Source organism: Peromyscus leucopus, chromosome 16_21 (genome assembly GCF_004664715.2).
Source record: "Peromyscus leucopus breed LL Stock chromosome 16_21, UCI_PerLeu_2.1, whole genome shotgun sequence".
Taxonomy (NCBI): Eukaryota; Metazoa; Chordata; class Mammalia; order Rodentia; family Cricetidae; genus Peromyscus; species Peromyscus leucopus.
In genome coordinates this window covers 61126561-61198649 of record NC_051084.1, presented here as the reverse complement: position 1 = coordinate 61198649, position 72089 = coordinate 61126561, and the positions used below count along the sequence as shown (strand labels likewise).

The following is a 72089-nucleotide window of genomic DNA, read 5'->3' as shown; positions in this document are numbered from 1 at the left end:
TCCACCCACTAAGAGATCTATAGACAAATATACACAGAGCGTTTTTCACACAAAAATAAAACAGCTGCCTACGTCTGAGGTACGCAGGGATGAAAGCCATTTTTGAAGGCAGTCGGGTTGAACCTTACCGATCACCACACACCCCTCTTACGGCAAGGTAGAAGGTAAAATGTGTGCGATATTTAGGGCCCCAGGAAGGCAGAAATTCAGGAAATTCCCAGCATCAGGACAGGAAAGAGCTCTGGGAGGGCAGTCTCCATCCCTCCTTCCCCAGGTCCTCTGAATTTTTTTCATGATTTGGAGATTGAAGGAGAGGGCGCATGCTCAGCAAAGACCCGTTTATTTTCATGCCATTGCAAGGAAAGTTTCCTTGATGGGATGGGTGCACAGCTCACCTGCAGCCCTGAGCCCTTGCTGCAGCTGAAGAGGAAAAGTGGGGACGCGCAAGCGCAGTACCTCACCCCGGAAGCAATTTCTGCGCAGGCGCACTCTCGTACTGTGGCCTGCCTTGACTTGGGAACTGAGTCCTCTTCGGAGCCGCTTCGTGGGACGCGGCGTCCCTGATCCCACGTCCTTCTGCTTCCGAGGCCCGGAAGCGGGGTGCAGCTCTGGGGCTGCGGGAGCCGAGACCTTGGGAACTTGTTTGTCCACGCTTCCTCGGTCCCGGGAGCGCAGGGCTGGAGTCTGCTGCCCCCTGCCGGCCGGACCGATGCGTGCATCAACTCCTTCCTTGAGCTAAGATTCCCAAATGAAGGAAGATTTTTTCCTTAGGAAGGCAATGTACACGCAGTCTACAAGTAGGATGTCCAAAGAATCCAAGTTGATCTGGTTTAAAGCCCGAGTTCCCTTAGGGCTTGCTGTCTCTAGGATCAGGCAGATGTGGGAGTGACATCAAGATCTGGCTGCTTTTTTTTTTTTTTTTTTACCCCAGTGAGACAAGTACTACCAGTCTTAGATGTCCTGGAGAAATGGTACAAAACATCAGAACTGGAAAACATTTGGAGTCTTGCAAGTCCAGGGGAATCAGTTCCCAGAAAAGAACCTTAAAATGTCACGAAATCGTGCCTCTTGGTAAATTCTCAAGCCACTCCGGTTTTGCCCTCTAGGCTGAAATTTTTTAACTAGGACAAACACTCTGCCCCCAATTATATAATAGCCGTCCAGGTATTGAGGAAGACTCCAGAATGTTTTTGTGGTGGGGAATAACGGAATTCACCAGAATACATAAACAAACCTAATATATACGGTAAATCTTCTAACATTCATTTGCTGAACCAATTCTTTCCACAGTGCAAGTATTTGGGGGAAATACTGTGACTGTGTTTTGAGAATTGGGAAGTCTAAACCGGTCCTAGGGGATTCACCAATCCCTGGAAGAGTCACAGGAGCACCAGCAGCGCGTCACAGGGATTAGAGGCAGTGGCATCCTGATGTTTGCCTCTGAGTTCTCCTGGCTCTCCTTCCCACCCTGCCATGTCCACCCTCACCCCAGCCTTCTCTCTCCCCTCAGACTCACAGAACACTTTCCCTACCAAAAATAGAATGAGAACACTTTGGGAATGCTTTATTATTTCCATGACATGACTTGGGTAAACGATTGTTCCTTTTATCTCATACTGGATTTAAAGAGTTTGGTCTATACTGTTGAATTGGAACACAATCTTTGGCCTGGAATTCACTATGTAGCCCAGGCTGACCTGGAATTCACTATGTAGCTCAGGCTGGCCTCAAAGCCACTGCAATCATTTCTGCCTCAGCCTTCCAAGAACTGAAATGTAGATGTGAACAACCATGTCTAGTTTATACCTTATTTTAAAATCAACACATTCTGCTGTGCTAATACTGTAAGTATTATTAATATATGTGTATACAATAAAACAGGATATAAAGGGAGAATAGCAATATTATAGATTAATTAAAAACACTTTCCTACATTCAGTAAAACAAAGTGACATAATTCCATGATTCAGAACAATATTTTCATGCTTTCTTTTTCAATGACACTCTTCAGAACTGTCTATATCTTAGAGAACATTTTCTTTTATATATGAGGTCTTCAAAGTGAATAGATTCAAGCATAGAACTTACTCTGCCCTGCAGCTCTGTTCTTCTCAAGCCCAAGTAATACTTGGTGTAATACACACCAAGTCTTTGTGTCAATACAGTGTGCTACCATCAAGCTATTTATCTTCTCTACAAAAGCCTTTGAGCTAGGATACTCATGACTTTTTTTCCAGTAACAACAGGTTTTAGCTTCCATTTCCCCACATGCAGCCCCCTGTGCCATGTTTACAGACTTGTCTGAGACCAGCTGTGTGTCAGTCGGGGCCTTGGTGTCTATGAGCTCATTACAGAGGCTCTCCACTTCTCAAATGCCCTTCACTCTGAAGCACTTCCCAGGTTCACTGGATGTCACCTCTCACCATGGCCCGGGGCACTCCTCTAGGTCTGGTGACTGTTCTGAGGAATGGGCCTTAACTTTTGAGGTGGAATAAGAACATTTTGGAGTTTTTATTTGCTTGTTTATTACCTAGCTAAGCCCTCTTGGAGAGTTAGGCTTAAATATACAGAATGATTGTCCAAAGTGTGGCTCCCAAATCAGCAGCATTTGAGAGTTTGTTAGAAAAGCAGATTCTCGGACCCTGCTCCTAATCCAATAACTCTGGAAGCCTGGAGGTGAGGCTCGGTAATCATCTCTCCTGCAGCTCTGACATGGGAAGCTTGAGAGTCTGTACTGCACTTGATGACGGGACATAGGGACATGGGGACACATTGCAGATTCTTCTTCAAAAGTTGCTTCTAAGACTCGGTGTGCTCTTATGTGTGAAAAGCAAAAGTCCATGAGAAAAGTAAGTACAGACTTCCACTACGTCCTGGCACAGACTGAAGATGCTCTTTATACAAGAGAGGAATGGGCAGACAACAAGGAGTGACTGGACTAAACCAACACAAAAGCCAGCAGGGGAAACACCAGAACTGACGTCGCCGTCTTTGGCATATGGAGCTTGTGGTGGCATCACCTGAGCTCTAATAACCTTTGGCAGCCTCACCTTGCCAACCTTTGCCACCTACAGCACATGGAAGCTCTCTCTTGGGCCAGCTTCACTTTGTGACTGACATTTCCCGCATCTCAACGTCTCCACCATCACAAGTTAGGCCTCACCTTCACAGCTTCATGCAGTGACCTCTCAGGGACTTTTGGCAGAGAATTTGACCCAGTCACACATTTCCTGTCTTCAGCATCCATTCTGATGAAGGGAAAAGGGGCTGAAGAAAAAAAAAAACCACAAGACAACATCACAGTCTGGTCTCAAGTGTTCAGGATTATGTAAGAAGTCCTCAGAAAATTCTATTTCCCACAGATTGTGGGGTGGGGGTGGGGTGTTCAGAGAGTAAATGAAGATATGTGGAGGAGGGTGCTAAAAGGAGGGAGAGCCATATTTGTCTCCCACAGCATTCCTCCTTAAGCATAAACTCATCAGAATGCAGTTCTGAACACCCCTGAGATCTTCTGATGGTGTAGAGCGCTGCCTGGCCTTCCTCAGGTGGTCCTGGTGCCAAGTTTTGCACAGGACTTTCACATCTCTTTGATGTTGACCTAATAATAAAAGAGTGACTACCTGGTGCTCAAGTTAAAACCCCGCCCCCCACGCACTCCAATTCCAGGAAAACTCTAAATGAGGGGCCTTCTAAACTCAGTGAGGGTTGTGGGGCCTCCAAAGGGAAGCTGAGGTGAAGAGACAACTCGGCCTCCCTCATCAAAGTCCGTCTGGGAGTCAGGGCTATTGTGTTTGCTGCCCCTTAAGTCACGGGAAATCATTTACCTATGGGGACAGCAGAGAGACTCACAGCACAGTTCTTTAAAGTCTCTGAGACATCCACACAGCTCCCCTCTTCCCTTCCTGATCCTATCTGCTCCTTCCTGACCCAGATGGTATCTCGATCCTTGCTCTTCCACCAGGGGGCAGCACTGGGCACTGCCAGGGCATATGGGTTGGCCACCACCTCCAATCAGATGAGCTGAGATCCAGGACTTTGAGTGCCTGCCTGGTGATAGAGGGAAAATAGAAAAGACAGAAGCCAAAACAGTCATGTCTGCCTGGGCTGCCAGCCACAACCATGTGTGGTCATGAGAGCTTGTCAGAGTCAGAATGGCCCAGACAGCGCCTGCTGAAGGGCTGGGTCCCTCAGACCTCAGCTGTGATCTTAAAGCAGGCAGCCACTGCAGCCCTTGCAGGAGCGGCTCCCTGCTAGGACCTGCTGCTCCTGTGGGAAGTGCCAGCCTTCTCGCCTTCAGTTTGTTTTCTTCCTGAAAATCGACGGCCATCACAAGCCCGTGTGACCAGACACCGGGGGTCCCTTTGCGTTCTGGCACCTACGGCTTCTGTCTCTTCAGCGCCGTGGAATAATCCTGCTGGCCCCAGCCCTGGCCTTGGCTACCAAGTGCTCACCTGGCATCTGCCTCTCCTGAGCCTGGTGTCTTAAGCTCATTGGAAACCGACTTGCAAATCTTTGCATGGGAGGATGTGGGTCACCTGCGGGGGTCTAGAGCCTGGTGCAGAGGGAGAAGTGAAGGATGATAGTGAGAGAGCAAGATAAACCCCATAGTACAGAAAAACTCCATTTTAAGCGGCACTTGGTCAGAAGCCGAACTTAGTTCCAGTAAAAACCTCAAACCAGCTCCAAGAGAAATTATAAACAGCCAAGGTCGCGGTTGAGGCGACCCCACCAGGGTGGGCTGGCCAGTGAGTAGTTTTGATAAACAACATCTGCTGGTCCCAAATGTCCTTGGACATCTGCGGGTTCCAAGTATCCTTCTGATAACTGTTGTTGTTGAAAATTCCTCTGGACCCCAACCAGTAAATTCAAAGGTTACATATTCTCACCCAATTCTATGACCCAGAGGCTTGTACCACCCTGCTTAGTTTTTCCCTTTAAAAATCCCTCATTTTGAGAGCCAGGGCAGTCCTCCTCCACCCGCTGTGTCAGAGTGTTGGACATGGACCGGCTTGCTTGTAGTCAATAAACCCCTGTGTGTTTTGCATATCGGCTCTGTGGTGGTCTTGCTTGCGGGTCTTGATATGTGGCACAATAATAGCAAGGACTCCCGTCTTTGAGGAGCTCACAAATGTCACCCAGTTTGTCCTGACTGCTCCGGGCTGTTTATAAAACAAGCTGGGCTGTTGCTTTGGAGAGGTCACTGAACATACATAGTTGGCACCCCAGGTTCTGGATGCCCATCCCTGACACAGCAGTCAGTATTTGCCTTCTGGATTTTGTTTGTTTGTTTTGTTTTGTTTTTTTGAGACAGAGTTTCTCTGTGTAGCTTTGTGTCTTTCCTGGATCTTGTTCTGTAGCCCAGGCTGGCCTCGAACTCACAAAGATCCGCTTGTCTCTGCCTCCCGAGTGCTGGGGTTAAAGGCATGCACCGCTGCCGCCGCCGCCGCCGCCGCCGCCGCCGCCGCCGCCGCCGCCGCCGCCACCACCACCACCACCACCCGGCGCCTTCTGGATTTCTTGGCCTCGAGTTTTCCCGCTCTAAAATGGAGTTAACAACACCTACTTCATGGGAAAACGCAGTTTTTTTTTCTGTTAACTTGAAAACAAAGAACTATTTTAAGGCAGTTGCCTGGTTGGTTATGAGGAATAAATGACGGACTGTGTGTGTGTGAAGGCTGAGCACAGTGGGCATTTGGTGAGTATACGTAAACAACACTGTTATTCTCCTTATCACTACAGCGAGTCATCCCAGAAAACCTGGACTTCACTTCTAGATCTGACATAAATGACTCTTACCAGCCTCAGTTTCTTCGTCGATGAAATGCAGACAACACCGTCCGGCCTTTGGTTACTCTACTGAAGAACCCTTATCAAAGGTTAACTCTGTGGAAGGCACCCTTGTAAGCTCCTTTAACTCATTTAACCCTTATTTCACACCAGCTTTGGGCATGGGGGACCTGAGGCACAGAGGTCAAGGGTTAAAAGGTCTCAGATAAGGAGTCTGAGAAGGTCACTGAGATGGATTGTTGAGGAGGAAGGAGTTTGTTTTAGACATTAACATTATGGACAGATAGATAACAGCGTGACAGGACTCTGAGGAGAGCTCGGGCCTCAGCACCAGAGAGAGACAGCATGGAGGACTCTGGAAAGAGAAATGGGAGGTCTCTCCTGACACCTTTCTGATGGTGTGGGAAATTTCACTGCACATAGGAAGGAGGAGGTAGGGATCAGGATGTGTGGCCACCAGTACCCCTTTTCAGCTAAGGTCTCAGAGATAATGCCTCAGCGGGGGAGGGACATTGCCTGTGCTGCGACAGGGGAATGGCTGTTGCCTGTACTGCAGTCCGACCAGCAACTGGATTCTAACATCCCATCCGACAAGGGTGAAGCAGCTACTAACAGATGGAGTCGGGATTCCGAACCAGGCTGATCCTGGTATGGTGGCGCACGCCTTTAATCACAGGACTTGGGAGGCAGAGGCAGGCAAATCTCTGTGAATCCAAGGTCAGCTTGGTTACGTAGCAAGTTCCAGGCCAACCAGAGCTGCATATTGAGACCCTGTTTCAAAAACAAAACAAATATCCAGCCACCACCACTGGAACCCTGAAACCAACCCAGCAGTCATTCCGACAGCTTGCATTCTCGCTCTTGTTACTGTGAAACCTCAGGAAACGCAGTGATTCTGACTGTGCCCAGAGACGGGGAGCACTGTGTCTACACCACGACAGATTGTGACTCTCTTCTCAGCAGCTGGGGGACTGACCTGGACCAGCAGGTCCTTCTTCAGTGACAGGAGGTGGAGGTGCTGGGGATGAGAAATATAGAGAAGATAGAGGATAAAGAAGATAAAAGCTGGGGTCAGGAGCTCTTGCACAAGCTTTGTCTGTGCCAAGCAAACAGCACTTTACATACTGTTTCCGGGGCGACGTGGGACTGAGTCAGCAGAAACTGTCACACAATGGGACAAAGTCAGCCAGTGCGAGGCTAATCAAACCATGCTGCACAAAGAGAACACAGGCTATCTCAAGAACTCCCAGAGCACATGGCAGCCTTGGGACTGATAACTCCAGTCTCTTCAGAGGGGAAAAGCCCAGTTCCCAGGAACTGGAACCTTTATTCCTACAAGGCCCATGCCTCAGCCCCAGACTGGCCTTGCCAAGTTGGCTCCTGAGCAAGGACACAGAGCTGGGCTCCTTTGTCCTTTCATGGGGCCTCTGAAAAAAGCCTTGCATCCGTCTGGCTAAGTGGATTTTATTCCTGAGCCCATCTTATTTCCTTCCCCTCTTTCTGAGCTCTCCTGAATCTTTCTTCTCCATAGTTTCTTTGGGTTTCAGAAGCCACAGACCTAACTGATGGTCATCTCTTTTTTTTTGGGGGGGGGTTGATTTTTCAAGACAGGGTTTCTCTGTGTAGCTTTGCTCCTTTCCTGGAACACACTTGGTAGCCCAGGCTGGCCTTGAACTCACAGAGATCCGCCTGGCTCTGCCTCCCAAGTGCTGGAATTAAAGGCATGTGCCACTACCACCCGGCTGATGGTCATCTTAAGACAAAGGCCTGAAACGAATGCCTAAACACTGGAGACTTCGTTGGCATCAAAACCCCCCTCGGTGGCAGATCCTGAGGTGATGGCTAGATCAGCTATAGCAGTGGTTCTCAGGCTGCCTAACGCTGCGACCCTTCAATACAGTTCCTCTTGTTGTGGTGACCCCCAACCATAGCATTATTTTCTTTGCTACTCCATAACTGTAACTTTGCTACTGTTATGAATCATAATGTAAATATCTGATCTGCAGATGATCTTAGGCAACTCCTGTGAAAGGTTCATTCAAATCACAAAGAGGTCATGACCCACACATTGAGAACTGCTGAGCTAGACCAACACTACCAGAAACCTGTCATGTAGATCTGCAGTCCTTGCCCTGTAACACTGAGATAGTTTGTAGACAGATTTTAGATCACCAGACCTCTGTGCTTTCTGATCGCATCATCAGTAAAGCTCCTTTCCCTGTTTCTTAGTATTTGTCTTAGCTTCTCAGGACAGGTGGCAGAGCTTAGAGCACTGGACTCCCTGGTTTGGGGGATTTTATCCTAATGTTGATCTCAGAGGGAGAGCCCAGCTAGGAAGTAGAAAAATAGTCTTCCTGAGGATGCTGAGGACAGGGCTGGGGGAATGGGTGGGGGCACGGACCCATTAGAGACAGCTCTGAGCTCTAAGGCACATGGCAGGAATACTTGTAATTGTATTTCAGTTCTGTAACTGAATGCAGGGGGGTTTGCATCATGGTGACTAGAAACCCCCAACACAAGCAAATAGGAGTGAGAAAGATATCTTATCAGATGCAGGTGAGTGGAGCATAGTGTCTTCTTCAGACAAAGGAAGTGTGGGGATTTTATGTAGGCAAGCCTGTGCATATTCACATAGGAAAGCAATTGAATATGGGCATATTCTTCAGCACACACAGTAACACATTCTGAGCATGCTCAGTTTAGGGTCAGAGCTTAAGAAGGAAAAATGGAGGACACAATCTTCGTTATGCTTTAGCTCAAGCTCACGGAGCACATGTTGACAAGGACAAGATGGTAGACAGAAACATTTGTGTGTGCTCAGCTTTTCTTGTGAAGATGGCAGACTACAAGGCCACTGGGCTTGCTCTGGGGGTGAGTTGAAGTTGTATTAGTACAAGAACTTCCCCCTAAAAGTATCTTTGTAGCAGCAAGCAAATTGTGTACAGAAGGCCAAGAAAGAGGATGCAATGTGGACATTTACGGCTATGAAAGAAGGAGACTCAGAACTTATGAAAAGAACCATTTTCTGTAGGGTTCATGAAGAGCCTCTCACAGGGGATTTCCTACCCAGGGCTCCAGACTGTGGCTGCCTTCCTAGGGAAAGGTGGTGTTTGCTATGGGGACTTGTACACTGCGTGGCCATGGTTCAGAGGTAAACAGTGCCTCCTCCCTGCTCTGGACTGCAGGCTGCCTGAGCCTTCTTCAGCTGGGAACAAATACACTCTGTCCTTGAACCATACATTTCAGAAGCCTTTGCAAGAAAGGGATGCTGAGTTCAGGGCAGATGTAGAAGAGAAGGCAGGAAAACTGAGTACAGCTGGAGTGAGGGGAGGTGAGAGCAGTGAGGGGCTGTTCAGAGGAAAGTGCCCATAGTGCAGAGTGTGGTGTAGGGATGACTGCTGACCAGCTCCAGGCTGAGGTTACAGGGACAGGGCTCTTCATAGTTCAGTGTGATCTAAAGCAGGACTGGAAGAGAACAATGTCAAAGTTCAAGGGTAACCAGAGGAAAGCACATCTCCCCTCTTCTTCTATTGTATATGTTACATTATTGAAAAGTCTCATCTCAGAAACAGCACATATTTGCTGTCAGACTCTGTCAGGATTTCTGAGGAGACTGATAGAAATCTGTTTCATTTTCATGGGAGATAAGGGATAGAAGCAAGTCCTCGCACATCTATCTGTTCAGGCAAGATAACGATAACATCACTAGAGGGATTGTGCTGTAGATGCCGTCTCTATTTTGTCTTTCCTAACCCCTCCTCTCGTTCAGACCCACGCCCTTTCCCTCTCTTCTCTTTTACTTCAATATGCCTTTTTTATTTCCTTGTGTTTTCTCACCCTCACTTTCCCTAATCTCTTTGTTTTATGTTCTGCACCCTGTGCCCTCCTTGGTTTACAGGAACCCACTGGACAGAGTGAGGGGTTGCTACAGAATCCGGAGCAGTGTGTGTGTTGTGAAGCCACTGGGACCAGGGACTGGCTACCCCAAATCATGAGGGGGAAACCTTTTATCCTTTTGTCCAATCCTGACGAATCCTGCGTAAAGACTTTTCGCCAGCCTGTTGATAAGAATCCATCATAAGAAGATAGTTCTGAATACCTAACTGATTTAAAAAATAATGACATGTAATTTGTGTTATGAGCACAAGGAATCTGAATGTGAGGTTGTACTTCAAGGTCATATGGGGATGCCCTTGGGTTCCTCAAATTCCTGTCATTAATTTTTATTTAGTGTATTTGCTTTGCCTGTGGTGTATGGTAGGGGATAAGCTGATGGCTAAGGCATATAGATAGAAACTCCCAGACTCTCTTTTAAGACTCCTCTCCCTCCTACCCAGAATTTCAGCATATATTCCAGGACAGTGCAGGTGTGTATATAATGATAACGAGTCTGTACACACCTGAGTGACATTAGATTTTCAAAACGAGTTATATGATTAACTATCTAGCTTTCCCATTCAGACTTTTGAATTTTTAATTGGTTAAAGTTATTGATTTATTCTTCTACAGTTTAATACAGACACACTTTAAAAATCAAGGTCCTCTTCTCCTTTAGCCCCTTCCTAATCCCACCAAACCCCTTCTACCCAAGCCTTCCTCTTCTTTTCATGTCTTATTTTGAACTCGAGCAGGCATTCTAAAACAGGCCCAATTTACTCAATACACCAGATATCTATCCATGTCTGGAGACATTTGTGGTATCAGAACCTGAGGGGGAGGAGACGGGAATCACAACAGAGTAAGATATGAGGGGGCAAGGGATGCCTCTAGGCGTCTATGACTGAGAATCCAACCTTAGCCATTCTCTGGACATTCCACAGATGCTGACTTACCATGTAGCTAACTTGTAGAGTACACTAAATTAGAATCCTGTTTTCCTGACATTCAGGGTAATTTATTTCTAATCTAGAACATAAACAAAACTTTTTAATAAAAAAAAGTTCTACAGGAAGCAGTTATATTCAAAATGCCCAGAATATATCCAAGTAATGAAGTCAAATAGGTAGAAAAAACAAAAGTGTGATGTGAATATACAACACTCCTGCAAAGACACTAAAGCAACGAGATTTTCTACTGGTCATTGAGCTACTTGGCTTCTTGAGTGGAGTTGGTTTCTGCGTTTCATGTGAGAGTTATATGGCTATTTGGGAATGTGTCAAGCTGCGATAGCACCACGGCACCTTGATTTTTCATGTTAAGTAATTGAAATGCAGCTTGTCACCCACGTCCTGTGTGAGTTGTGAGTAGCATAATAACTTGTACTTAACTGGTCAGACACTGCCAATGACCTTCTAATCAGTGACCTTCCACCTTAACCAAGAATATATAGTTTTGATTCCATAAACACAATATAAAGTTTCTTCTCCATTATCCCTGCATGGATTCCACATCACTTTGTTGTTTGTTGATGCCATATTTATGAAAGGCTTTTGGTCAAATGAACTCATTAACTATTTTAATGGGCTTAACTTTGATAGTCTGTATGAAAGAGAGACTCCTATTGCTGTAACGAAACACCATGACCAACACATGGAAGGAATTTACAGTTTCGGAGAGTTAGAATTCATGAGCATCATGGTGGGGAGCAGGACAGAAGCAGTCAGGCATGGCGCTAGGGTAGTAACCAAGAGCTTCCATCCACAAGCACGAGGCAGAGGGCGGCGGGCAGGGCAACACAGTAACAGAGAGACTGGAAATGGCATGGGCTTTTGAAAGCTCCAAGTTCCATCTCCGATGACACACCTTCTTCAACAAGGACACCTCCTAATCCTTCCAAACAGTTCCACCCACCGGGGACCAAGGATTCAAATATATGAGCCTATGGGGATCGTTCTCATTGGACCCACCACATCTAACTTGTCATGGTTCAGATACGAAGTGTTACCCTGAGACTCATGCATTGAAATCTTGGTTCCCAAGTACGCAATCCAATCCTAAAATGTTACTGAATAACGAGGGGTCTAACCTAGGCAACAGATTAATGCACTGATTTATTGACAACGTGAATGTTCTATAGGAAGATGGTGAACTGTGGGAAGTAGGGTGAACTGTAGGAAGTAGGTTGCCAGGGGGCCATGCCTTTGAAAGCACATCTTGTCCCTGGCTGGAATGTTCCTGTTTTCTGCTTCTCGGTTGTCCAGACCTGAGCAGCTCTCTTCACACCCTCTTGATATTCAGCCTCATTTCAGCCCCTAAACAACGGAGCCAGCTGACCAGAGAGTGAAGCCCCTGACGCTGTGAACAAAAACCTGTATTTCCTGCTGTGGACTCATCTCTCTGGCGTGTTTTTCACAGCAACAATAAACTAACACATAGTGGGGGAAATTCTTGGTTTCTGAGGTAGAGGCTTGAGTGTTTCAAAAAACATTTAAAAGTGTGAATTTCAAATCTTATGTTATACTGGAAAAGTAATACCTATATTTACTCTTCAGCTTTCTGTAATTTCTCAAAGCAAAACCCAGGCTTTTTCCTGTGGCTTCAAAGTCCACATAACAAGCTGTTCCTTGAAGGCCCTCATTGTCAGCCCCTCTTCCTAGTGCTATAATGTTCCACCTACAGTAATGCTTACTATCTTTGCAAACATGACCTCTGGCCCTTCTCATGAACTGAGGATCCTAATTTCTGCTTTTCTATGAGAGACCACTGTTTTTGGATGATCTTTTAATTTTAAAGACAGCTTCAAGTTCAATGCCTTTATTTTTATATTCAAACTGTTTCAGGACAGAAAATTAAATAATGATGATTGTGGTGGCTTGGGTGAGAAATGTTCCCCACAGTCCTGTCTATTTGAATACTTGATTGACAGTAGGTGGTGGTGTTTAGGGAGACTTAGGAGGTGTGGTCTTGATGGAGGACGTGTGTCACTGGAGTTGGAAACTGGAGTTGGGCTGTGAGGGTTTAAAGACTAGAGAAATTTCTAGTCTTTGCTTTCTCAGCTTCCTGCCTACAGTCAAGATATGAGGGCTCAGCTGCTGTTCCCTCTGCCATGCCTGCCACTTCCCGATATCATGGACTCATAACCTCTGAAACTGTGATCCCAAGTAAAACCTTCCTTCTGTAGATCACCTTGGTCATTGTGTTTTATCACTGCAATAGCAATAGGAAAGTCACTAATATAATGATTACGGATTAATCTTATCAACTTGATGAGACTTAGAATAAACTAAGAGATAAAGCACTGTGTAAGTGTGTGAGGATATTTCTGTAGAGGGTTAACTGAGGGAAGACATACCTTGAATGTCAGAGACATCCTCCCATGGACTGTGATCCCCAAATGAATAAAAGGGAGAATGTGAGCCAAGTGCCAGCATTCATCTCTCTCTTTCTCTGCTTCCTGACTGGGGATGAAATGTGAGTAGCTGCTTCATATCCCTGATACCACACCTAAAGCTATTCTCATCATCATGCCTTCCCGGCATAGTATCTGTACCCCAAAGTGTAAGCCAAAATAAACCCTTTGTCCCATGAGTTACTTTTCTCAGGTGTTCTTGTCATAGTAGAATGAAAAATAACTATATCACCTCTCATTCAGAGCCCAGCGTTCAGCAGAGGTATTTGTATTAGGTATGTGCCCAGAATTAACTGCTCCCTAGCATGAGACTTTAGTATAAATTCCGTCGTAGAGTATGTTTCAGTCCTAACTATAATTCCTGTAAGTGTGATCTCATCTGGAAAGATTGTCTCTACCAATGTAAAAAGTTGATGCTCTACTAGATTGGGGCTGTCCATAAAACAGTGATTGATAAGAGGAATATCTCTGTGTGTGTGTGTGTGTGTGTGTGTGTGTGTGTGTGTGCGTGCACACACACACACACACACACACAAATGCCATACTACCATGGCAGTAGAGATTTGGGTACTATATCAACAAACCAAGGAATTTCACCATGGTTTCAGCAAGTGCTTGGAAGAGGCTAAGAAGAACAACTCATCAAAGCAGAACCTGGTACACTGCAGACTTTAGACATACCCCTCTCCCAGGACTGTTGGAGAATAGGTTTATATTACTTTGAGGCACAATGTTTGTAGTACATTATCATAGAAGCCTTAGGAATGGGACATACAGTGTCCAATTTTGTATTAGGAATTTCCTAAGTTTTTATTATGGTAATTTTAGCTTCTGGAGCTGGGTAAATGATTATATTTGCTCTATTCACCATTCATGCAGCCACAGGAGGAATGAATGCTCTATATTTAACATAAATATACTGGTTGAGTACTTGAATAAGAAAACGGTTAATTAGTTGAAGGAAACAGTTCTTCACAGTGTGCATGTGCTCATGCATGTGTGTACTTGGTGAGAAAGGGCACGATCCATCAGGAAAGATGATGTCTGCAAGAGCCAGAGCTTGACATGAAGGTTTCTGCTTATCTCTGTTTGACAAGCCTATGACAGCTATTTCATGACAATATTTGAACACTCCAGAGTCTAAGAAGCTTGTTCTGTTTTATTGAAATTCAAGGGAATATCCCAGGAAGTGATGATGATTTCAATATTGACTACAACCAAATAGCATCCCACAAATCCACATAGGTCATGACTACTTAAGTTAATGCACAAACCTTAGAAAACTTGTAAGCCTCACACTAAGCAGGATCAACATTTAATCAAAACACTTCACTGTTGCAAAGCTTTAGAAGGTTGGTCCTGTGGCTGCTGTTCATCCATATGTGCCTGACTTAACTGAAAATCTTCATTACTGATTCTACACACTTCTCATCCTCGAAAGGCTTCCTCTGGCTGCCAGGCTGGAGAAACTTCTTCACAGTGGGAAGGTTGCTGACTCTGGTTCTCAGTGCCTGCAACAAACAAATCAGAGCCTCAAAGATCAGCTGAAGAAACAGCTAATGCTTGTGCAGTCCTGCAGCCCTGCCAGGCAGAAAACCAACCGATCCCCTCCATCAGCAGCAGGGTGGAGGCTGGAGACAGAAACCCAGAGAGAATGAAGTTGAGAGGGAAAAAATGGAGCTTTCCCCCGGTTTATCTTAAAGATTCATTCTGTTCAAGTTGTTCCCATCTTCTTCTCTGGACTTTAGTCCTGCAGACTCTTCATTTCTCTAGAATTTAAGGATGAACAGTTTGTTTCTCAGATGTTGATATGTAGACACACCCAAACAGATAAAATGAAGATCTGGGACAACAGAGTCAGAAATAGTGGTAGAAAAATAGAACAGGAAACCCGGGTCCGGTCATAACCAACCTTCACACTGGGAACGACAAGTGGGAAGTGCGGGGGGCTGGCAGTATAGCCCAGTGGTACAGCACTGCCTGGTGTATGTGAGGGTTAATCACTAGCACCACACAAAACCAAGACAAGTCATACGATCAGGAGGGTTGAGGAATGGCTCAGTGGACAAAGTACCGGCTATGCAAGCATGAGGGTGTGAGTTAGGATCCCCAAAACCCACATAATGGCAAGTACAACAGTATGTACCTTTGCCCCAGCGCTGTGGTGCAGAGGGTGAAGAAGACAGCCCTGAAATTCACTGGTCAGCCAGCCTAGCTGAATAGATGAGCTCCAGGCTCAGTGACGACTCCATTCAAAGATAAGCTGGAGAGTGATCCAGCAAGGCATCTTATGTATACCTCTGGCTTCCATATGCATAAGTACATTTGTACACACCCACATGAAACATGCATACCTCTCTCTCTCTCTCTCTCTCTCTCTCTCTCTCACACACACACACACACACACACACACATGAACACATGCATACATCACACACACAGAGATGAACACAAGCTCACATCACACACACACACACACACACACACACACACACACACACACACACACCACGGGAGTTATTGCATTGGGGAAATATGTCTGTGAAGGAGCCACCATAGAGGGAAGTACAATGTTTGATAATAGAGAAGCTTGAAAAGGCCTCTCCAGATAGGATCACTGTCAAGAACAGGCTACAGCAGTGATAAAGAGAATCTCATCGAAATCAGGATCAAATCCAAGGTGGAACAGGGTGTGTGTATGGGGGGAGAACGTGAGGCCTTGGACTCTTTCCATTGTACAAGACAACATAGCCTTCTAGAGATAGCATATTTCTCAGACCTAGGGTCTAAAATCTCATTTTGTAGGTACCGTGGGGGGCAAGGGGTAGCTATGAAGGCAGGAAGAAACTAGAAGTTGGGTTAAAATATTAGATCCCACGAGGTAAGATATGGGCTGCCCCTCAGAGAGCTTGAAATAGAGCACCTTCAGCAGAGGGAAGTTGGCCATAATGGTGGGGTCCAGCTCTTCCACATGGTAGAGGAGTTCAACCAGGTAAACATCAGCCCTGCTCAGCCTGTTGCCAACCAAATAATCTTGTCCATGGCTCTTCAACACCTGAGGGATTCAAGATGTTAGTCAGATCTTGACAACCACAGTCATCACACTGGATCCTTTTGACCTTTTTCTGAGGCTCTCAAATCAAATTTCCCTTCTGCTGGCTTTTTAGGTGTGTATGGAGCCCCACATCTTGCTCTATTCTCTGACTCATGATAAAATCAAGAGGCAGATGTCTCCCCATCATTTTGTCATCTGTCCTTCACTGCTTTTCGTACATGTGTGACACTCCCAGCTTCAGCCACACTATTTCTTCCTGACCCCCCTCCCCCCACACACACTAAAAGCGTGGAGATCTGACCTTGAGGGTGTTGCCTCACTGTATTCCATAGCTTCTTAGTGGGAAGTGGCTTCACCTGTGTGAAGACATCCTTCACACTGAGTAGACTGCTTCAGTGGTTACATTCCTCCTCATTCTCCTTTCCCAGTGCCCTCATATCCATGGCATCAAGAGTAAGCTTGATCGTCATCTCCTCTGCAACACTGACTCAGGCTCTTTATACTATGGCATCCTCTGCAGTGCCGAGGCAACAAAGGGTTAACTGCACGTCTGTCTCCAATTAATTTTGGAATGCTAGAAAAAGGTACCGTGGTGGAAAGAAGAATGTGTAGGTGGGGGATGGGAGGAATGGATACCTACAACAAAGCCAGCACCACAGGATGCCCGATTTGCCATCAAGTCGATGAACACATGATACCCATGTGTTCTTTAATCTAACTAACCTACCTTCACTTCTTTGTTTCTTTGTTTCTTTGTTTCTTTGTTTCTCTCTCTCTCTCTCTCTCTCTCTCTCTCTCTCTCTCTCTCTCTCTCTCTTTCTTTCTTTCTATTTTGGAGACAGGGTTTCATGTAGCCCAGGCTGGCCTCAAACTCACTGTGTACTTAGCCTAGTCTTGAACTGATCCTTTGGCTTCTATGTCTTGAGCACCCAGCTTACTGGCTTGCATCACCATACCTATCTCAACCTTTGTAGATGAATGGAGTAACATGTAATATTTGCTAAAATAATCCTTCAATGTTAAAGTCATGAAGAATAAAGAAGAAAAATGTTGTAGCACTACCAATTAAAAATAATATGTTATCAAATATCAGATTATGTATACATATAGAAATATGAATAACTGCTTGGTAAAAGAACAAAATGACACTGTAATTTATGTAGTTAACAGATATTCAAGGGGTTCTTTGGTTTCACATTACAGATGACTGTAGCTAGAGTTTTCCTGCCTTGCCCACAGTCAGGACAAATCTTTGTCACCCTCCAGTCCCACAGCCGCTCAGACCCAACCAAGTAAACACAGAGACTTATATTGCATACAAACTGTATGGCCGTGGCAGGCTTCTTGCTAACTGTTCTTATAGCTTAAATTAATCCATTTCCATAAATCTATACCTTGCCACGTGGCTGGTGGCTTACCGGCGTCTTCACATACTGCTGGTCATGGCGGTGGCTTGCAGTGTCTCTCTGCCTCAGCCTTCCGCTTCCCAGAATTCTCCTCTCTCCTTGTCCCACCTACTTCCTGCCTGGCCACCTACTTCCTGCCTGGCCACTGACCAATCAGTGTTTTATTTATTGACCAATCAGAACAATTTGACATACAGACCATCCCACAGCAGGTGACAAACTGTAATCAACAGAGAGCATCTCTTCATGGGATAAATCCTAATCTGTAAGCATCCCAAGGGCCAAGAGGGAGAGTCTGTGGATATGAGCATTTATATTATTCTGTACCCTGGATCTGACACACAGCAATGAATTAGTATTTGTTGAATAAAGGAAGAATAATCTAATGCTAAGTAACTTTTTACACAACAAATGGGAACAATGTGAGCTTTTTGCTAAAATAACTCAGCATTATTGAAACCTGAAGAATAAAGGGGAAATGCCCCTAGTCAGTGAAGTAGAAGTGAATGGAACTCAAATGGTTCTTCCTTTATCTGCAAGGTTCCTGCCTCAGTGACAAGCTTAGACATTTTTTTTTGTTCAGATTGGCCTAACAGTGTCTGATTCTGAAACATGGCCTCTTCATTTGTAAATGGAACTCTAAGTAGGATGGTACACACACAACAAACAGATGTACATATGTATATGAAAATAGAACTTTATTCCCTTATTCTTGTGCAACTTACTTTTAAAAATCTGAGAGCAGTGTTGCTAATTATGGCAATTATGTTTTCTTTGTATTTCCTCACTGTCTCTTCCCTTCCATGCCTCTGACAATATTGTGTAGATACTCTGAGTCCATCCTGAAACAGTGTAACACTCTCCTGATGGAGACCTGTTTCAGGCTTCCCTAGACTTGGGGGGTGGAATGTTTTTTGATGTGTTGCTCTCATTTTGATGCTCTTGAGCCAAAAGATTACAGTGTCCTGTTCAATCAGGTCCAGCCTTTAGTATGGCTCCGATGTTTACACATCCCAAGTTCTAATTGTGACTGTGAAATCTGTCTGAAAAAATTCTGTCATGAGTGACAGAAAAACAATTTTTTTTTTTTTTTTTTTTTTTTTTTTTTTTTTTTTTTTTTTTTTTGCGAGAGGGGAGGAACACAGTATTTGCTATAACTGTCAATGGCTCTTTACATTCGACCTTTACCCAACACCTTCAGTGTTTGGGTGCTGAATTAACAATAATGAAGTCCGTTCTGGAAGTGAAGACCAACAGCCCAAGAACACCTAGGCCCTTTTCCTCTTGGCTCTGTTGTGCCTGATGGTTTGTATCTCCCACAAATTAGGATGATGAGAACTCCAGCCCACAGCATGATGCTGTTAGTAAGTAGGACCCTCTCGAGGGGAAGAGGTTCTACAGTTTAAGGGCTCATGAATGGCATTCCTCCTCCCAACAAGGGGGCACCAGAGAGCTCTTACCTCCATCTGCCATTGAAGACACAGAGAGAAAGCAGGCATAAAAGAACCAAGGAGCAAGTCTGGCCAGACACCAACGCAATGTCTTGATTTTATACTTCATAGCATCCAGCACAGTGAGAAATAAATGTCTGAGGTTTAACCCACACCGTGCTTGGCATTTTTGTTGCAGCAATGTTAGCTGCTCAGATGCCTCCTGAGGAGTACTAGGCCCTCTGAGCGCTCTAAAGGTCAAACAGCATGCACTCACCTTCTCATAGGCAGGGAAGTAACGGTTCCTTGCTTTGTCCTTGATCTTGGCAAGGTTTCCCTCTTTCTCCTCTCGGGGAACGTAAGGTTGATGGAGAACTATTTCATCCAGATCCATCAGACCTTCAGTATACATGTCAATGCTGAAAAACAGACAAACATTCTGCTAAAGCTCTCTTGCCTCAGATTTTATAGTTGAAAAACATAAAAGGCAGTGGCCAAATAGTTCACCTCTGATGGGGCTATGGAGCTAGTAATAATAGATTTTTACTTGCTGGTTAGCAATCGTTTCATGTTTTGTTTTGGTTTTTTTTTTTTTTGGTTTTGTTTTTTTGAGACAGGATCTCTCTGTAGCCCTGGTGGGCTTTAAACTCACAGAGATTCTCCTGCCTTGTCACTGAATTTGTTGGGATAAAGGCAAACACCACCACCTCCAGTAACATTCCCTTCCGAATGATCTAAAGGGCTAGCAAGAAATGTTCCTTTCTTCATCCATTCTTCTGTTAACATTTGGCTCATTTTTTACTGTTTGAACATTATACTTTTTGAACATAATGCATCTATGAACATCCTGTGAACATTATTCCGGAGGATATATTTTTATTTCTCTTGTGTGTCTATCTGGTAATGGAACTGCTGGGTTATTGGTGACTTGATGTTTAACATTTTGAGAAAAAACCCATAATTCTACAGAAGATTTAGTTTGAATGGGGCGGTTCTATCAGGAGAGAGAAAACCTCATGATCAGTCTTGACACCCCCAAGAATCCTCTAGTTCCCACGCAAAGCTTCATGCAACCCTGGTGTCTCTGTACCAGAGTCTATGAGCCACAATCAGCCTGACTGATGTAGATTTACATGGTAACCTAGGGTCACAGCTGCAATTGTCAGAACTGGAAGATCAGCTCTTTGGGGCCTTCTCTTTACTGACAGTCAAAGCTGTCCACCTCTTTTCCCTTTTCTAAAGCTATTGGCTAAATGCTGCTTCTGAAGACCAAACAAAGGGAAACAGAACTCCACCCTCTCCTGTTCTACATGAGATACCCCTAACCTCTCATATTCTTCCCTCTATCCCATAGTGCTCTACTTAGCTGATGTCAGTGTATGTATGCCAAAGCACACAGGCCCATTGTGTTCGTGGGTCCTTTTCCATCACTCTGTTCACTCAAGATAGGACCTAAATATTTTCCAGAGTAAGTATATCATACAGGGCTCTCTCCTTCATGTCCTTCCCATAGAGGTTGTATTTGGAGGCGATGTAGTTGAGAATGGCCCTGGTCTGCACCAGCTTCATTCCGTCAATCTCCACCATGGGCACTTGCTGGAACATCAAACTCCCATCTATTGGATGAAGCAAAGAGAAAAGAGAATAAGATGTTTATGGGCATATGTAATACGACACACACACATATGTATATATTATATATATTCAATCCATGGTCAGACACGTTCAAAACAAAAAGTATTTGATGAAATGACAGAAAAATTAAAAATAACTAATTGCTTGATAACTAATTAATTTTTCAGTGTAATCACATTTAATTTTTTTCTGTTTTTAGTGTCCTCTAAGTTCTACCATTTTAACTTTTTAATTTCAGATTGACAATGCTTCTGCATGTGTACCACAGGGTGTGATGGTGTGTTTAACTCATGTTCATGTATAATTTAGGAAGAAGTTGAAAGAGGAATAATTGTATTATTAACTGGTACCCTTAAAATTAAAAAGGTCTCTTGATGTTCATGACATCAAGGCAAGATGACAAACCTGCTTCTGTGTGGGTTTCCTGTGTGTTTTTCACTAACAGCAAGGGTCAGTGTGTGCTGGGTAGGCCCAGAGACCCTCACCCATAGGTGTGGACCCTCCCCCTTTTCTCTCTCATCCTCCCTCATAGTATTCCATACAATCAACACAATCTTCTTGTTAATCCTATAATGTAGGATCACTAGGGAATTTGTTTGTAAAACCTGATAGAACTCAAGGTAAGTGGCTGACACATTTGCTGCTGGCATCCAGTGAATTGTATGTGGATGGCAGGTTGTGTGGGAACCCAAGCTAACTGCAGCAAGCATGGGAAGCAGAGACAGGACATTCAGGGGACTTTGGGGTGGTTTCAGCAAACACAGAGAGAGTTTCTGTAGCCGGGGTTTTTCCGCCTTGCCCACAGTCATGACAAATCTTTGTCACCCGCCAGTCCCACAGCCGCTCAAACCCAACCAAGTAAACACAGAGACTTTATATTGCTTACAAACTGTATGGCCGTGGCAGGCTTCTTGCTAACTGTGCTTATCTTGCTAACTGTCCTTATATCTTAAATTGATCCATTTCCATACATCTATACCTTGCCATGTGGCTGGTGGCTTATCGGCGTCTTCACATGCTGCTGGTCATTGCGGCGACTGCAGCATCTCTGGTCATTGCGGCGGCTGCAGCGTCTCCTTCTGCCTTTATGTCCTTTTATTTCTCCTCTCTGCTAGTCCCGCCTATCTTTCCTGCCTAGCCACGGCCGATCAGGTTTTATTTATTAACCAATCAGAACAACTTGCAGGCCCATGGTCCCAATCATCCTCTATACGGACCTGCTGGGCAACGCCACAAAGAACCCAAGAAGGGCTCCCACAGGACATACAGAACATCCCACAGCAAGTTTCAGCCCTTTTAACTGAGCTCTTCACCAGATCTGCTCACAGAGACCCATGGCTGACAATTTACCACCCTTTCATCAATGAATGCTACACTTACATAGGTAATGTCTAATGTCTAAAGCTTCCACTAGAAACCCTCTCAGGAGCATTTAGATCTTTGTTCTTACCGTTTCTTAACCTTGCCAAGTCATCCCGAGTTTTCAGAAATTTTTCTTCAAACTAGAACACAGAAAGAATGAACACATCTTTATTAATTAATTTCATTGCATTCCAGGCTTTTCACTTTGATGACTCCTGTCTGCAGATAATATGAGAGAAGGAAGATATCTTTTAATTTGGCAAGTACACAGGTGGACTAATCATGGCTTGTGGGAAATTGAGAGCAGCTCTTTTAAGAAAGGAGCTGTGGTCACAGCACATTGCTTCTCTTTCTTGCAGTTGACATTGTCTTTCCCTGCACTCTGCCTATGTTGATAATTAAGTCATAGGTTACAGGAATGCCAGTGGAAGGAAAGTGCTGGTCTTTTCTTTGGGCTACCATTTATAATATTCCAGCCTATTCCCCATGAGATCAGAAGGAAGATGTCTGTGTACCCAGCATGGAAGATGGCATAGGACAGTGCCCAACATCTGCCAATAGGCATGATCTGTAATGACTTTAAACACAATGATCTGTAATTATTTTTAAAACACAACATTGGAACCATTACAGAGGTAGGTTAAAGTCAAGCGGTGGAATCTCAACTCTAGGCCCCTGATGCTATTTGATAAAATGCTCAGCCCTTCCATTGGTGGAGAATCTGCTTTTATTTTAGGTCTGACACAGAGGTGGACAAAGAATGGCTCTTTAGGAAGCTAAAGAGTACCCAAGATAAATTGGAATTAGCCTCTGGGTCTATGGCATGCCAAACTCTCCATAGTTTAAATCAGCCTCTGCAGGCTTAGCTTCTTTGTAGGAATTCTTGTTCATGGGTTCTTTTTGATATCATCCTTTTAGTTCTTAAGTATAGGTTAAATTGATCTTATGTTTATGAATAATGTACTTCACCCTGAAGTGGGCACTGAGAATTGAACTCAGGTCCTCTGGAAGTGGAGCAAGTGTTCTTAACCCCTAGCAATTTTTCCAGCCCTTCTTCTTTTAATGTCAATGATTGATAATGAAAACAATAATTTATTAGGATAAATCTGTGAGTCACTTAATAGTTAGCAGTTTTTATTTTAGGTCATTCAGTAAGATACTTTGACAGCTCCTGTGAGAAAAATGTTTGGTAAACTCAATTTCACGTTCAACTTAAAATGACTCAAGTCAAAACATACCTCCACTCCAGCTGCAGCCAAGAGCCACCGGACAGGCTCCATCCTGCCTCGGCCATCGAAGTAGTGAAGGATGGGCTTCCCAGCCATGGCAGCAATCGCTTGGTTTTTCTAAACAGGAATGAAACACACCAGTTATTAAAAATCTGTCCTGTGAGGGTATTTGGATAGCAGCGACTACACTGAAGAAGGCTGGCTTCCTTATGCCAGTATTGGAGACATTCCAGTATTATGTTCCTCGATCCAAATTGTTACCCATCAAGAACCACCCTCAGATTTCACCAAACCAGTTTAGCATCTCCTTTGGTTAAAATGTGACTTTTTAAAAAAACTGGTTCATCGGTCAGAGTGGAGGATAAAACTGTGTGGGACGTAATGGGAAAACAGAGTACCAGCAAACCACAGTTTACTGTAGATCTCTAATGGTCCTACCCACTCCACCCCACTCTCTTTTTCTCTCTTCCCTTCCCCTCCTCTCAGTTGCCTCCTCCTCCTCCCCTCTTGGTGAAGGTCTAACCCAGGGCTTTGCCTATGCTTGGGAAGCTCTGTATCCTTGAGCTACAGCCCCAGCCCAGATCTCTTCTAACACATTGCCTGTAATAGTCACATGACCGCATGAACTGGCTATTTCTCCATTTTTCTGTTAAGGAAACTGGCTATCAGATAACATTGAGGCATGGTTCACAACCACACCAAACCAGTGAAAGACAAAAGCGAAAAATCACATGAGGAATAAAAACAAGAAGGATCTGTATCCTTATGCGTGAAGTCTTATAACTGATCGTATCAAACCCAAAGGACATGGCCAGCAGCATGACCAGGGCAGCAGGCACTGTTCAGCCCTTGGGCTGTTAGGCTCTGTTTGATCAAAAGCAGAGGTCAGGCTTCAAAGGGTCTGTTGTACCAAATGGAGGGAGAGTGCTGAGAATAACTCAGCTGCCCTCTAAAACAGTCATATTCTGCCTACCACATAGCATGCCAATTCCTTGCCTCTTTGGGATGTGATTTTTCTATCTTTGTGTTTTTTTCTATCTTTTCTATGTTTGCATTTCTATGTGAAGTCAAGAAAAAGGAGTATTGCTGAATTCATTTTACAGAATACAAGTTCAATACAATTCATTTTACAGCCAAGTTCAGGGATGTCCATGTCTGCCACTCTGGGCACTCTCATCAGTTCATCTTCATTTTATCCTAATAAAAAAAATCACCTACTGGGACTTATAAATTTCTTTCCAGGGTACATCTGTACAGACAGAAGTTTCCAGAGGAGCCTGCTCAAGATGAAGCACCTTTCCAGTATTCACTCTTCTGTTCAAAACCAAGGTCTAGGCTGTATTAGTTGTGGTATTAGTTTCAAAATATGGTGGAATCTCTAGGTAGGTTATGGAATCCACTTTTTGAAAAAAAAAAATGAAATAGAAAAGGATAGGAAGTGTCACTGTGCAAAAAAGGTAAAGGAAATGGATGTGTTTTCAGTTCAGTGTGTGTACCTTGTATGTGTGGACATATGCACATGTGTATGCTCATTCGGTCATTGTGAATGATCCTGCTGAGTCCATTAAGGAAATTTGATGCCCCTCCCCCCCATCTCAGGCTGCTTGGAAGTAGAACACAGCAAAGAACCAGAGAATAAAAATGCAGTGGGCCCTGGGATAGATGGAGCCAGTGAGGTCATGAGAGTAAACTAAATACCCAGGAGTCACTGAGACCTGAGGCTCCAGCGCTGGACTTGAGGAAACTCCCTTCCCCCACAGACCCAAAGACTGTTATAAAACATTACATTTCTTTTGGTAAAGTTTTGATGTTGTGCAGTTTGAAACAATCTCTTTGTCTTTACGCACAGATTATTTTTTTAAAATATATGCACTTGGATTTAAAATAGCAAACTACTTTAAATTGCATCACTTAAGATGTAGAGCTCCTAAGTTCCAACCTTTACATTATAAAATCTGTTGGAAATGCGACCACTCCGTCCTTCTTACTATTTAGAATGTGAGTATTGCATGTTCTTATTAGGGGGATAATTCAGCAGAATGAAAGGGAGAGTAAAGTTCACTTGGCTTCAGGTATTTGACTGTTGGGGACACAGAGCCAAGTGATTCAAATCTGCTCACTAATCCTATTATTATTGATAGAGGATCATGTTCCATGGTATTTCATCATAATGCTCCTCACTCTAACATTCTCCAGTTTCCAAACAAGAGCCTTCCAAAGGTTGATTCATGGCCAGGACAAAGAGTATCACACAGCCTCACAGAGTCCACAGAATGACAATGAGAGAGACTCAATGACTTGATGGGGTCTCAACATGTTCCCGAGTCACAGTCAGTTCCCAGGAGTAACTGCCCTGTCTACAACCACCGTGGGAACAGCTCATAGTGCTTGACTTACAGAGAGTTTCATCAAGTTCAGTGAGAAACACTCTACTCCCACTTTCATAGCATTCGATTACTGACTTTCTCCTGGTACAAGTCAGGGCTTCTCCACTCCATCCTGGAGCCCTCCCTGAGCTCCAAGCTGCTCTCCTGAGGAACTACTGCCCATTTCCCAATGTCCTTCAGCCTAGACAAGGTTGAAGAGGGAATGAGAAAGCCTCTATTCATGAATGCCCTTCTATGAGCAGCTTTTCTGGAACCCCAGGGAAAGAAAATTTCATAAAGGTTTTCAGTACTTTGAAGACTGATGGATCTCAGTGTGATGAGGACAACATAGCTTTATTTGTTCCAGTAAGAAAACTGGCTTCTGTGTGTAGTGGTACATGACTGTAATCCCAGTATGTGGGATGCTGAGGCAGGAGGATAAAGAGTTTGAGGCTGGGTTGATATATATATATATATATATATATATATATATATATATATATATATATATATATATATATATATAGAGAGAGAGAGAGAGAGAGAGAGAGGGAGAGAGAGAGACTCAAAATAACAACAACAAAACAGAATACAAGCAAGCAAAAAGAATGTGAAGAAAAAAATGTCAAAAGAAATGGGATTCTTGCCGGGCGGCGGCGGCGGCGGCGGCGGCGGCGGCGGCGGCGGCGGCGGCGCACGCCTTTAATCTCAGCACTTGGGAGGCAGAGGCAGGTGGATCTCTGTGAGTTCGAGGCCAGCCTGGGCTACAAAGTGAGTTCCAGGAAAGGCACAAAGCTACACAGAGAAACCCTGTCTCCAAAAACAAAACAAAACAAACAAACAAAAAACCAAAGAAATGGAATTCTTAAAAAAAAAAAAAAAAAAAAAAAAAAAAAAAAAAAAAAAAAAAAGGGATAAACCTATAGTGACCCCAGTAGTAAAGTAAATTCACATCTCTGGATCTCTGGTGAATCCTAACATCTAGTTCAGAGTGCTACACCCTTAAGAGGTAGAAGGAGGAAGCCTCATACATAAGTCCTTCCATTTAGAGACATGTTGACCCAAAAGATTACTGAATCTGAGTCTCAACTTCCCTTCTAACTATAGAGACAGTTACACCTGCCTACCTTCAGGGGCCAAAGAGCAACACAATGAATCAATACATATAACCTTCATAATAGAAACATAGTAAAGCACGTTCACCGTTGCCCTAGTTCCTAGGAGACAAGCATGTGTTGGAACATCAGCCATCCCATCTGGAGCAATTGCAATGCATCAGGGGATGATCATTGTCTGATTTGGTCCTTTCCCTGTAAGGTTTTACAGGTATTCATATGCCTCTTGTAAAGCTGGCAGAGCAGCATGTGCTCAATAGTAACTTCACATCATCTGTCTCTAGGGACCTCTGCTACGCCCACAGCTGTGACACCTGTGTAGCTGTAGCAAAGCATGCCGCTGCACTGGGGCCCAGCAGCTGAAGGGTTGAGGTTAGAGCTTCCGGGAGCGAGGCCTCAAGCGGTTCCCCCACAATCAGCGGTCGCCATGCAGCCTGAGGATTCCAGGAGGCCCTGGAGGACAAGATGGCCTTGACGACAGTCCTTGTTGGCACTAATCATGCTTTTTCTCTGTATGTCTTTTCTGTGTCGGGGGGTGTTGGTGGACAGCCCCTAGGTGGACCCCTGAGAGTGGAAATTACCTAGAGCTGCTCCCATATACGGGAAGCTATGATGAAGTTGGGAATAGATGGGTGAATCATGAAGGAAAGAAACAACTTTGGAGTGATTTGCCTTTTATGGAAAGGCTAGCCAGGATTAGAAAGCCTTGGTCCCTTTATAGTAAAGAAGAAAGACAGCAGATCATAAAAAATATGAAGCCAGCCCTAAGGTATTGGTATAGAAGGGTATATGACAACTGGAAGGATAAGTGGATATATAGGAGTGAGGAAAAAATAAATGAAATTATACAAAAAGTATATAGAGGGTGAGTTAAACCTTGGCTGGTAAAAATCTGGTTCCCACAGATGTGGTCTTTGGCGCGAGACAGATTTCACAAAATTCTGAGATCATGCCCTTAAGCAACAACCGCAATGAACTCCAAGCTGCGGAAATGATACACAGAAATAGATACTGATGTACTTTGTTATTGTCTCTTGCACTACACAGAAATAGATACTGATGTACTTTGTTATTGTTTTTTGCTGATTCTGAAGTAATTGTAAAAGTTAAAAATCTGATGTAACCCCCTGCCAAGTTCCTTGATTGTAAAAGAATATAAGCACTGATTTTACAGAAGTAAATCTGCAGCAGCACATCAACACATTGTGTGTCTGTCTGTCATTTCCTTGCCGATTCCTGACTTCTCCTCAAGCCTTCTCCCTGGTTCTCCCGCAGTGGTGGTCTCCCTCTGGGTGGTCTGCGACAGACCTCCACCTGTGATCCTGATTCAGATGGATAAGCAAGTGAGAACCATAGGAATAGACAAGTCATCTAAGACAATGAGGATGCTATCCCTTTCACAATGGGGTTGGGGTGCTACTTGCCAGAAAGAACAGATTTTGGAAGGCTGAGATGTCTGCCTTCTTCCCTTCAAATCAGGACCACATCTCACAAAAACACTACTGTGCAGCATCTTGCCAGCCTGCTCCTCTATATCATCTATTCAATATCCTTTTCCACAGATTTATTTCCTGTGAATTGTTAGACCTGGTTATTTTGACACCTGGACTTTCAGCCTCTTCCCCCCCAGTGGTAACATTTGTTTCGTGGCATTGTTGACTTCCACATTCTAACAACCTGTGCATTCCAGCTAACTGCCAAATGCTCCAGTGTTTGTCCTTCCCATTCATACTTCTCAAGTGTGAGCCCTTGAAAAGTCAGCTCCTTAACTGATCCTCAGCCAGAGCTTAGGCTGCTTCCCCAGTGCCGAGGCTGGGGACTCATTGGATCGTCACAGACTGAGGGTAGGGGATATACATATGAAATACTGTACACTCTTGGGTTGTAGAGGTCATGAATCCCTCTCAGCATACTAAAACAGAGAGGGAAGTCCTTCACAGGAAGGGTAAGCCAGCCAAAATGGATAGTGTTGTGTAGCTATTTCCTCTGACTCAAAAATAATAGTCTTATGAAGGAACTAAGCTTATGATTCTAAGGAAGCTAAGGAAACCTAAGAGGCTCAGGAAGATCATAAAAACTACAATATTCACAAGCCCCCTCCCCAGGGTGATAAAAGTAGTGAACAATTGCTGGGAAAGGATTGTCCACCGGACCTTCCTACAACCCAGGCAGGAAGCTCTAGGAGGCAGCTTTTGAGTCATTACCTGTGCCTTTGAATCGATGTGCTCCTTTAATTAACCTCAGTAAAGTCCTTAGTTCCCAAAGTTGGATGTGGATGAAATAGTTGCCTTCATTTTTCAGTGGTGCCCTATCTGGGGTGAGGAGATACTTATTCAGGTCTTCCCCGAAAAGGTCACACAACTTACAGTGCTGCTGAGGTTGGGGAACTCTGTCTGCCCTGCCATTCCTCTGCTGTGCCAGGAGATGCCTGAACCCTACAAAGAGGATGTCACTGGTGATCTGCTTCATTACTGCCAAGACTAGACGACATTCTACCACTCCTGACATGGAAAATGACTTGTTTCTACAGAAGTAAGTCTCAGTCTGGATTTTCCCAGCCTACATAGCTTTAGGACATTGTTGCTGGCAGTGGAAGATGAGGCTCAAGGCTGCCAGCTGTAGCAGCTGGAGTTTTACTCAGAGACTCTGCTCACTGGAAGCTGGGATACTTGGACTCATGCCCCAGAGAAGAATTTCAGGGTTGTTAGCAGAAAGCAGTGTTGGAGTTCATGAAGAAAAGGCCTGCCTTCCACTCGAGGCACAGGGACCTTGTATGTGTACAGGTCCAGTAGAAGAGCAGGTAGAAAGAGCCTACAAGCTGGAGAATGGGGAGGGGTGCTGTGAGGTGCAGTCCTCCTCCATGACATGGCTGTTGCCTACCTGAACCCATTGCTACCATAGTTACCTGCACATAATCAATCCATTTAAAAACTCCAGTGTGAGAGAGAAGGGCTTCCCAGTGCTCCACCCCTGCTTGAAAAGCTAATGGGGGCTGACAGCTTCTGAGGCAGGAGAGTCACTTCACTGGTAGGTTGATCATGATCCAGTGGATGATTCCACCTCCTTTGTATTTGGGCAAAACCAAGCAGACTCAGTGGGTAGCAAAGCAAGAGGAGGAAGTTGGGAGGGAGGTGTGTTGAGAGGGGAGGCAGAAAGACATGGAAGGAGGGAGGGAGAAAGGGAGTGGGGATTGGATATGGCCAAGATACCCTGTACATATGTTGAAAATAAACTGAAAAATCACTGCCTAAAAATGGTTTTAGTATAGATTTTATTAGAGAGAGGGAGGAGGGAGGAGTGGTTGGAGAGCGGGAAGGAGGGAGGGAGAGAGGGAGAGAGGGAGGCAGAGACATGGAGAGAGAGAGGAAGGGGAGGGTACAGGGTGGAGGAGGACTATTTGGGGCAAGGAAGGAGAAGAGCAGAAGAGGGGGCAAGAGGGGGTAGCCGGGATACATAGGGTCAAAGTACAATGATATACTTGACTGCAAGTATCTGGATGAACTCAATTACTTTATACAGTGAGTTTATACTCAATATTTCTGAAAAAGAAAAGAATAGTTGTGTATACCCAAGTGTTTGTATGGGCAGAAAGAGGGAGTAGGAGAGAGAGCTGCATTAACAATAGCTATCCAACATAGTTGTGTTAAATATGTAGTTATGACGACCTAAAGGATTAAAAGGTTAGGCAACATGTGTAGGTATGCTTATTTTTATCCAAAGCATTTCCCCATAATCAACTAGATTGTACATGGTTTTTGAGGCATATTGCTCTGATATACAGTTTATGAGGCATTTTGCACCGGATAATAGGCAGATAAGAGAGAATACAAGTCAAAAACGGTTAATGATCAACGCAGATGTTTTGATTGGAAACACAATTCATGATCATAATCAAAATCTCAGCCAGCAGAGGTGAGGAGTTCATTTTTTCTTCCTCATCTCTTTAATTCTCCTTGTCCTTATGTCTTGCCTCCGCATCACAATTCACAGGCGCACATTGGTTTCCTCTCTAGAGAAAGTCACTCTCTAGCATCACTACCACACTCTCTTCCCTGGACATAATTCCAGTGTGTCTGGGCTGTTACCCCCTCTCTCTCCTCCTTAGGAAGTTAATTTTTCTCTTACAATTCTCACACTCCAATTTTCAAAACCCTTCATTTTTACATCTCTGTAACAGTGTATCCAGCAGAAATGGAATTAACAATTCTTAGACTGCCCTGAGTGCACCAAATGTTCATAATGTGAGTATAAAACATATGTTTTCTTGTGCTGAAGTATTTTCTAGGTGCCAAAGTGCATGTGTGTGTGTGTGTGTGTGTGTGTGTGTGTGTGTGTGTGTGTGTGTTAGGAAAATTGATTTGATATAGCACTTACCTTTTTAAAAAGCTGTTCCCTCTAAAAAGCTCCACAACACGTAAGAGTTCCTGATGTTTTATAACTATTTGTTAATTTGAATAAGCCCTTCCCAGGCAAGGGCAGACAATCCAATAAGAGAAAAGCTGCTCCCACACTGCCCAGAGGCCAGAAGTATCCACCAGAGATTAGAAGGAAAATGCAAAGTCATGCCTGTGTTGCTAAAATTTTGGTTAATATGTTACCTCTTCAGTGCTGCCAGTGGAAAATTTGAAGAACAGAATTCAGACAGATTTAACTCTGTGTCTCAGTGAGGATGGACTTTCACAAGAAACTCCCTGTGAGGTTTCCATGAGTGGCAGGCAAGGGCTAAGACAAGCAGGAAATCTCTGTTTAGCTAAGCTGGGAGATGCTGTAAAGAGCTAGCTATTGGCACTAGGTAGTATTTCTGTTGAATGGGCTACCAGGTAAGGTACAGAGCAAATAGCTGAGTTTCAGATAATAGTGATTATTAATATGAGTATGTCCCAAATATTGTGGGAATGTGCTTATGCTAAAAAGAGATATTTTCTTTGAAATTCACATTGACGTGTGTGTCCAGGATCTTACCTTCTCACCAATAGGCCTTTGGATGTGGTTTGTGTTAGACTCTTCTACCTTCAGCTACTAATGCATTTTCTCAATAATGGTGCCTCAGGTTATTTTCACATTATGTGTTTAATGTGCTTCTCTCATGGGCTTTTGTGTGTGTCAAGTCCCTATAAATGGGCATAAAATACGACCATAGTACCAACTCATTCAATTAATTTAGAATATTTACAATAATTTCTAACAGAAAGTGAAACAATATACCCAACCACAAATTATCCATCATTCTCATTCAGCAATTGTCATATTTTGTCCATTACACTATAGAGTAAGTTAAGTTTATAATGTGTCTCTCTCAAAAGACAGGTCCATGTCTAAATCCCAGAATCTTATAAACATGAATTGAATTTGGAAAATGTTTTTTACAGATGTACTTAATCTGTGGAACTTGAGATGAAGCCATCTTGAATAATCCACATAAAACCTTCAATCTACTGGCAGGTGCCTCCATAGGAGCAGAAACAGATGTGAACACGGTGAGCTGCTGAAGAAAACAGGTCAGTGACGTTTTCCACAGACGTCTTTCTTCAGTTCATTTCACATGATGAGCATTTTGTCTGCAGGTGTTTCTGTGCATCACCTGCATCCTTGGTACCCACATTGGTGAGAAGATGTCATCAGATCCCCCTGGACTGGAGTTTGGATGGTTGTGAACTGTAATGTGGGTGCTGGGAATCAAACTCAGGTCCATGGAAGAGCAGCTAGTACTTTGACACTGAAGCATCTCTCCAGCACCCACAAAGACACTTTTTAAGACATTCATTTCCAGTAATTCTTGCTACTGTGTTATACATTAGGCTCATACATTAATGGGTTTATACAGTACAGGGAATGACAATGTTTCAGATTCTAATTCACAGTGATCTCTAAGTAGATAAAATTAAAACATAGAATATGTAGATGGAAATGAAGCTAGGAATGATGAAAGTCTAACCACAGCCATGACTGATTCTCACACAGAAAGAAAAAACTGGGGATTTGAGAGGGTGAAGGCGTGTGTATGCAGAAGTTCTATGCAGACAACAAAAGTGTAGCTCACATAATAGCCTGGGCTGAGAGATGGAGAGGGGGTGGATGCAGAGAGCAAGACAAAGTCCAACCTGGAAGGTGTGAGATCAGGAAAGCCATCTGTGTTCTCATCCATACTCCACTATGACAACTAAAGGGAGTTCTTCTGCATAAATATGTATATATCACATATACACTAGCCTCTTTTTTTCTTTTATCTAAAAGTTCTTATCTTTGCTGAGGCATACTTTAAGTCTTTGTACCTTAACATTTTCTTTCTGGGAGGTTTTTTTTTTTTTTTTTTTTTTTTTTTTTAAGGTAAGGTTTGTCAAACATCACACATTTTTAAGTCATAATGACTGAGTGGTTATTTAGCACATTTGCAATGTGGATAAACCGTCATTTCTATTCAGGTCCAGACAGTTTCCCTGACATTTTCCTGTTCAGTTGCTACTTTCTCTTTCCAACAATCTCCAGGGGTTCTCTGCTCTGACATTTCATGTAAACAGAATACAATGCATGACTGCTCTGACTTCTTCCACTTAGCATAATCATCTCAAGATTCCTCCACTGTTGCAACATGTATCAGTGCATCATTTTTTCCTATGGCCAAATAATATGTACCACATATAAGCTATTTTTAATTGCACCAATGTGCCTCTCTAAAACATTGTGGTGATTTTATAAACAACCACAGTTGATTCTCACACCTCAGTAGGTAGAATGGTTCTTTCTTTTCCTCCTTTAACAGACCATGGAATGGAACCCAGTGAATTATACATACTAACCAAATGCTCTACCACTGAACTGAGTCCACAGCCCCAAAACAGTAATAATTGGGTAATGCCATTAAATATTTATTCATTAATTATAATTGTAATTCCAGAAAAATATACATAAATTGTTTTATGCTTTGTTTAAATTCTATTTAAAAAAGAATCTCAAGTTCTGTTAAGTCTCCTCATGTAGTTTTAATGTATATATTCTTTTATGTGTATTGATGTAATCATCAGATTAAATATATTTATGTATATCTTCAAAACTGAAATTTTTATTTAAGGCATAATTCTAGAAATAAATTGCAGCAAAATTGCCTTCCCATTGATATAAGTGTTAGGTAGGGTCACATTTAGGCCTAAGTTAAGCTGTCCCAATCAGAGTCTATCTCTAACATGGTACAGTCAAGAGTGACCAGACACACTTCATTCTGCCTGTCATAGCAACAGTCTCTCGATTTGCTTGTACACACATAAATACACGTATCAGTGAACCAAACCATGAGAGCATAAATGCATGTCATGAGGGGCAGTTAAGAGGTATCAACTCTCCTGAAGCACTGTGTGTCTTCTTTCTGGAATGTTCAGAGGAATTTCTGAAATGCCTTCTTGGTACGAATTTACTGGGAGCCACTCAGATTTTATCAGTCTCATGAATCCATGGGATGAGATATGATTGTCTTGGGCTGGTTCTCAGGTCAGAGATTACAGAAATAATGAACATAGGGGGTTAGTGTGACGAGAAAGAACTGAAGAAGCAATACTTACTTTAACTCATAGTGATCACACCCCCACGCTAGCCGATGACTTCTGGTGTTTCTCATGGTCTATGTAAAACTCCAGTGAACTGCAGGCATGCACCACTAAAGATCAGGACAGTTGCTGAGAAATATGCCTTTTCTCCATCATTTGAACACCGTAGCATATGCTTCTAGATGGAGGAGGTCAGATATTGTGCAGCGCCTCTTGATATGTAAAATGGAGATGTAGTTAACTGAAGATGTGTGAGGCACTGACTGGCAAACCCACCACAATAAGCCCTTTTTTTAATAGAAAAATTATGCTTTAAATAACAATGAACAGTATATTATAGCAAATACACAAGCCAAATCCAGTTGCTTACTGTCTTTATCAAATGTTAGGAATTGGGGCTGCCGAGACAGCTCAGCAGTTAAGAGCACATTTTGCTCCTACAGAGGACCTGAGTTTGGTTCCCAGCACCTATGTGGGGCAGCTTGCGACCACCTACCACTCCAGCTCCAGGAGCGCCTGACAGCTTGGATCCCTGCAGGCTCCTGCACTCATATATACATACCCCTATACAGACATACATACATATATATGATTGCACATAATTAACAAAAATCAATCTTTTAAAAAGCTTTTGGGGGACTGCAAATGACTCAACAATTAAGAGCATTTGTTACCCTTCCAGCAGATGGATTCAAGTTCAGTGCCCAGCACCCACATGACAACTCATGACCGTAACTCCAATTCCAGGGGATCTGATACGCTCTTCTGGCCTCTGTGGGTAGCAGACATAGATGCAGCACTGAGACATACAAGTAGGCAAAACACTCACACACATAATTCAAAAGAAACCTTTTATAATAAAAGAGGTATTGTACATAATTTCATACTCTTGTTTTTATAGAAAGGTTAGTGGATCTGTTTACACTAAAATCACCACAAATCTGGCCCAATGTGCTGTATTTTGATTTACAATGGCTACGTTGTATTAGCTGCTAGAAAAGTTCATCTCCACCCTAATCATACAGTACCACTCCCAATTATGAGGCTCATCATTGGTTGAAATGTTCTCATGTGCAAGACCACACTTGTTGCTACCTCTGTCTTAGAGTTGATGAAACCATGTAAAGAGAGGGAAAAGCCAAGTCTACCCTTACACATGCTCAGTTATGGACGTGAAAATTCACATGCAGGGTGCAGGAATTAAATAAGGGCAGATTTGGGACACACGAGACTGTCAGGAGCGATTGTCAGGAGCGATTGTCAGGAGCGATTGTCAGGAGCGATTGTCATGAGCTATTGTGGGCCATGACTCAATTATAGCATATAGCAATTGATAATTCAGATGCCAAACCACCAGAGGAATCATTCTCTGATGGGAAACCCCGTCAGCAAGGCTTATAGATCACTGACTCTGAAAACTGTTGCTTTTATCTGTAATTCAACTTATGCAATAACTGCCATGATATCTCCCCAGCACCATGCATTTTCATGTAATATGTATATGTAATCTCATGATTACATCTCAATCTGGCGGACACACCAGTTTTTAATGCAGGATTTTAGGTTCAGTAGACTACTTTTAGGTCCTGAGATTCAGGTAATTAAAGGAAAAAGGCTGTTAACGGATTAACCACGTCCAGATATTATTAATCACACTTAAGAAATGTGATATAGCACACACATTCTTTGCCTCTTTCTTAAATCTCTCATTGGTTTAGTTTTGTCCCTTGTAACCCTTGTAGCTGTCCCTTTAAGAGATAGCCAGAACTTTTTACAGCTGCAGCTGTGACCAGTCATCAATTAAGCTGACTAAGCTTTTGCCTGGTGTGACTCTTATCATATCTACAAAGAATGCTTGTCCCTGAGACTTTGCATTGTAGCTGTAGCTTTTTTTTATTACTAACAAGTTGCTAATGAATATATATATATATATATATATATATATACACTTGGGAATTTGTAATGCAAAAATAATGAAGAGCCATGGAATGAAGAGCATTTGTGTGTGTGTGTATGTGTGTGTGAAATTATTATAGAAATCTTATATTTCCCTAATCTTGGGAAGCATTTCACTTCTCAAACCCTGGGTAGGGGCTGGGAGCTGGGCTCTTGGACCCTACACAAGCCCCTGAGAACCTCGGAGGAGACCCTGCAGTGAGAGGCTCTCACCAATGGCAAGGATAAGGAGGAAGCAGTCCCTCTTCTCTCCTTGGCTGTTAAGCCACATCTGAGTCAAAGCAGACTTCAGACTGGGCTAAATGTAGTTCAAGGTTACAATTCTTTACCTAGTTTCTAATTTGCTGCTCCTAAGGAAATCTGTGTTATGTCCCTGGAGGGCGTATTTTGCTTTGGGATTTAGGGAAGGGGGTGTTCCTGCATTCACTTACACTTAACAGCAGGGCAGATGAACGGGATGGGGATAACACTGGCCAAGCATCAGTCCCATGCTGCTCAAATTAGTGAATTTGCTTTCATTTTACCCCAGAAGAGTCAGTGAAGGTAATGATTGCCTAATACGTGGGCTGCACTAGCAATTCGAACTATAAAAGGAGAGGACTTCAAAGTGCATGCAATGATTAGGGCAGTATTTCTCAACCTGTGGGTCATGACCCCTTTGGGATTGCTTATCAAATATTTAGAGTTCACATATCAGATACACTGTATATCAGATATTTACATTATAATTCATAACAGCAGAAAATTACATTTATGAAGTAACCAAGGAAATAATTGTATGGTTGGGAGTCACCACAACGTGAGGAACTGTATTAAAGGATCACAGCATTAGGAAGTTTGAGACCACTGGACTAGGGGAAGGGTGAGCATATAGATTGCTGAATCAATAGGAAATGAGACCAAGAGAGCCTGAAGGCAGGGGTCTCACCTATGTTCTTTGTTCATGGTGACTGTGCAGGAGTGATGCTCCTCTCTACAGGTGAGGTGTCATGTGCATTCAGTTGATTTGTTTGGCTTAAAGACTTCTCCATATTTAGGAAGCTGAAGTCTAACTGATGTATAAGATTGCAACGTACCCTTGAACACAGTCTCCAGCCACCCATCCTCAAGCCAAACACACTTATCTTGTGATGGGAGGTCCTCTCCAGTCCTCTGCTTTCTGCCTCTGGCTTCTTTTCTCTGTCTACAACACACACCACCTATACTGGGGGCCAGAGTATTCTGATCTTTTTGCTTCAGACTTATGTCTGTTATACACTACAACCAAAGGCGGGAAGATCTACAAAATTAGTTTTAAAATGTTTTTATTCTGTGTGTTTGAGTGTCCTATATGTATGTCTGTGTGCCTTTTGTGTACCTGGTGAGCAGGGAGGCCAGAAGAGGGTACTGGATCCCCCAGCATTGAAGACAGATCTTTGTGGCCACATGGGGGTGCTGGGTCCTCTGGAAGGGCAGCCATGGATCAAACTGCCTAGCCATCTCTCAAGTCCCTACAAAACTAGTTTTGCTAGATTAAGCAACAACAACTGTACTTTAGTTTTTTTGTGTGTTATACAAGTGAATGTGTGCATACAGACCTGTTGTGTGGACTTTGTAAGGACAGGAACATGTTGATTAAGTTCAGTCTGATATATGTTGTTCTGTCTTAGCAGTGTGGAAAACGGGACAGACCAAAGACCCAGACAATGAAATTCAATGGCTCCAGTGACACTTGTGGCTTGAATAGAAACACAAGGACTCATTGGAAGCAGCATTCTCAAGGCCTGGACTTAGCTACAGATGGTTACACAATTCCCCAGACTGTTACATAATGCCCCAAAGTACAAACTGTGCCTAGAGAACATCCAGAGATTTTCTTGTGTGGAGCCCTAATTTTTTTATGATTATCCAATTTCTTTTTTATGCATTTAATTCATTCTTTGAAATTTTTATTTATGTGTATAACACATTCTGTCTGCTCTCATTCCTTCCATCCTCATCCTCTTCCCATCCCCTTCTCCCAAAACTCCATCTCTCCTCCCACAAGTCCATTTCCACCCTGATGCCTTTTTGTTTAGTTTTGTGACCCACTGACTTTAACTGGGACCAGCAGTGTGGCTATGGGTTTGGAGTTGTCCATTGGAACCTGGTGTGCTCACTATTATGGGTTTCATACACAATTGAAGACAAATACCGTCCCTCCTCCGGAATCCATCTGTCGCTAATAGCTCAGTCCGTGAGTCCCTTCCCAAAGGCAAGGTCAGCTGTTGACAAGCCCAACTGTGTGCCAGCCCAGTGCAAGCAACTGCAAGTGCTGTGAGATCATGTTTCAAGTGCAGTTTTTAAAGAAATGTGTTTCTACATAACCAGGGGGGATTTCTGAAAAGGAAGATGCGTGACCATGTTTTAAGTATCTGTACTTTTAAATGTGTGATTCGAAGTTTAGTGTTTTTTAAGAAGACATTAAGAAGTATACTTTGCTTGTTTGTCTTGTGACTGGATATTCTGTACACTGTACTGGAGACTCTACCTCTGTTCCTTCTGGCCAGAGAAATGGAACCACAAAGTCCAGCAGAAGGCAAGGGAAGGTGAAGCTGATGCTAACCAGTGAGGTGTGTAAAGTATTAGGGACTAAAGTTCAGACATCGCCCCCTTTCTGTTGTTAGTGGCTTAGAGCCACATTACAAGAAATGAATTTCCCTTCCATCATATCTTACCCAGTGCTCTTCATTAGAAACCACTTCCTCCTACTTATATGAGGATCCAGAGCCTGGCCTATGACTCCGGGAAAGGTGAGCATATAGCTTCCTGGACCAATAGAAAATAAGACCAAGGGAGATTAACTGACAGGGGTCTCATCCATGTTCCTCACGCATACTCAGTATTCAGAGAGGCTGTCTTCTCCATAACTTCCCTAAGAACAGGCACTTGTGTTCCGTTTACTCAGAAGTGTTCAAGGCACAGATGGAATCTACTCACCCATATACACACTGAGTGTCAGGTACCTGCTTGGGCCCTGGTTTCAGGTCAGCTTCTCCACTCCTCCATGGAGCCCTCCTAGTTCCCTGAACTTGCTGTAGATTTTCCCAGTCTGAGTGTGTGAGCCAAGTACAGTTGGAAGAGAAGGGGATGTGGAATATCTTATTTGTCTTTATCATGTGCTCCTTTTTAATATTGCTGTTTTAAATTTAATCTTCTTGAGACAGGATCTCTCTGTGTAGCCCTGGATGGCTCAGAAATCATTATATAGGCCAGGCTGATCTTGAACTTATACAGATCCACTACCTCTGCCTCTCCAATGTTGAGTTTAAAGGAGTGCACCACTACACCCTTTACATTGGGGTCTCTGTCCTGGGAGAAGCATTTCAGGGATTTTTTTTTTATGGGAGTAGAACATTAGTAAACTTCAGCTTGGGTTTGACAACCAAAAAACCTGGTTAAATTGAGGGCATGCATCTATCTGTGTAAGGTAATGGGTTTGTTTAGAAACACATGGTACCCATGTCAATTTAGCTGGAAGTTCAAGGAGTTCTGTTTTTGAAGGTACCTTGTTTCTTACCAGAGTGAAGGGAGATTTATAGATGAATCCCAACTCTTAGCATGAGGAGCTGTGCAAACTTGGAAAAGGATGAAATTCACATCTAAATACCATTTCTTCAAAACACAGAGAAATATTTGTTTTCTGAAACACTTTAGAGATAATAGACATGATACCTATTATGGTCTCAGCAAATAAGTGTTCTCTGCTGCCCCAAGACCTGAGCTCAGTGTTAGACCTGTTTTTATACTCTTTTTTGTTCCCAGTGAGTTGTGGGGACTCACAGGGCAGAGTTTCCAGGGTAAGTGCAGTATGTTGCACACAGTTGTATTACAGTATCACTGATATTTTAAAACTTAGAATAGCGGTGCAGAATGCATAAGAGGTCACACAGGCATATAATTTTCTTCTAGTGAATGACTACATAGAAACATTTCATAATAGGTGATATTAGATCTATAAATCCAATTTATTAGACACCACTTTCAGTTTACACAGAATCAATAAAAACTGGGCCCATCCCAGTCAGGGGACATAGAAACACTAAGGCATAGAAGTCTGAAAAAAAAAATTGAGTCTCCACAACAATTGATGTGTGTCGCACAATGAAGCATCTCTGACCACATTTGAGAGCAGCACTAACCCTAAGGCATTTCACAGAACAGTAGCTGCTTCTTTCACCAGGACCTGCTCTCCATAGCCATGTGCTTAGGACCAGGTTTCACAAGAATTCTCTCCTTTAGAGTGGGCCTTGAAGACAATCAGAGTGCTGTGGGTTACCTATAGTATAACAGTCCCACCACTACTGCATAGTGGGCACATTCTTGCCCGACACATCACATTGGTTATTTAGTATGCAGGGTCCACGGCGGGGTAAAACCATTTGATTCCTCTTGCCATACCTCAGTCTACACAGCACTATAAAGCTAGCCAGAAAGGCGGAAGCTTCCAGCTCACTTCCACCTTGATTTCCTATACCCACAGTCCAAACATGAGGTGTCTTCAGAAGTGGTATCTTAACATCCAGTTCTAGCAGGCAACCAAGAGCAGTGGCAATCGAGTTTCCAGTTCTAGCAGGCAACCAAGAGCAGTGGCAATAGAGTTTATTGCTTTGGGGGCCTCAGAGGCCTCCCTGACCAGAAACTCCTATGGAGATATCCTACCTCTGGGCATTAGGATTTTTAATAACCTATGGCTTCTGGGATCTATATAATTCACCTGTGCAGGGTACTTCCATTTATACTCAAAATGAATTATGTTTTTAATCATCTTACAAAGCGGTCAGTTTCCATATACCTTAGGGATGTTGAGAAGTGGTGTGGAAAGCCAAGAGAATCCATGCTGAGCTTGTGAAAATCTGTCCTCTTGGATCCTCAGTTCACTAGGATGTTGTGATTGTTTTATAAAAAACTGGATCATTTGAATAACTCCTCCATACCAAAGGAGGCAGAGCCCAGTCAGAGAAAAGCCACTCGCACAGATTTCAGGGGGGTCACAAATTTACATACATTAGAAGGTATTTCCATAAAACAATGGGTTTAAATATTCCTTTTCAAAATTTCAGGTTGGTTGTCTTGGCTAAACTATAGGGGAATGGATTTTTGAAGAAATCTCCCGTTACATTTTCATGAATCTGATGTGTTAACCCAGCAAGTGGAGAATAACATCATACAGGAAGCTGATGTCCTGTTGTAAAATTTTCCATATAAGATCATATCTTAGTTCTGTGGACTATTGTGATAAAATACCCTGACAGAAGCAACTTTAAGAGAGACGCTGGCCAGGTGGTGGTGGCGGCGGCGGCGGCGGCGGCGGCGGCGGCGGCGGCGGCGGCGGCGCACGCCTTTAATCCCAGCACTCAGGAGGCAGAGGCAGGAGGATCTTCGTGAGTTCCAGGCCAGCCTGGTCTGCAGAGCGAGATCCAGGAAAGGCGCAAAGCTATACAGAGAGAGAAACCCTGTCTCGGAAAACAAACAAAGAGAGAGAGAGAGAGAGAGAGAGAGAGAGAGAGAGAGAGAGAGAGAGAGAGAGAGAGAGAGAGAGAGAGAGAGAGAGAGAGAGAGAGAGAAAGAAGCTGTCTGTTCACAGTGCACAATTCTAGGTTACACTCCATCACTGTGAGGAAGTCACACAGGCCCCTGAGGCAGCTGGTCATGTCCATTCCATAGTCAAGAGCAGAGAGGAAAAATCCTCCTCTGTATACTACTCACCTCATCCTCTCCACTCTTAAATACACTCCAGAACCTAAGCCCAGATTATGGTGCCACCACCGTGGTCTGGGTGTTTCCACAACAATTAACATAGGCAAGACAAATCTACACAGACATGCCCATTGGCCAACCTGATTTAGACAGTCTCTTAGCACTCCCTTCCAGGAGAATCTAGACTGTGTTGACTTAATAATTAAAACTAACCATTAGGGATGGAGAAACGGCTCAACAGTTAAGAGCACTTGCTGCTCTTGCAGAGGGCTGGAGTTCAGTTCCCAGCACTGTAACTCTAATTCTAGGGTATCTGATATCAGCACCCTTTTCTGGCCTCTGAGTACCAGGCACACACACGGTATATATACATACATGTAGGTAAACACACAACACACCTAAAATCAAATAAATAAATTATAAATAAACATACAAATAAAACCAAACTCTAATCACCTTAGATCACCAAATAAACTGAAGTATTTACAGAGAAATAGCTAATGAAAATTAAAATTTTTATTATTAAAAATAAGTTTTCCCAGCCAGGTACTGTGGCACACACCTTTAATCCCAGCACTCTGGAGGCAGAGATAGGCAGTTCTTTGTGAGTTTGAGGCCAGCCTGGTCTACATAGCGAGTTCCAGTACTGCAAAGGTTACAAAGTGAGATACTGTCTCAAAACAAATGAATAAATAAACAAAACCAAAATAAAAATGTTTCTAAGAAGAAAAAAAAAAGTGTTACTTGGGGTACTACTCCAAAATTACAGCCATGATTTTGTAAACCTAAGAACATAGAGTAAAGGGCCTGGAGAGATGGCTCAGAGGTTAAGAGCACTGGCTCTTCTTCCAGAGGTCTTGAGTTCAATTCCCAGGAAACCACATGGTGGCTCACAACCATCTGTAATGGGATCTGGTGCCCTCTTCTGGCCTGAGGGCATACATGCAAGCACAATACTGCACATATAATAAGTAGGTAAGTAAGTAAGTAAATAAATAAATAAATAAATAAAAAGAATATCAAGTGAAATTTCTGAACTTGACTCTGATAGATGAGATAAAAGATGCTAAGACTATAAAACAAACCACACAATCTTCATTTTTATTAAACTTTTTATTACAGGAAAGAGTTAAGTCAGGAAATTAGAAAACATCTCACAGCATATCCTAATAAAAGTGTTTACACTAAGCTATGCCATGGGAGCCCGTTAATTCATTGATAGCATAAGTGAGAAAGCTCACTGACAGTTCTCAGGATCGACATGGAGGTGTAGCGCTGGGTCCATGTCATTTCCTTAAAACTTGAAAATCTTCCTTGTCTTCTGTATGCTTTTCTCATCAACAGGAGGCTGCCTCTGGCTGCCAGGCTGCAGAAACTTCTTTATGGTGGGCATGTCACTGATTCGGGTTTTCAGAGCCTGCAGTAAAAAAGATATCTGAGCCTATGGGGGATATTCTCATTTAGACTTCCATACTTATCATCCTGAGAAGACCCAAATCAACAGCATTAGAGATGAAAACAGGGATAATTAATGGGTTCTAATAAAATTGCAAAGATCATTAGGAATATTTTGCAAATATATTCCAAAGATTTGGAAAATATAGGAAATAACAGAGAAATAACTAGACATATTGTGTGCCAAAATCAAATCAGAAAATGTAAACCACTTAAATAATACACAATAATTCAGAATCTCCCCACAAAGCAATCCCAGGACTGTAGGAAGGCCACCGCTGAATTCTACCAAACCTTTAAAGATGACCTAACACTAATGCTTTTCAAAATGATTCAAGAAACAGAAGGCAAGAAATATTACAATACTGATGCTATACATCCAGTCACTATTACATTTCTGTAGTGGGCACTCTTCTGTTGCTATGATAAAACACCATGATCAAAACAACTTATAGAGGGAAAGAGTTTATTTGGGCCTATGGTTCCGGAACCATAGGAGTCTATCATGGAGGGGGGCACACACCAGGCGGCAGGCATGGTGGTAGAAACAGGAAGCTGAGAACTCACATCTTCCACCCCAAGAATGAAGCAGAGAGAGGGAATTGGATGTAGAGTGGCACTATAAATGCCCAAAGGTCACTCCCCAGTGATGTGGCCACACCTCTTAAACCTCCCCAAATAGTGTCACCAACTGGGAACCACTTGTTCAGATATCTGAGCCTATGGGGGATATTCTCATTTAGACTTCCATACTTATATCAAAACCAGATTAAGGACAACACCAAAAACCAAACAAGCAAATGAATGAATAAACTATCCACATTCCCTACAGTACAATTTCTTAATAAACACAGACATAAAATATGTCAATAAGTTGATGGCGGCTTCAACAAAGCATTGTTTGTGTGATGATGTCTCACAGCCTTCTGCTGGTACAGCCTACCAAGATGCCAGATGGCAGGACCTACATTGACTATGAGTCTGTGAATGAGTACATGGGAGTTGTTTGTTAAATGTACGAAGAACATCTGCAGGGATTGAATCCTAATAGTCCATCCACACATATGATATCAGTCAATTGTTTGGTTTTATTGATAGTCTGACAAGATCACAGCTGTTTGTCTACTGAGCCAATGTACAGACATAACAAAGACTGGATCAAAGAGAATATCTTTATGCTCTATGTCTATATACTGAATATCTATATATCACTGGCAGGCCCAACGGCCTGGGAAGTAATTGAGTTGGAAGAGTTAAGGGGTGAACAGAGGATTGGAATGGGTGCATATAGCATGCTGTGGTGAATATTTTGCATGATAGTAATCTTGTTTCTATTTTTCTAGTTTAACTAAGACAAAATGTATGACATGAAATGTGAACGACCTTTTCAATCTGAAACCACCATTGTCCATTTGATTGCCCTTCTTTCCTTCCTTCCTTCCTTTTATACTTAAACATTTTTATAATTTAAATAGAAAGTGTTCTTTGCCACTCAGGTTCCAATCCTTAAAATTGTTCTTATCTACTTCACAGCATTCAAGTACACTAACTCTTTGTGCGGAGTGTGGGGTTGGGGGTGCTAACAAGGTTAATTATGTCCTCTAGGGAAGTATTAGTGAAAAAAAAGAAATGTTCTATAATTGTATTTCTTTAATGTCAATGAAAAATCTAATTTAAGGACACATTAAGATCAGATACTATTTCTGGGGATGCAAAGCTGGTTCAATATATACCAATCAATAAAAGTAATACAACAATGTAGGACAGTAACACAGTGGAATTTTGTTCACCCCTCAGGGATGAAATAATGACATTTGTAGGAGAATGAATGGAACTGGAAATCATTATGTTAAGCAAATAAACTAGACTGAAGACGACAAAAGAACATGTTTCACCCACATGCACAAGCTAGATTTAAAGGTGTAATTAGTGTGTTATATATGTGAGGAATGACTGTAGAAAAGGCCTTATGGGGGGAGGTTTAAAAGGAAGGGGGGGCAAATGAGAGCACTGGAACATATATTAATGAAAGCAGAAAGTGGAACCATTTCAGGAGAGGAAAGGGTCTAGTCGGAGGAGGAGAGGGGATGGACTGGGCAGTAGGGGCGGTCCTAGTGGAACCCATTTCTTTGGGAAAAAAAGAATATAAATATTATAGCCAATCAAGTGTCGATCATAATCAACTTTTACACTGAGATAAAGATAGTTTTTGATGGAAGTGTGTGTGTGTGTGTGTGTGTGTGTGTGTGTGTAGGAGGGAAATTGATGTCTGACAGCAGGGGTGAAAGCTGAGGGTATGAGATCAGATGGAGAGAGGTCAGCTCCAATGGACTCTGCAAAGACAAAGTTTCACCTAAGATGCTGAGCATACCAGAGAGCAAGAAGACAGATGTCAATGGGATAAGAGGATGCATGGGGCCGAGATGCTGGGTCCTTCTTATGTACCACCCAACTGGTTTTCTTTCAGAACAAGATTATCGTAAAGCCTTAGAACAAATGCCTAGACGTTCATTTAGCAGGCCAGAAGAAGGCTGGAGATGAAATATTATCAGCCCAAGCTCAGACATTGGATTCCTGATGGGGAAGTGTGAGTTAGCTCACCTGAAGCAGAGGGAAGTTGGCTATAATGTTGGCATCCAGCTCTTCCATGTTGTAGATCATTTCAACCAGGTGAATATCAGCCTTGCTCAGCTTGTTGCCAACGAGGTAGTCTTGTCCATGGCTCTTTAACACCTGGAAAATTCAAGGGACCACTGTTGCAGGATTCTTAAAGGTACTTATTAATAAAATCAAACCTGAGGCGAGTTATTGGGGTCCATGCTGGTAGATCAGAGAGACAGAACAAGCCACAGCTATCTCACCTCGCCGGATCCTCAGCTGGTCTTGTTTCCTCCGACTGGAAGCTTCTGTGTCCTCATCCCAATGGCTCTCAGCTGAACTGCTGCTCAAAAGCCTGAATGCTTAACCAGCCAAATGCTTAACCAGCCAAAGGCTTCTAGTTTCTGGTCCTCACGCCTTATATATCTTTTTGCTTTCTACCACCACTCCCTGGGATTAAAGGCTGGCTTTCTGGGATTAAAGGCGCGTGTCACCATGCTTGGCTATTTCCAATGTGGCCTTGAACTCATAGAGATCCAGAGGGATTTCTATCTCTGGAATGCTAGGATTAAAGGTGTGAGTGCCACCATTTTCTAGACTTTGTATCTAGTGGCTGTCTGTTCTCTGACCCCAGATAAATTTATTAGGGTACACAATATTTTGGGAAACACAATACCACCACAGACCACATCCTGAACACACAGAGACAGGCTGGGGCCCCTGCTTCTTTCTGTTGAGACCCTAACTCTCAGCATCATTCTGTTAGTGGACTGGGGCTCCGGGGTTCAAATTAGTAAATGAGTAGGAGACCCTGAAATTGCACCAATGCCCTTATAAAAGGATGTGGAGGGTTCCTTAACCCATTGGCTCTGTGAAGACACTTCTAGAAGCCAGCTAACCAGGAGACAGACATCAGGCCTTCATCAATAACTGCATCTGCCAGCACTTTGATCTCCGTTCCAGTCTCCAGAATTGTTACAAATTAACCATGCTTGCATAACTCACAGTGTATGGCATTTTGGGTGTAGTAAATAGCTAAGCCACACTCTAGTACTAAGACAAGTTCTAAACCAGTGGTTCTTAACCTGTGGGTCATGACCCCTGTAGGGTCACATATTAGATATTTACATTATGATTCATAACAGTAGCAAAATGAAGTAGCAACAGAAATAAATTTATGGTTGGGGGTCACCACAAAATGAGGAACTGTATTAAAGGGTCCAAGCATTAGGAAGGTTGAGAACCATTGGTCTAAACTCCTTTTTAATAGCGCCCTGATATGCCACCCCTTTAAAGCATGCTATTCAGCAGCCCCAGCCTGAGTCCTCCTGTCTCAGCCTCCTGAGTGCTGGGATAACAGGTACATGGCACCACACCCACACACGTTATTATGGATCTTGAAGTCCAAACAGCTTCTGCAAACCTTTTCAAAGGCAGGAAAGTAACGGTTGGTCGCTTTCTCTTTCATCAGGGCGATGTTTGCTTCTTTGACCCCAGGTGGGTCAAATGGGTAGAGAATAAACATCTCATTCAAATCTGCCAAACCTTCCGAATACATATCAATCCTGAAAGACAAAAACAAACACAGCTGCTGAACCTGTCCAGCCCGACATTTTTCAGTTTGAAAACCTCAGAGGACAGAGCATCAGCAGGTATCACTCCCACCTCCCGCCCCTTCCTCCTGTTCTGTGTCAGACAGTAGCTAGGGCTTCTACAATGAACATTGGTTCCTTAGAGAAATCTAAAAGGAACGCGTGGGTCAAAACCTTGGTTGTACCTGTGGCCAAATGCAGCTGGGGGCACTGGTGACTTGTCTAGTGTCACTGCCAGGAGAGAACCTGGAAGAACTCAGGCATTTCCCATGGGTACAGCAAATAGGATGCCTCTTCTGCTTTCGCTTGCTCTCTGAACAAATGGGGTGTGGGTATCAGGAGTAAAAATGGTTGAGAGCTCACAAATCGCTGTAATATCTCAGGTGCTTCTGCTTCCTTTGCTGCCTCAGCCCATGTCCTTTTAATGTTACAAGTTCTCTCAGTGGCATTAGTTTCTAGTTTTGCACATATGACTTTTATTCATTTTATTTTCTGTAAACTGTAACAGAGAGGTCTAGTTTCATTCCTGTGCATGTAGATACCCATGACTGCAGTATAGGTGTTTATGTCTGCTGCAGAGCAGTTGAGTAGATATACATGCATTTGCTCCTGGGCTCTCAATTCCATTCCATGGCACTGTGTGTCTGGATTTATGCCAGCCCCACACTAGGTTGGATGCCATCAATGTGTGGTACATTTTGAGATCAGGTACTAAAATCCCTCCAGTTTTGTGCTTTTGGGGGTTCCTCATATACTATATTTTTAAGTGGTAAATTTAATCCATTCACATTCAAGACCAAGATGTGGACACACCCTCGTAGTTCTGTTCATTTTTCCTGGTTGTGCTGCATGCTCTTGTATTTCCTTCCATCTGTGTTCAGTTGTGTTTGGATGATTTCCTACATAGGCGGGAATTGATTTTCTCTTCTCTCTTTTGTGGCTCTGCTCTACTTTTACCTTTTGTACTCACCTCTGCTTTACTAGCGGAAGTTACTACCACCATCCTTGGCCTTCTAGTCTATGACCCATGTAAGCATGTGCAGTGGGACCAGTCCTCTGGTGATGAACTCACTGGGTTTTATTCCAGTTAGTCTAGTGATGTCCTTCACGTGTAGCCTATTGTGGGTCTGTTTCCATGATCTTTCCCTTCTGACAGATTGGTTGCAATATGCCTCAGGGATCTGTTTTGTGACCTTATCTGGGTTCTTTCAAGCTTCTCAGGATGAGATTTTCATCATTGCTAAGATATGTAAAGGCGCAAGCAATTATTGCATTTACAGGCTTCTACTGTCCTTCCTGTCTCATCTCAGAACACTCATAATGTGAAGGTAGAAGAAGCTACCACTTTTATTGAAGAGTAGATTCTATAATCAAAGACTTTCTGCTGGTCATGAATCCTAAGTGTTAGTTGGATGGACAGCAGTGGCTTTGAAATGTCTAGTGGGCACTTCAGTGCTCAGGTTCACCAACTAGATATTTCCAGTGATACAGCTGCTGGCTTTTATCTTAATTTGGTCTGTTATGTAGGGAAGGATGTCAAGTGCATCTAGTTACATATTTTGCTGATTTCTTCCATAGTTTGAAAGTTTCTATGAGCCTTTCTGTACAAGAACAGAAGAGGGCATATTTTTGTTTTTCTTGGATATACACCAGACTGAGGAAGTGATCGGTCATCAATAATACTGTATTTAACTGTTAGAGGAACTGCCAACATTTCATAACAGATTTTACTTTCTTTTGAAATAAATTGGCATGCATGTGTTTATGTGCACACTGTCATGAATGTATGTGCACTTGGAGGCCAGCGGTCAATGCCAGGTGTTTTTCTCTATTGCCTCCACCATCATGAGACATGCGCTCAGATAAACTTGGAGCTCAGATTTTCCTACTAGACCGGCTGCAAACACGTGGGACCCACTGGTTCCTGCCTCCCAGCACTGGGGTTACTGAAGCACACTGTGGCACCGCACCTTTATGTGGGTGCTGGATGTCACACCTTCAATGTGTACACTTGGACAGGAAGGACTTTACTGACTGAGCCATGTCCCCTGCCACCATAGTTGGCTAAATGTCAATGAAGCAGTTCTACCACAACTGGGAGGCAAGCTGCCAGGGTTGGTGGCACCGACTCAATCCAGCTGCTGTAGTTCTACATGGCACGAGCCAAATGACTCCAGGATCTTGGGCATCTCAATTCTATTACCCTTGAACACTGGACTAGTCCATGTAATTAGCTGGTAGCTTAATTTCCTGGTCCTGACCATGATCATTCCTGGAAATTAAAAGTTGGCAGATGAAATCCTTACATTGTCAATCCTTTATCTCTAGACTTCATGTTCTGAGCAGCCAGCTTCTGAAAAGCCTGAGCACCTGGAATAATGGTTCCAATGTTCTCCCAAATTCATAGCTGATGAGAGCTCTCAAGCTTCTATCCCTGTGTTGTGTTTGAGAACATCCCTGGTTATTGTTACAGTCACCAGGATCCACCCTACCATTACTCATCCCTCATCTACAGAGGACTCTGATATACTTCAACCCAGTATAAATACCAAGGCAAGCCTACTGGTGGCCATGACCCCCTGCCATAGATCTGATCATTCAATGAAAGACTTAGATCCTTCTCATGATATCCATTGATACTGAAATAGAAATATACTGTACAGGGCTCTCTCCTTCATGTCCTTCCCATAGAGGTTGTATTTGCTGGAAAAATAGTTGAGAATGGCCCTGATCTGCACCAGCTTCATTCCGTCCACCTCCACCATGGGTACTTGCTGGAACATCAAAACTCCATCTTTTGAAAAAGGAAAACAAAAATAGAGAGAGATTTTTTTTTAATGCTGTGGGTTACACATATGCTTTCAGAATAAAAGCCATCAAAAGAATAAAATACAAGAGGAAACACATTATAGCCTGGTAACTTAATGTTTCTAATTAAAAACAATTAGTATTTTTTAAGTGTCTAATAGTTCCTCCCTCCCCAGCCCTTGATCAGTAGATTGCTAATTCATTTCTGTCTGTGTTACCCATCCAGACACATGCCAGGGAATTTCTATTTCTTCATGTTGACTTCTGCTCATAGCTATTCTTAGGAAAGTGGGAGAGAATGCAACAAGGTGAACAATTTCTAGGTCAGGATCTTTTTTTTTTTTTTTTTGAGACAGAGTTTCTCTGTATAGTTTTGATGCCTGTCCTGGATCTTGCTCTGTAGACCAGGCTAGCCTTGAACTCACAGAGATCCACCTGGCTCTGCCTCCCGAGTGCTGGGATTAAAGGCGTACACCGCCACTGCCTGGCCTATGTCAGGATCTTTGTGTGCTCTTCTAATCATAGCAGGAGGCAGTGGTCCAAGGAAGGCATGAATCCCTAGCCCCATGGCTGCCATCTATTCCTGTTTCTTCACCTCCTCACACTCTAGTCTGAACCTCCAATCCTTTAGGACCATCTCACTATAAGGACCAGCAGGGAGTCAAGGTCAAGCCACCAGACTGAAGAACTCAAGGTGAGCACTGGACTTGATTCTTTTCTCTGCCCTACTGCAGGAAGTGAGCAGCATGGGACCCTGCGTGCTCTGTATCTCAAGAAAAGTGGAGAAAAAAGGGGAAAGCCAGGGAAGGCACTGGGGGGATGTTTCATTAGCAAATGCTCAGAGGCCTAGCCCTTTTTAACGTTAAGTAAGCCTCAAATCTGCCCAAAGAACCCTCCTCATTTATGTTTTTCCTACTGACATCCTACTCTTCTCTGGCATCCCCTATCTGGAACCACCCTATAAACACACCCTCATGACCTGGGGTCTAACCCATTTGGAAGACACCCCCGTCTGTGGTCTTCAGGTACTTGAGCTTACCACTTCTTAACTTCTCCAAGTCCTCGTTGGTGTGTATAAATTTCTCTTCATACTAGAAAACAGAAACAGCAAAGGAGTTGTCAGTTTTTCTTTAGTCTTGCAGGCTTCTTCACTTGAATACATTCTCTTCCATGCATAGTGTAAGTGAGGGAGCGCTTCAGTGTTGGCAGTGTATGGAACAACCTGCTTACAGCTGTTAGGTTGCATGTCTGACCTGTCAAGAGAGCACAACTCATGGCATGTAGTTGCTCATCCTGAAGGTCCTTTCCCTTCCACCCTGCTCCCCACCAAGAACTATGACAACTTCACATTCTGGGAGGGATTTCACAATAAGGGAAAGCCTGCAAAGATCTTCTCATGGTGAAGCTGTAAGATTGCAGGAGTCTGCATCTCCAAGTAAGATCACTGGGTCTGTGGCACAAGATATGATGACATGGACCAACAGTCTCTGTCCTAGTCAGCTTCAGCTGTCAAGTTGACACAGCCCAGAGTTACCTGGGGGAGTCTCAACTGGAGGATGTCATTGATCAGATTGATCCATGGACATGTCTGTAAGGCATTTTCTTCATTGCTAATAGATGTAGCCCAGCCCACCATGGGCAGTGCTATCCCTGGGCAGGTGGGCCTGGACTACCAAAGGAAGCTAGCTAAGCAAGCCAGGAGAGCAAGCCAGTGCAACAACAATCTTCCATGGTCTCTGCCTGAGTTCCTGCCTCAGCTTCCTTCAGTGATTTAACATATAAGATAAACAAACCCTTTCATCCAAAACAGGTTTTGGCCAGTGTTTTATTTTTATGCAAAAAAAAAAAAAAAATTCATGGATATAGCTGTTTTGCCTGAATATATGTCTGTGTTTCCCTTGCATGCTTGTGCCTTCAAAGGCCAGAAGAGGGCATCAGATCCTCTAGAACTGGAGATACAGATAAAGTGTTGGAGAGATGGCTCAGTAGTTAAGAGCACTGGTTTTTCTTCCAGAGGTCCTGAGTTCAATTCCCAGCAACCATACATCGTCTCATAATCATCTGTAGTGAGTTCTGGTGTCCTCTGCTGGCCAGCATGCATATGTGCAGATAGAATACTGTATACATAAATAAATAAATCTTAAAAAAAAGAAATCAAATCCAGGCCATCACTCCAGCACCTAGTCATTGTTTTATCATAGCAACAGAAACCAAACCAGAATAGTCTTTTTTTTTTTTTGATATATATTTTTTATTTTACAATACCATTCAGTTCTACATATCAGCCATGGGTTCCCCTATTCTCCCCCCTCCCACGCCCTCCCCTTACCCCCCAGAATAGTCTTTATAAAACCTAGTTTATAATTTACATATGATATGCTTAAGTAGATTTCCTCTTCTGGAATACATGGAACTTCGTGGTAGAATTCTCAGTTTAAGGTTCATAATACTCACAGTAAAACAGTAAAAGGATCATGATTTTCATGATCTTGTATGGCTGGATACATGTTTCCACACAATATTTAACCAAGGTTGACAAGATGGCTGGGCTGGTAAAGGCATTTGTTGCTATGTCTGACAACCTGAGATTGATATTTGTGGCTCACGAGGTAGAGGAATAACAAACACCCACAAGTTAGCTTCCAGCCTGTACCTATGCATCCATAGTACATATATGCACACACATGAACAAAATAAAATGTTAAAAAATATTAAATAAAAAATTCGGGTTGTCATGATTGCACAGGTTCATTATAACACTTCATTTTTGTGTATTTATCTGACCTTGAAGTCATTGTTAAATCTCACTCTCATTATTCTAATCTATACACACAGTTATATGATCTCATTTTGTTATGGGAAATAATTCACTGAACCATTCAAACCACTTAGAAATATTCAGTGTGTGTGTGTGTGTGTGTGTGTGTGTGTCCAGAAGGATGATGTGTCAGAATTCTAATGAATGTCTTGCTATTTCCTCATACTATCTTTTCATTTCCTTTTCATTTAAAGCAACTGAATATTGTTGACCATCTACTCTGCTCTTCATCTGCCTCTAGAAATCAAGCTTATCCAAGAGCAATCACTTTGGTCAGAAAGACAGCCCATGACAGGGCTGCCAGAGACTGATCTGATGCCCTGAGGAGTTGCCAGTACTTGCTACAAATGTAGCAATCAATTTGGCCAGACATGGGTGGCACATGCCTATGCAATGGCAGCATTCTGGAATTGAGGCAGGAGGATGACAAGGTCATGGCCAGCCTGAGATATGCTGCAAAACTAGCACAACAACCCTCAATTTCGGAGCTAGGGAGATGCCTTAGTGGTAAAGAGCATTTGCTGCTCTTCCAGATGATCTAGGTTCAATTCACAGCACCCACATGATGCTTAACAATCATCTATAACTCTACTTCCAGGGTATCTGATACCCTCTTCTGGCCTCAGATCATTGCATCTGATCTGGCCTCTTCTGGCATCAGCCATGTTTGTGTTTCAAACATACATGCAAGCAAAACATCCATACACAGAAAAAAACCTCAAATCAGCTTTTATGTCATTTTGTATTTATATCATATATCAAATATATAAGTATATTTGACTCTATAGAATCTACAAAAATAAAGTCATTAGAAACAGTCACGATTATTTCTGTATTTTGATGCTCATCTGATTTATGATCTAGGCTGTAACTAATAAATAGCTGTGTGGCCTGAGCATATTAATTGAAGATCTCACAGCATTTGTTTCCTCATTTGTAATAATCATCTATTGATTTTTTAAAAATGTGAGACAAAGTCTTACTATGTTGCACAGGCTAGACTCAAGTAATTCTCCTTCTACTTCAACCTCCTGAGTAGCTGGGGTCCTAAGCACATGCCACTGTACTCAGCTGGGCAGAGTTTTCAAAGTACACAGTGTAGGGCTTGCCCCACATCACACTGGGCAATAAGTACTAACTCTGGTTGCACAGACTGTGACTTACTATCGTTCTGAGTAGGAATATTTTCATCTCTGGCTGCTTGGTTGGAATGCTGGATTATAGACATACACACTGTCACACTGCATTAGATGACAGACAGTGAGGTGTTGAATGCCACCAGTTAGCCAAGCATTCATTCAGGAAACACACAGGGGACAGAGGGGATGGAGGAGCAGTTATAGGAAGAGGCTCACCAAGGTCAGATAGGGATGGTGAGTTTGTTGGTTATGGTGAGAACGGTGGGATGGATGGATCTGTCATAATCAGTCTTTGGGCACAGAAGACCCAGAAGGTCTGAGCAAGAGTCCGAGGCAGCCTGTGCTCAGCTCCCTTTTCAGTCTCCCTGGGGTGGACAGGAGGAGGCCTTGACACTGAGTTCATTGCTGATACTTCACCCTTCTGTTAAGAACGCATTCCTGCAGAGGCTGAGTCACAGGTGGACATCTGCATGACTGGCAAGAAGATTCGTTTTGAAAGAACCCAAGGTAGAAAGGTGCCCATTTTTATCTGTGGGCTGCTCTCTTTGTACCTGGGAGTGATGAAGCCAAAGCCCCATGCACGCCAGGAGCAAGGGTGAAGTGCAACCCTCAGGGTCACGTAAACAGGAGGCTGGGATTGCACTGCAAGTCCCCTCCCAGGACCCTGTCTCAACCCTTAGCCATTCTTCCCAGCTTCTATCCAAGGGCAAAATCTCCTGAGTCTGTGATTTCCACTCAAGTAAATCCCTCCCAGATCACAGGCATCTTACTGAGATGTATTTTACCCAAGGATGCCTCCAGAGGGCAGCACCCAACAGGGTCATACAGAAAAGTACCAGCACCTCTTGAACATTAGTGAAATGCTGAGTGTCCTAGATGCTCTACTATTCATTTAAATCTCTTCTTTGAAGCCATATGTGGTGATGTGTGGGGAAATTGCTGGAATTTGGGGCAGCCCAAACTACACAGTGAGTGAGCTATAAAACAAGACTCTCTCAGGAACAACAGTGGGCCACCTTTTTTTTTTTTTTTAACCTCTTTGTATTCCCATAGATGTGTAGGATGCTGAGGGCAGGGACAACTAACTGTCTTCCTCACTGGGTATCCCCGGGACTTAAAAGAACCTGGCACTTACTCAGTGCTCAAGATAATAATGTCTACAGTGTCCGCCCCACCCTGAACAAGCGGCCTTTGCTGTCCACTCCTGACTGCCTCTCAACTGCGGTTTGTATTTCCACTCTACTTTCATTTGCTAGAATGTTATATATTAATTATTTTGCTATGGAATAATAATAAATACAATATATCATTGTTCTTTGAGGCCCTTCTCTTAGGATGAGTTGAGCAATGTCCTCTCAAATTGCCTCTTACTCAGCCCGAATATCAGATATCATGTATTTTGTCTCTAAATAACTTCAATGTGTTCTCTACACTGTAAGAACTCTGTTAGGGGAGAAACCTCCCACCAAGACATGATCACATCTAAAACAATAATAATTCATTAGTGTTACCAAATATCCAATATTCGTAATTCTAATTTTTATATAAGTGCCATGAACTATTTCTTTTTTATTTTAATTTGTATTAATAATTATAAATAAATTATAAAATAATTATAAATAAAAGAAAATCACACACTGAAATTAGGCAGACCCAAAGACTATACAACTCAGTGAACTTCTATACAGTTGGAGTTATTTATTTTCCACACTCTAAATCTCCATCCAAATGTGGTACCCATGTTGTGACTAATGCTTCGAAGTTGTTACTGTCTGTGCTGTGATAAGAAAAAAATTTCACCTATTTTTTATGCCATATCTATTTATATATATCTTCAAAACTGATAATCTTAATGTAAGGTACAAGTCTGTTTTTATTCAATAGTGTCATATTCTATAGCATAGCCTACCCCTGAACTTGCGATCCTCCTGCCTCAACTTTTGGGATTAAAGGTATGCCTTAATCCTAGGGCACAATTCCTCAGAGGTCATAATTCTTTAGAGGTCATGCAATAGGAAACACCTCCTGACTGATGTGAGGAACTCAGTGGACACAGTCTGTTTTAGGTACATCTGAAGATGGACCATCTTGAAACTTACCTCTACTCCAGCTGCAGCCAAGAGCCAGCGGACAGACTCCATTCTGCCCCGGGCCTCATCATAATGAAATAAGGGCTTTCCCGCCATTGTTGTAGCTCCTCAGGTTCACTAACTATTAAAAAAAAATGAATGGATGAAAAAATGAATGTACAGAAGCTAAATGTACCTTAGGATTATGGTTAATAATACAATAGTACAGAAGAACTATCTGTCTGTTCTTGTCAAGGCTGCTAGCAATCCCTGTCAGACTTTCTTGATCCACATTGCACCAAACCACACCATGGGTAGTTTGAGGACATAAACAGAGCAGCCTTGACCCTACAGTGGAGGAGGGCCTGGGCTCCTGGCAAACCTTAAAATGCAGACATCACTGACAAGGAAAGGGGCCAGAGCAAAGTCCCTCCCTAGCCCTGTGGTTCCTATGGTGCTTTGCTCAGAAGGTCCTGGCTCAGCTTCACTCTGCCTAATTCTCCCCACTGCAGAAGGGGATTCTTTTTCTACTACAACCACATGTCCCACGTCTACAATGAGTTTTATTTCACAATCTAGAAAAAGAGTAGTGGCTGCAATACTTTTATATTGAAAGGAACATGACCATTTTATTTAGTGCCTAGTGAGTAATGGGCAGTTTCTCATTTTAACCCTCTTTCAACTGTTATAAGGGACACTGGCATCTCTATAGGTACCATGATGTGGAAAACCTGTCATTCAATTGCACTTCCTTTGACACTGAAATCTTAAAATTTTCCCATTCACATAGTTGCAAATTCCATGTCATTATTTATTAGTGAGTTGGAAAGTACACCATACGTTCTAAATAGCATTTTTAATATCATAGGAGTTTTCATATCATAGGAACTCTCAGGAGTGTGGCATGTATGTTAAAGGCAAACATTTTGGGTTCTATTCATGTTGTGCAATGCACCTGTGGCTGAGGGTGAGATTCAAGAATCACCCGTCCTGGTACTAGCCATGAGGTTCATAGCTTGTTCTTTTCCAAGGTGCCCCTGCACTACTGACGTTCTGAGCAGAGTAATCTTTGTTCTAGGAGTCTATGGCAATCATTGGAGGTTATTTCCTAAGCAACCTCTGGCATTATATTGTAGTCTCCCCCAACTCTCAATTACGACAACTGCGACAACTGCAATGTCTTCAGACTGTCCACTGTGCTCCTGGAGCAGCACCTCCCTGGCACTGCCCTTCAGACTGGGAACCATGGGCTCTGTTCCAAGCTGCCAGAGAGAACAGCATAGAGAGAGGAGTTGGAATGCACCTTGTGGGGGCCCAAATTACTCAAGGTTAGAGAATCTGGGCTTGCTTTACCCAGCAGGACTGCATAATGGGATGATTTGGCCACAGGTGTGGTTACCAGGTGTTTTGAAGGGTCTACATTTGGCTGTATGCTGAGCTTTGATCCTGAAAGGGGTGGGGGGTGTCTTTTGCCTCTCCTTTGGCATTGTACAAAAAGCCCTTTGGAATAAACCTCCAGGTGACTGGGTATTGACCCAGGGCCCTCCCTAAGCTATCCCATGTCTCTGTCTTTCTTATCATCTGTTTCTATCTTTCAATCTATCATTTCCTCATTCCTCTCTCCTCCCCCCAAGAACTCTTCACAGGACGGAGCTGGACTCCCGGAGACTCCCACAGCACCTCAGATTAAGATCAGGCAAGTCAGCGGCAGACTCAGGCAAGCCATGTCTGTGGTGCATACACAAAAGCAAGACAGTTTCAGATTGCCGGGTTGTGGGTTGTTAGATCTTTAGCGCGCGCCTGCGCACACACACACACTTGTAGTTTACTTGTAATCTATTAGTCTTTTTTAAAAGTCCAAAGCAATTTTCATCATAAGCCCCCTTGGAGCATTTTTGCCGTGTCAAACAATGGTGGTGGCTGGCAGAGTGACATGCCAACCTGATCTGGTTCCTGCACTAATCAGGTTTAAATCTAGTCCTGACCACGGACTTGTGTACATGTGAGAGAACAGAAAGTGCCCTGAAGTGGCTGTAGTTTTTGGTTCAGGAGTCATCATCCCCTTAGCTAGTCAGAGCTGGGAAGATGGCTGCATTGCGAAAACGAAGCACCAGCTTTTTCTGGAGGTGGGATCCTGCCTGCGGGGCCACCATCATCCCGCACTTTTCTTACCGTAACCTCAGAGGTCAGGCTTCTTATCCTTAGATTACCGACGCCCCTCACCATTGTCTAATATACCTGATTGAGAAGCTTGAGAGATGGGTCTGTTCTTACGGGGACCAGAGTTTGGTTCCCAGCACCCATATCAGGTAGCCCACAGCTGCTTGGAACACCAGTTCCCAGGGGTCCAGCAACCTCTCCTGTACTCCATGGGCACCTGCACTCACACATGAATATTTCCACACATAGACATACACACATACATGTAGTTATAAGCACCATGTTCTCCGTATATTTCAATGTTCCCCCTACTGGCACCATGGTTCTCTGAATTTAGGTTTGCCCTGTGCAACTCCAAATAATTGTTTTTTTTTTTTTTTTTTTTTTCACAAGGTATCTCTGAGGATCTGAGATTTTTCCTACATGAGACATTTGTCACATTCTTTCTTCTGTTGGCAGTGACTCCAAGGCAATCCTGCCTCTGCCTGGTGGGTTCTATGCCCGGTAAAATGTAAGCATCCCCTCCAGGTAGCTAGTCTCTCCTCGTGACTCCCTATGTACTGAGCTGCAAGGGAGCTGAGAAACTCTAGATTTGAAGCCAGTTCTGGCATCCCAACTAGTTTCTTCTTGCTTATCTCCATTATTCAGTTTTTTTAGCCTGCAAAGGTAACTTCCCTCCCAGACCCACACAAAGGGAGCTCCCAGGAAGTCAGCATAGCCTCGTAGTGTGTCAGGTTCTGAATTGTTTATTCTGCAGCCCGGAATAGCACCTGGCTCCTTAGCTCAAGATGCAGCCATTTCTTACAGCGCTTCCTTGCCAGGAAGAACGCTGAGGACAGAGCCAAGCAGTTCAACAGTAAACTAGGGCCACCAGGCTGATAGGGTCCTACCACCACACCTGCTGTTCCGCTGTTTAAATACAATCATCCAAATAGTGCCAGTCTCCAGGAGCTAAACAGACAGCTCCTGGATCAGGAGAACTGGGGAAACAGGAAGAAGGGGAGGGAGAAACTGCAGCCACTGCCAGGAGAAGCAGCATGTAAAGACGCCAGTAAGCCACCAGCCACGTGACAAAGTATAGAGTTATAAAAATGGGTTAATTTAAGATATAAAAACAGTTAACAAAAAGCCTGCCATAGCCATACAGTTTATAATAATATAAGTGTCTGAGTGATTATTTTATACGTAGATTGTGGGAATAAGCTCTCCAGCAACAAATGGCGCCCAACGTGGGGCTCGAACCCACGACCCTGAGATTAAGCGTCTCATGCTCTACCGACTGAGCTAGCCGGGCTGGTACCCCGGGATTGCTCGCTGCTCGCACAGAGCACCTTAGTTTAGTTCTCAGCACCCACATAAGGCAGTAATCAACTAGCTAAAACTCCAGTGCCAGAGAATCCAACACCTTCTTCTGGTCTCTATCAGTACCCCCTACCCATCCACCTCCACCCCCCCCACACACACATTCACATAAATAAAAATAAAGCAAATCTTTTTTTAAAATAAATCATACTGACAGTTCTCTACCTAGCAGAAATAGTGGGTTGGGATTTTTATTTTGTTTTGTTTTCACTTGCATGTTTTTTTTTGCTGGGAAACCTGAAGGGAATATTAAACTCAGAAAATAAAAGGAATTTGCAAATTCTCTGCTGGTGTGGGAATGTGTCATTTCAAAAGAGCATTCATTGCTCTTTAGCTTGTCTAAATCTAGGTCTTCTTGCTTTACCACCCCCAAATTCTAAACGTTTCCATTTTATTGTTCTTTTGAGACTTTAAACTCTGCTCATCTTTGGACTCCTTGATATGGAAAATTCAGAGAGAGGAGGGGAAGGGGGAGGAGGAGGAGGGGAGGGGGAGGAAGGGGAGAGAGAGGAGGAGGAGACAAAAGTAAAGGCCTATGAAATGGCTTAGCTGGTAAAAGTGCTTGGCTTGCAAGCCTGGAGAGCAGCCGACCACCCTCAGATTCTGTGGTGGAGGACAGAACCAATCCTCTGAGCACAGCTGTGTGGTGCCTGCATTTACACACATTGTAGGTAAACACACACACCAACAAAATAAAATAAAGTAACCACTACAAAGTTCCGACAACTCCAACAGTGTGATCTAAAAACATTAGAAACAGAAATGCAGCATCGGTGGGAAGCGAACTAATGACTATAGCCTTAGCCAACAAATCGGCCAATTGATTACAGCCTAGCTAGGTAACTGTTCATAAATAATCATTGCTTTGTTTTGATTTTGTTTTTGTTTTGTTTTTTTCGAGACAGGGTTTTTCTATGTAGCTTTGCGCCTTTTCTGGAACTCACTTGGTAGCCCAGGCTGGCCTGGAACTCACAGAGATTCACCTGGCTCTGCCTCCCAAGTGCTGGGATTAAAGGCGTGTGCCACCGCCCGGCTTGTTTTGATTTTTTAAAGAGAAGAACCAGTTTCTACTTTGTGCTTGATCTTAAGGTGGCTTACTTGAACGTGGAACATTTCATGGAAAATCAATATGAAATCTATATTTAGATTCTACTCTGCAGGCCCACACCTCAGGCTGGGAATATACACTACAGGGGTATATTTTCAGATTGCTGGGGGCACCCCACTTCTTTTTATCAACCCATCCAGTCCTCTGCCCTGGTTTTCTAAATTCCTGGCAGTTATTTTTCTTTAAAAACTAAGAAAGGAAGTCTAGAGGGACAGCTCAGCAGAGCACTTGCGGTTCTTGCAGAGGACCAGAGTTTGAATCCCAGCACCCACATAACGAGACAGGTAGGGATCCCCCAAAACGCCTCTCACTCCAGCTTGGAGGAATCTAAAGCCTTCTTCTGGGCTCCCACCCACGGTCACACACACACACCCCTCACACACAAATAAATACAATAAATCTTTTAAAAAACTAATAAAAATGCACATGCGGGGGGCAGCGATTATTGTGAGGTGCTATGCTCTGTCTTTTCTCATCATGAGAATAGAAGAAGCAGATTAAGGTATAGGTTAGGGTTTGGAGAAAACGGCTATGTAACTCCCTAATTTCCTAAGCCATTAAAGCAAACAAGCGTTCAAAACTTTTTTTATTTAAATTCTCCTAAACCCTAGGAGCTCTGGTCTTTTTTAAACCCCACCCCAAATGAAACTGAAAGCATCTCTCACACCATAGAAAACCCCACGCCTAGGGGTTTTCTCCGATGCTTGGAAACCTTCGATGCGGGGTTAAAACCCCGGAGAACTGAGAGCAGTGCATCACTGTTTTCTGAGCATGGCCGAGCTGTGGCACTCATGAAGTCACAGCAGCTGCTCTGCCAGCACCTGGCCTGCCCACGACCAAGTCTGTCAACATTGTCCTAGATGGGGGAGGGGCTGGTGCAGGCCAGGCCCACACACATCGGGCAGTCAGCTGAAACCCAGTGGATCACCAAACCAAACCAAACCAAAAAGACATGAATGTAGGGGTGGGAACGTGGGGACAGTGAGAAGGGACGGATGAGTGTGACCAGGCTGGGTTATATACGCGTACGCAACTATCAAAGAACAAGTAAACATTTTCTAATTTAAAAAAAAGGGGGGGGGGCTCCAGCATTCCCGAAGGCACGGTCCTCAACCCCTCCCCTCTATGAGAACGAAAAGGGGGTGCAGCTCTGCTGAATGAGGGGTAAGAAGCAAGAGGACGAGGCCTGGTGCCTGCGGGAGAGCAACTAGCGGGTCCGAAACACTGGCAAGTGTTTCGAGAGACTAAGTTTCCCAGATTCTTGTCGCAGCTTCCCTGATGCGCATAAGAGTAATAGTGATGAGTGTAAGAACAGGCTTCATTCAGTGCACCGTGCCTCTAGCCAATCTTGTTAAGGAAGTCACAGAAAGGGCTGCTAATAAGGATAATACAATTGCTCGGGCCATTAAACTCTCGTTTCCTCATTTTCTACATTCTTTTTAACATTTCTGGAAAAACTGTTGTTAAACAAAGGGGGGTCGGGGGTTGGTGGTGAGGGAGTTTTGCTGCGTTCTCTAGGCACACGCCCAAGAAAGCACAGCGTGAGTATTAAACTCTCCTTCATGTGCTAAGGAGGCGACATTAAATGACTTTTCTTAGCATCTAAAAGGCAGGGCAATCAAACTTGTAGGAAAAACCACTCTGCCAGTCCTTACCTTGCTGGAGAATTCTCTTTTCTTCCACAGCAGTAAAGAGCCGCAAGTGCAAATGTTTAGTCCTCAGATTGACTCCATCCGGGAGAAGAGGGAGGAGTCCCGTTGGGGAGAAGCCACACCCACCCCGTTCAGGGCTGGACAGGGGGTAGGAGTGAAGCAGGGGTAGTGTGTGTGTGTCGTCTCCACTGACAATTAGAAGGGAAAGTGCCAAGTCATTCTAACTCGGCAAAGCACCGGGTTAATATTTTGCTTTTCAAGGTTGATGACAAAATGGTACTGATAAATCTCAGATAGTTTTACTCTGCCTGTGGGTGGCGACTGGGTTTGGGGTCAAAGACTTTTCCCAGTGGGGCGAATGGACTGCAGGGACAAAGGCAGATACAAAATTTCCACTCTGAAATTAGCACTGTAAAGCCAAGATGTCACAGACACAAAGGCGGTTTTATTCCAGGGCGGGATGGATTTGCAAGTAACACTGGTTTTGGTTTGGAAACCCATGTAAGCCACCAACATTAACTAGATCTGAGGGTTTTGTAAGAAAGGAAGTTAGCAGAACTGCCTGTCATTCTCAGGGGAAAGATAAGCAGAGATGGGACAAATTAGGGTGGCCTATTTGTCCTACACCAGAATCCAGCTCAAAAGGCAAAATGGACTATCTGGTAATTCTGAAACTGGGCAGTTTTGTCAGTGAAAAGTTTTTTCACCCCGATAAGCCTCTCTGCCTACACAGCGATCCAAATCAGACTGAATTAGAAAAAGCCCCGGTTTAATCAGTGAAGGGTTCCTGGATGATTTTCCAGCCCCCTAGAGAGGAGACAGGGAAGAGAGACTGAAAAACCATGTGTCTGTTTTCTGGGATGCAGCTTAAATACTCTACGGGAGAGGTCTTGAGCATCTCTGGGGGAAGAGCCATGTTTGGCGGGACTTTCTGAGGAACAGGGTATGGACAGAGAGGTGGGGCTTCCACCAGAACATTCTAGACTCTTTGGGTATCAGGGTGCCAGGGGCTAAGGTGGAGCTTCCATCAGAACAGTCAGCTTGTGCAGATACGGAGAAATCATTGGTAGTTTCCTGTTTGTGAAGCAATTCACCCCATGTATAAAACTCCTTAGCGAATGTTTTTGCTGTTTTATTTTTCATCATTCTGCATCTGTTTTCACTTTTACTTTATCATTTCAGTAGACAGCATTTCCTGACACATGGAGGAAATCACACTGTCCCAGAAAAATTCATCCCTGAGGTTTCATGTCCCACGGAATAGTGAGGGATACAAGGGTTCCTGGAGGCTGCAGAACAAGAGGCTTTAGGATAGATAGGGGATAAATAGATGATAGATATATAGATACATAAGAAGATGGATACATAGATGGATGGATAGATAGATACATATATAGATATATAGATACATGAATAGATGGATACATAGATGATGGATAGATACATGGATAGATACATAAATGGATGGACACATAGATGGATGTATAGATAGATACATAGATGTATAGATAGATACATAAATAGATGGATACATATATAGATGGATATAGATAGATACATGGATACATAGATACATAGATAGATACATATATAGATGGATGGATAGATACATATATAGATACATATATAGATGGATGGATAGATACATAGATAGAGCTGAACTAGAGTTGGGCTGGAGCCTGGAAGAAACTTGTCTGTTGGAGAAATCAGTCCCATAGAGGGATGCCTGGTGGATTCTATGATTTAAATATGGTCTCTTCCTACTAGGTTGGAGTTAGTCCTCAGCTGAGAAATTATTTGTAGTAAACAAAGTCTAAAGACATTAAACTATGGGTATATTGGGATTTGTTCTTCTTGCTGTTTTCTTTCCAGGCGCACATTGTGACAAACTGTCTCACTAGAGACTATCGCTGATGACTTAGCCCAGCTACCTGAGCACCTTACACTCATATTCTACCCATTTCCAGATCAAGAGCATGTGTACTGCCCACCCTGGTGTGTGTGCTCATGGACACACACACACACACACACACACACACACACACACACACACACCAACAACCTGAATAAACTCTTGATAATATATAAGTCTTCTTTATATAGTTTAAGAGTCTGAGCTTATCATGGTGGGGTGGAGGTGGGGTGCTGGAAATTGTGTTGGTATTTGGCCAGGATAAAGTTGGAAAAAGGAAACCTTTCCCCACTGACGTAAACCTTAAATTTGACAAAGAAATGAAGAGGTGCGGCCATTGTTATCAGGGGACATAGTGGCTCATTTTCAGGGTCTTAGACTCATAGTTAAAAGAATTTTAAAACCGAGGGTCTATGAGCTGGCTCGGCAGTTAAATGTACTTGCTGCCAAGCCTGGTAACTTCAGTTTGATCTTAGAGACTTATATTCTAGAAGGAGAGAACTGACTTCACAGGGTTGTCCTCTGACCACCACACACCTGCCTACCCACCCCCCACAATATAAATAAAAACATAACATAATGTTTAAAAACAGACCCAGCAAGACACTCAAGGGACCATTTCACTGGAGTTTGAGAAAAACAAACAACAGGACAGGCAGTCTGGAGCTCTCAGAAGCTGCAAGAGGAGGGAGAGGAGAAAGAAGTCATGCTTTCAAAGTTACCAGTTAGGAAGGTAGATAGGCTCAGAACACAAGCCTACGAGCATCTCTGCTGTGACTTTTTATGTGAGGGATGTGAGTCTCTCCTCAGAAGCAGAGAGAAAATGCCCAGTGTCCAGGAAAGTAGGCATAGGGGTCGGGCCAGTATTCAAAAAAGGAGCTAGAAATTGAAAAGACTGAGGTTCTATGTGAGCTCATGTGTTGTGCTCCGAGGAAAGCTGGCTAAATCTGCCAGAGGAGTCCAGGCAAGGCTGGAAGCTGGGACGCAGATTTGGTGACCTTTGAGGATGTAGCGGTGAACTTTACCTTGAAAGGACAGGTTTTCCTGGATTTTTCTCGGGTGAATCTATACAGAGATAGGTTATAGGGAACTTACAGGAATCTCACTCATGTGTGGTAGTTTGAATAGGAATGGCCTCCATACACTCATGTGTTTGAATGCTTGGTTTTAATCCCACCAATTGAGAAGAAGACCACTACCCCAATTAAAAGCCAAATTTGAAGCAAGTTTTAATTAAATACTGGCCAGGTGGATGGACTCTGGCCAGGTCTATCTCTGGGTTTCCAGAAAAATGGGCCAAAATCAGGGTTGACAGTGGCTTAAGCATTTCTCATCAGATCCAATCAGGGGCAAGCATATATCTTGATGTATTTCCTCTCTGTGAACCTCCTGCCCACGTGTGATCAAGCATATCCAGTGCAGATGGGTCAAACAAACTTGTTTAGGGGATTAAAAATATGTGGCTTGAGGTCGGGCGGTGGTGGCGCATGCCTTTAATCCCAGCACTTGGGAGGCAGAGGCAGGTGAATCTCTGTGAGTTCAAGGCCAGCCTGGTCTACAAAGCGAGTTCCAGGACAGACTCCAAAGCTATACAGACAAATCCTGTCTCAAAAAACCAATATATATATTGGTTTTATATATATATATATATAAATACAAGAAAACAAGCCATATATATAATAGCCTTCAGCATTTCAGGAACTATCTGTCCTCAGCAAGGGGCTTGCAGTTAGAGACAATTTTGTTTCTTGTATCTTTAAGGCATAGTAATTAAAACCTAAAATGTAACTTTGGCTCTCACATTTATCCATAGGGAGTGGCCCTATTAGGAGGCATGGCCCTGTTGGAGTAGGTGTGGCTTTGTTGGAGGAAGTGTGTCACTAGGGGGTGGGTTTTGAGGTCTCAGAAGATCAAGCCCAGGCTCAGTGGCTCATTGTCACTTCCTGCTACCTGCAGATCCAGATGTAGAGCTCTCAGCTACTTCTCCAGTACCATGTCTGCCTGCATGATGCTATGCTTCTTGCCATGATGATAATGAACTAAACCTCTGAAACTGAATCTTGAGTGTCCCAGGAGTTCCTTTGATTTCCTTTGGCCTAAGTGCGTTCCCCTGTGGATCTGGTAGGTCAAGGACTTGGCCAACTCATTCCATAAGATGAGTCTTTCATCCGAAGTGTACCTCCATTTGTTTTTAAGCCAGGTGTCAGGTGAAAAGGTAAAGTCTTTATCATCTTGGGCAGAATAATCCAACGTCTCAGGCAACATAGGGTCTGGGAGTGTTATCAGCAAGTTGGTGCCCGCCAGGGAAGCCTCCTTGGCTGCTTGCTCTGCTTTTCTATTGCCCTGGGCTTTATAGGAATTTTCTTTTTGATGTCCTGGGCAATGGATGATGGCCAGTCTTTTTGGAAGCCATAGAGCAGAAAGTAGATCTAAGATTTTGTGTTTATTTTTAATAGTTTTCCCCTCAGCAGTTAGTAAGCCCCTTTCCCTGTAGATGGCCCCATGAACATGTGCCACTGCGAAAGTATAACAGCTATCCGCATAGACATTGATAGTCTTGTCTTTTTCTAATTGTAAGGCTTTGGTCAAGGCAATTAGTTTAGCCTTTTGTGCTGAGGTGCCACTGGGCAAGACAGTGGCCCAGATAGTCTCAGAGGCAGTAACTATTGCTGCGGCTGCATACCTGGTTCCTTCCCAGTTGAAACTGTTTCCATCCATAAAATATATGAGATCTGGGTCCTGTCAAGGGATGTCAGTCAAGTCTGGTCTGATTCCATGTACTTGCTGCAGGATCTCTGTGCAGTCATGGACGATGTCTGAGGCCAGATTAGGCAACAGGGTCACCATGTTGAGAGAGGTACTTGGGAAGAACCTAATGTGGGGGGTGATTGAGGAGCAGGGCCTGGTAGTATGTCAATTGGGTGTTTGTTATCCCCCGATCAAGGGGATTTTTGAGAATGCCTTCTATGGAGCAGGGAATGGTTATGGTTAGAGGCTGTCCCAGAGTGAATTTGTCAGCATCGTTGACAAAGAGGGTTGTGGCTGTGATAATATGAAGGAAGCCAGGTCATCCAGAAGCCACAGGATCCAGCTGTTTTGGATAAGTTGGCAATCAGCCACTTCCAGGGTCTAAGACTGAGTCAGGACCCCTTTAGCTACTCCCTCTTTTCATCTACAAATAATTGAAAGGGCTTGTTTATGTCTGGTAGAGCTAGGGTGGGGACCTTTAGTAGATCTTCTTTTATGGCTCTAAAGGCCCCTTCTTGGGTCTCAGTCCAGAGGAAGGACTCTTCAGTCCCACAGGTGGCCTCATATAGGGGTTTGGCCATTTCAGGGAATCTCAGTATCCAGAGTTTGCAGAATCCAGTTGATCATAGAAATTCTTGGCCCTGTCTCTGGGTCTTAGGGGTTGGGATACTCAGGATAGTCTGTTTCTGGGCATGTGATAGCCATCTCTTACCTTCTTTTAGAATGTATTCCAGGTATGCAACTTCTGAGATGCAGATCTGAGCCTTTTTTTTTTTTTTTTTTTTTTTTTTTTTTTTTGCTGATACCTTATATCCCAGCTCATCTAAGGCCTGTAGTGAGTCCCTGGTAACAAGAGTCCTGGTCCTTGGAAGCAATTAAGAAGTCATCTACATATTGACGGAGGCTTACCTCAGGGTGTGAGGTCCAGTAATCCCTCAAGTCTGGATAGAGGGCTTCATCAAAGATAGTTGGGGAGTTCTTGAATCCTTGGGGTAGGCTGGTCAAGGTGAGCTGCCAGCTGAAGCCCAAGTAGGAGTCATACCATTCAAAGGCAAAGATAGGCTGGCTCTTGGCCTTCAGGTTTAGGCTGAAGAAGACATTTTTAAGGTCTAGAACTGAGTAAACTTGGAGCTCTGGAGAGAAGGAGCTTAAGAGGCTGTAAGGGTTGGGAACAGTTGAGTGAATACCTTCAACCCATTTTTTAACTTCCCTAAGGTCCCATACTAGATGATAATCACTGGTTCCTGACTTTTTGACTGGCAGAAGCAGGGTGTTCCACAGTGACTGGCAAGGTACTAGAATTCCATGCTCCAGGAGTCAGTTGATATCTTTCATGATGCTCAATTTGGCTTCTGGAGTCATGGGATATTGCCTTACCCAGACCATTAGGGCATTTGTCCTTAGGGTGATTATGACTGGGGACTGCTGGATTGCTAGCCCTGGGGTGGGGGTTAGTCTCTACTCATATTCCAGGAATGGAATGTTGGAGTTTGAGCATTAAAGGAGACACTTCTGAAGTAAGTGTCTGTGGAAAAAGCCTATATTCTCCAAGTCCAGACATAAGGCATATCTTCAGGCCATGGGAAGATCATCCCCTTCGCAGTGAAATGAATTTGAACTTTCATTTTGGTCAGTAGGTCCCACCCCAACAGGGAGAAGGGGTACTCAGGAATAATCGTAAAGGAATGGGACACTTTCTTCGTGCCCAAATCTGTAGTTTACTTGGTGGTCTGTGGGTGTAGAGCTGTTCCTGTGGCCCCTTGGACCCAAGTTTGTTGAAACCTAAAGGAGTTTTCAGCACAGAATGATGCACCCCAGTGTCCACCAGAAAATCAACTGGTTGCCCCTTCACTTGCAGGGTTACCCAAGGCTCAAACAGGGGTTCTGAGCCCCATCCTCCTCAGTCATCAGCCTGCCAGTTCAAGGACTTTCGGTCCTCCCCAGGACCTTTCTACTTTCTTTTTCCTCTGAGGACATTCCCCCTTCCAATGGCTCATCTCCTTACAGTAGGCACATTGGTCCTTCTTTAGTTGAGGTCTCTCTGGGGGCTCATCCCCTGGGGTTCCACCAGTTCGTGACTTTTGGCAGTATTTGGCTGCAGTGTGGCCCCTAAGCCTTATCTCCTGCTAGAAGGATCCGAACCAGTCCCTTGGTTTATCTGTCCTCTGGCTGTTCCCTATTGTCGTAAACTTTAGTAGCTATGGCTACCAATTCAGACATGTTTTTACCTTCAAGGCCATCGAGGTGTTGGTGAAGGGTTTACAACACGGTCGCATTTACCGGGCGGACACTTCTGCCTAGCCATTTCCGGATCAAAAGCGTCCCTTGTAGCTAGGATACCCGGTGGGCCCGGATATCTCCGCCTAGCAAGTTCCGGGCCAAGGGGTCTCGCGTGATCAGGGTCCGTGACATTGCATGGTCATGTAAGCGCGCAACGTGACCATGTGATCTACGCACACGCGTAGAGTAGTGACGTGACCTGGCCACGCCCCCAGCCGGTTTTAAAAGTCAAGCGCCATTTTCCCCACTCCCCTCTTCTCCACGCACGTGTCTCTCCCACAGGCCTGCACTCTCTATCCCTGCATTTTCTAATAAACTCTTATAAGCGGATTCTGTCGTGTTTCGTGACGTTTCCTTGCAGAGTAAGAACACAACGCAGCCAGAAAACTAACAGTTGGAGTTTCTTTTTCATATCCAGGGTTGCCTGTTTAACAAAGGGCAAATTGACTGTCATCTGGTGTTCAGGTGCTTCTGGGTCCATTGGTGTGTAGGTTCATCAGGAATAGTGGGTACCTGTTCCACCTATGACTTTGAAGTACCAGCCCCTAGGGTGTGGCCTCAGGGGCTAGCTTAAGCTGAGGGGTACATACACATGGGCCCTTCTCTCCCTCATGGGCTTGGATGATGTGGATTGACTCAGGCAGCAGGAACAGCATGGGACAGTGTGAGAGACCAGCTCCTGCATTTTTATGACAGAGAACTCTTGAGGAGAGAGGGATAAGAGATGGAGGTAGAAATACAGAAGTAGAAGTATAGAGGGGGAAAGAGAGAGAGAGAGATAGAAACACAGGGTAGCCTGGGGAGGGCCTGGATCATTATCCACTGGCCTCTTCTGTCTCTTCTAAAGGGCTATTTATAGGAATGCCAAAGGGTGGAGCAAAAGACCGCCCCCTAGCTCAGCCAGGTGTAGACCCTTCCAATCACCTAGTAACCAAGCACATGGTCAAGCAATCCTCTAATGCAGCCCTGCTGTGTTGTGAAGTGTCATGGCACAGGTGTGTGGGATCACGTGGATCCATGGAAAGAAGACTCAGAGGCACCTTAAGAATGAATCTCGCCTTTCAAAGCTGCAGGGGGATCCATCCTCTAAGGACTGAAATATTTTCCCTTCACCCAGGGCATTTTTATTTTTCTCAATATTTACAGTTTAGCCAGTTGATTTCCATATGCTCAAAACAACCCAAACGGAGCTCCCAAAAATACAATGCCAAGTGCAAATTCCTCGATTTATCAGGTACCACAGTTTTCCTGGTTCCATGTACCAAGTTTTGCATAGACTTTGTATCAAGATTCACATAGCCTGACTAGAGAAACAGAAGGTATTGTTAAACAAAGGATAGATTAGGGCTAGGTGCTACTCTCTGGAGCCAGGCCAGGAATAGCTCAGCAGGAATACAGCCTGCTGGGTAAAGCAAGCTCAGATCTCACTAGGAAACCTTTGTGGGCAAGACAGGACATCAGCCTTCCAGGACTCTGTGATGATTTTGCCTATCCTGTTTAGTGACTTGTTCTCCCCAGTGTTATTTCTAAATAAATAGTTCCTTTATCGGTACCTATGGATTATCTGCTATAATCAGTCATTCAAGAGAGGCACCTGGTGACTCTGTCTTCTCTTGCATTACCTGGCTTACTTTTGACAAAACTGTGGGTTGCCTAGCTGTTGCCCAGAGACCCCCCATGAGAATCTGGTGATAGACCTTTAACTTCTCTCTATGTTTAGCAGTGTTGTAGTCTCATCCGTCATGTGGTCTTGTTGAGGGGAAAGCTGTGTTTATGAATGCTTCATCGCCCATAGGATGGCCATCATTTCCAGGGACCAGTCTACAGCATTCTCGCCGAATCTGGTCTCTTTCCTCTGTCGTAAAAAGAATCTGAAGAAGCTGTTAACAGACATCTCAAGTAGACCGATGGGGTGAACAGAAGAGTGTCAAGAAGGGATATTAGAGCCTGTGGCTTCTCAGAAAAGGAGGGAGTCTGAAGTCTCTAATGGTACAGGTTGCTAGTGGCAAACGGAAAGTAGGTAAGAAGGGAGTTTCCATCCTCATCAGGAGGACCCATCACATGGAAGGGGAGAGTGACTGCCTTTCCAGACTGAATGTAGAGCATGCTAGGCCCCGGGGGTAGGGCTGGGGTAACAAGGGATGACAGAAAGCGGGGGCAAGATGAGGGACTCCGGGAAGCAGCTTAGGGTCTGGGAAGTTTAGGTGAGAACATAGGGAGAGAGGCCCCACAGAAGCTTGGGATCTCTGACTTCCCTCCTGGACCACCTCCAGGACTGGGAGTTGTAGAGAAGAGGGAGACCCTCTACACCTTCAGAGTTGGAGCAGGGAGGTAGAACCGAAGGGGGCAGAAGGCTGTCGTTCTTTTCCCTCCACCATCTGTGGGCAACCGGGAGAAGAGTGGTCTTGGCCTCAGGCAAAGAAATAAGAGGCTTCAGCCATGAGGAAGTTCAAACAAGAGGTACTGCCAGGCCACAATGCAGGGAACCTGATCAGAGTGTCTG

The 72089-nt window shown here is 43.7% G+C and overlaps 2 protein-coding genes and 1 non-coding gene across 3 annotated transcripts; all 3 read right to left on the bottom strand.

The window, feature by feature from the left end:
- Window positions 1-14214: 14214 nt before the first annotated feature.
- Window positions 14215-31155, bottom strand: LOC114692338 (glutathione S-transferase alpha-3). The gene is made up of 7 exons (XM_028868065.2): window positions 31048-31155; window positions 23202-23309; window positions 22052-22103; window positions 20450-20582; window positions 19244-19385; window positions 15999-16130; window positions 14215-14586 (listed from the first exon to the last, which is right to left on the bottom strand). Exons 2-7 carry the CDS (start codon window positions 23286-23288, stop codon window positions 14467-14469), a joined length of 666 nt encoding a protein of 221 aa, XP_028723898.1. The 5' UTR covers window positions 23289-23309; window positions 31048-31155; the 3' UTR covers window positions 14215-14466.
- An 11822-nt stretch (window positions 31156-42977) lies between these two features.
- LOC114692337 (glutathione S-transferase A6) lies at window positions 42978-62784 on the bottom strand. The gene is made up of 7 exons (XM_028868063.2): window positions 62650-62784; window positions 56395-56506; window positions 51378-51429; window positions 50192-50324; window positions 47362-47503; window positions 45942-46073; window positions 42978-43302 (listed from the first exon to the last, which is right to left on the bottom strand). The coding sequence occupies exons 2-7, from the start codon at window positions 56479-56481 to the stop codon at window positions 43180-43182; spliced, it is 669 nt and encodes a 222-aa protein (XP_028723896.1). The 5' UTR covers window positions 56482-56506; window positions 62650-62784; the 3' UTR covers window positions 42978-43179.
- Trnak-cuu lies at window positions 59746-59818 on the bottom strand. Its single transcript has one exon. It is a non-coding gene; the product is annotated as a tRNA-Lys (tRNA).
- Window positions 62785-72089: the final 9305 nt, after the last annotated feature.

Excerpts from the sequence above, each read along its gene's own strand:
- LOC114692338 (XM_028868065.2), bottom strand. The coding sequence starts at position 23,288 with ATGGCTGGGAAGCCCATCCTTCACTACTTCGATGGCCGAGGCAGGATG. Across the intron at positions 22,104-23,201 it reads TGGCTGCAGCTGGAGTGGAG|TTTGAAGAAAAATTTCTGAA; the intron begins GTATGTTTTGAC and ends TCTGTGTTCTAG. Across the intron at positions 14,587-15,998 it reads CCAACTTCCCTCTGCTGAAG|GCACTGAGAACCAGAGTCAG; the intron begins GTGCTCTATTTC and ends TGTTTGTTGCAG.
- LOC114692337 (XM_028868063.2), bottom strand. The coding sequence starts at position 56,481 with ATGGCGGGAAAGCCCTTATTTCATTATGATGAGGCCCGGGGCAGAATG. Across the intron at positions 51,430-56,394 it reads TGGCTGCAGCTGGAGTAGAG|TATGAAGAGAAATTTATACA; the intron begins GTAAGTTTCAAG and ends TCTGTTTTCTAG. Across the intron at positions 43,303-45,941 it reads CCAACTTCCCTCTGCTTCAG|GCTCTGAAAACCCGAATCAG; the intron begins GTGAGCTAACTC and ends TTTTTACTGCAG.